Source organism: Lycium barbarum, chromosome 2 (genome assembly GCF_019175385.1).
Source record: "Lycium barbarum isolate Lr01 chromosome 2, ASM1917538v2, whole genome shotgun sequence".
NCBI lineage: Eukaryota > Viridiplantae > Streptophyta > Magnoliopsida > Solanales > Solanaceae > Lycium > Lycium barbarum.
The window spans coordinates 22,421-94,509 of NC_083338.1; the positions used below are offsets into that span (position 1 = coordinate 22,421).

The following is a 72,089-nucleotide window of genomic DNA, read 5'->3' on the forward strand; positions in this document are numbered from 1 at the left end:
AGCCACAAACCCAAATTCATGATTTTTTGCACTTTCGGTGGGTATTAGCACACGAGTTATTGGAATCCTGTCGTCGGAGTGTGAATGCCCTAAAAATCGACATGTCCATCACAAACAGGCTGGTGATGAATACCCATGACTTCGTTATTGTTGAACTCGCTTCATATTGCATTTATGAGCCACAAACCCAAATTCATGATTTTTTGCACTTTCGGTGGGTATTAGCACACGAGTTATTTGGAATCCTGTCGTCGGAGTGTGAATGCCCTAAAAATCGACATGTCCATCACAAACAGGCTGGTGATGAATACCCATGACTTCGTTATTGTTGAACTCGCTTCATATTGCATTTATGAGCCACAAACCCAAATTCATGATTTTTTGCACTTTCGGTGGGTATTAGCACACGAGTTATTTGGAATCCTGTCGTCGGAGTGTGAATGCCCTAAAAATCGACATGTCCATCACAAACAGGCTGGTGATGAATACCCATGACTTCGTTATTGTTGAACTCGCTTCATATTGCATTTATGAGCCACAAACCCAAATTCATGATTTTTTGCACTTTCGGTGGGTATTAGCACACGAGTTATTTGGAATCCTGTCGTCGGAGTGTGAATGCCCTAAAAATTGACATGTCCATCACAAACAGTCTGGTGATGAATACCCATGACTTCGTTATTGTTGAACTCGCTTCATATTGCATTTATGAGCCACAAACCCAAATTCATGATTTTTTGCACTTTCGGTGGGTATTAGCACACGAGTTATTTGGAATCCTGTCCGTCGGAGTGTGAATGCCCTAAAAATCGACATGTCCATCACAAACAGTCTGGTGATGAATACCCATGACTTCGTTATTGTTGAACTCGCTTCATATTGCATTTATGAGCCACAAACCCAAATTCATGATTTTTTGCACTTTCGGTGGGTATTAGCACACGAGTTATTTGGAATCCTGTCCGTCGGAGTGTGAATGCCCTAAAAATCGACATGTCCATCACAAACAGTCTGGTGATGAATACCCATGACTTCGTTATTGTTGAACTCGCTTCATATTGCATTTATGAGCCACAAACCCAAATTCATGATTTTTTGCACTTTCGGTGGGTATTAGCACACGAGTTATTTGGAATCCTGTCGTCGGAGTGTGAATGCCCTAAAAATCGACATGTCCATCACAAACAGTCTGGTGATGAATACCCATGACTTCGTTATTGTTGAACTCGCTTCATATTGCATTTATGAGCCACAAACCCAAATTCATGATTTTTTGCACTTTCGGTGGGTATTAGCACACGAGTTATTTGGAATCCTGTCCGTCGGAGTGTGAATGCCCTAAAAATCGACATGTCCATCACAAACAGTCTGGTGATGAATACCCATGACTTCGTTATTGTTGAACTCGCTTCATATTGCATTTATGAGCCACAAACCCAAATTCATGATTTTTTGCACTTTCGGTGGGTATTAGCACACGAGTTATTTGGAATCCTGTCGTCGGAGTGTGAATGCCCTAAAAATCGACATGTCCATCACAAACAGGCTGGTGATGAATACCCATGACTTCGTTATTGTTGAACTCGCTTCATATTGCATTTATGAGCCACAAACCCAAATTCATGATTTTTTGCACTTTCGGTGGGTATTAGCACACGAGTTATTTGGAATCCTGTCGTCGGAGTGTGAATGCCCTAAAAATTGACATGTCCATCACAAACAGGCTGGTGATGAATACCCATGACTTCGTTATTGTTGAACTCGCTTCATATTGCATTTATGAGCCACAAACCCAAATTCATGATTTTTTGCACTTTCGGTGGGTATTAGCACACGAGTTATTTGGAATCCTGTCGTCGGAGTGTGAATGCCCTAAAAATTGACATGTCCATCACAAACAGGCTGGTGATGAATACCCATGACTTCGTTATTGTTGAACTCGCTTCATATTGCATTTATGAGCCACAAACCCAAATTCATGATTTTTTGCACTTTCGGTGGGTATTAGCACACGAGTTATTTGGAATCCTGTCGTCGGAGTGTGAATGCCCTAAAAATCGACATGTCCATCACAAACAGGCTGGTGATGAATACCCATGACTTCGTTATTGTTGAACTCGCTTCATATTGCATTTATGAGCCACAAACCCAAATTCATGATTTTTTGCACTTTCGGTGGGTATTAGCACACGAGTTATTTGGAATCCTGTCGTCGGAGTGTGAATGCCCTAAAAATCGACATGTCCATCACAAACAGGCTGGTGATGAATACCCATGACTTCGTTATTGTTGAACTCGCTTCATATTGCATTTATGAGCCACAAACCCAAATTCATGATTTTTTGCACTTTCGGTGGGTATTAGCACACGAGTTATTTGGAATCCTGTCGTCGGAGTGTGAATGCCCTAAAAATCGACATGTCCATCACAAACAGTCTGGTGATGAATACCCATGACTTCGTTATTGTTGAACTCGCTTCATATTGCATTTATGAGCCACAAACCCAAATTCATGATTTTTTGCACTTTCGGTGGGTATTAGCACACGAGTTATTTGGAATCCTGTCGTCGGAGTGTGAATGCCCTAAAAATTCGACATGTCCATCACAAACAGGCTGGTGATGAATACCCATGACTTCGTTATTGTTGAACTCGCTTCATATTGCATTTATGAGCCACAAACCCAAATTCATGATTTTTTGCACTTTCGGTGGGTATTAGCACACGAGTTATTTGGAATCCTGTCGTCGGAGTGTGAATGCCCTAAAAATCGACATGTCCATCACAAACAGGCTGGTGATGAATACCCATGACTTCGTTATTGTTGAACTCGCTTCATATTGCATTTATGAGCCACAAACCCAAATTCATGATTTTTTGCACTTTCGGTGGGTATTAGCACACGAGTTATTTGGAATCCTGTCGTCGGAGTGTGAATGCCCTAAAAATCGACATGTCCATCACAAACAGTCTGGTGATGAATACCCATGACTTCGTTATTGTTGAACTCGCTTCATATTGCATTTATGAGCCACAAACCCAAATTCATGATTTTTTGCACTTTCGGTGGGTATTAGCACACGAGTTATTTGGAATCCTGTCGTCGGAGTGTGAATGCCCTAAAAATCGACATGTCCATCACAAACAGGCTGGTGATGAATACCCATGACTTCGTTATTGTTGAACTCGCTTCATATTGCATTTATGAGCCACAAACCCAAATTCATGATTTTTTGCACTTTCGGTGGGTATTAGCACACGAGTTATTTGGAATCCTGTCGTCGGAGTGTGAATGCCCTAAAAATTGACATGTCCATCACAAACAGTCTGGTGATGAATACCCATGACTTCGTTATTGTTGAACTCGCTTCATATTGCATTTATGAGCCACAAACCCAAATTCATGATTTTTTGCACTTTCGGTGGGTATTAGCACACGAGTTATTTGGAATCCTGTCGTCGGAGTGTGAATGCCCTAAAAATCGACATGTCCATCACAAACAGTCTGGTGATGAATACCCATGACTTCGTTATTGTTGAACTCGCTTCATATTGCATTTATGAGCCACAAACCCAAATTCATGATTTTTTGCACTTTCGGTGGGTATTAGCACACGAGTTATTTGGAATCCTGTCGTCGGAGTGTGAATGCCCTAAAAATCGACATGTCCATCACAAACAGTCTGGTGATGAATACCCATGACTTCGTTATTGTTGAACTCGCTTCATATTGCATTTATGAGCCACAAACCCAAATTCATGATTTTTTGCACTTTCGGTGGGTATTAGCACACGAGTTATTTGGAATCCTGTCGTCGGAGTGTGAATGCCCTAAAAATTGACATGTCCATCACAAACAGGCTGGTGATGAATACCCATGACTTCGTTATTGTTGAACTCGCTTCATATTGCATTTATGAGCCACAAACTCAAACTCATGATTTTTTGCACTTTCGGTGGGTATTAGCACACGAGTTATTTGGAATCCTGTCGTCGGAGTGTGAATGCCCTAAAAATCGACATGTCCATCACAAACAGTCTGGTGATGAATACCCATGACTTCGTTATTGTTGAACTCGCTTCATATTGCATTTATGAGCCACAAACCCAAATTCATGATTTTTTGCACTTTCGGTGGGTATTAGCACACGAGTTATTTGGAATCCTGTCGTCGGAGTGTGAATGCCCTAAAAATCAACATGTCCATCACAAACAGTCTGGGGATGAATACCCATGACTTCGTTATTGTTGAACTCGCTTCATTTGCATTATGAGCCACAAACCCAAATTCATGATTTTTTGCACTTTCGGTGGGTATTAGCACACGAGTTATTGGAATCCTGTCGTCAGAGTGTGAATGCCCTAAAAATCAACATGTCCATCACAAACAGGCTGGTGATGAATACCCATGACTTCGTTATTGTTGAACTCGCTTCATATTGCATTTATGAGCCACAAACCCAAATTCATGATTTTTTGCACTTTCGGTGGGTATTAGCACACGAGTTATTTGGAATCCTGTCCGTCGGAGTGTGAATGCCCTAAAAATTCGACATGTCCATCACAAACAGGCTGGTGATGAATACCCATGACTTCGTTATTGTTGAACTCGCTTCATATTGCATTTATGAGCCACAAACCCAAATTCATGATTTTTTGCACTTTCAGTGGGTATTAGCACACGAGTTATTTGGAATCCTGTCGTCGGAGTGTGAATGCCCTAAAAATCGACATGTCCATCACAAACAGGCTGGTGATGAATACCCATGACTTCGTTATTGTTGAACTCGCTTCATATTACATTATGAGCCACAAACCCAAATTCATGATTTTTTGCACTTTCGGTGGGTATTAGCACACGAGTTATTTGGAATCCTGTCGTCAGAGTGTGAATGTCCTAAAAATCGACATGTCCATCACAAACAGGCTGATGATGAATACCCATGACTTCGTTATTGTTGAACTCGCTTCATTTTGCATTTATGAGCCACAAACCCAAATTCATGATTTTTTGCACTTTCGGTGGGTATTAGCACACGAGTTATTTGGAATCCTGTCCGTCGGAGTGTGAATGCCCTAAAAATTGACATGTCCATCACAAACAGGCTGGTGATGAATACCCATGACTTCGTTATTGTTGAACTCGCTTCATATTGCATTTATGAGCCACAAACCCAAATTCATGATTTTTTGCACTTTCGGTGGGTATTAGCACACGAGTTATTTGGAATCCTGTCGTCGGAGTGTGAATGCCCTAAAAATTGACATGTCCATCACAAACAGGCTGGTGATGAATACCCATGACTTCGTTATTGTTGAACTCGCTTCATATTGCATTTATGAGCCACAAACCCAAATTCATGATTTTTTGCACTTTCGGTGGGTATTAGCACACGAGTTATTTGGAATCCTGTCGTCGGAGTGTGAATGCCCTAAAAATCGACATGTCCATCACAAACAGTCTGGTGATGAATACCCATGACTTCGTTATTGTTGAACTCGCTTCATATTGCATTTATGAGCCACAAACCCAAATTCATGATTTTTTGCACTTTCGGTGGGTATTAGCACACGAGTTATTTGGAATCCTGTCGTCGGAGTGTGAATGCCCTAAAAATCAACATGTCCATCACAAACAGTCTGGGGATGAATACCCATGACTTCGTTATTGTTGAACTCGCTTCATATTGCATTTATGAGCCACAAACCCAAATTCATGATTTTTTGCACTTTCGGTGGGTATTAGCACACGAGTTATTTGGAATCCTGTCGTCGGAGTGTGAATGCCCTAAAAATCGACATGTCCATCACAAACAGTCTGGTGATGAATACCCATGACTTCGTTATTGTTGAACTCGCTTCATATTGCATTTATGAGCCACAAACCCAAATTCATGATTTTTTGCACTTTCGGTGGGTATTAGCACACGAGTTATTTGGAATCCTGTCGTCGGAGTGTGAATGCCCTAAAAATCGACATGTCCATCACAAACAGTCTGGTGATGAATACCCATGACTTCGTTATTGTTGAACTCGCTTCATATTGCATTTATGAGCCACAAACCCAAATTCATGATTTTTTGCACTTTCGGTGGGTATTAGCACACGAGTTATTTGGAATCCTGTCGTCGGAGTGTGAATGCCCTAAAAATTGACATGTCCATCACAAACAGGCTGGTGATGAATACCCATGACTTCGTTATTGTTGAACTCGCTTCATATTGCATTTATGAGCCACAAACCCAAATTCATGATTTTTTGCACTTTCGGTGGGTATTAGCACACGAGTTATTTGGAATCCTGTCGTCGGAGTGTGAATGCCCTAAAAATCGACATGTCCATCACAAACAGTCTGGTGATGAATACCCATGACTTCGTTATTGTTGAACTCGCTTCATATTGCATTTATGAGCCACAAACCCAAATTCATGATTTTTTGCACTTTCGGTGGGTATTAGCACACGAGTTATTTGGAATCCTGTCGTCGGAGTGTGAATGCCCTAAAAATCGACATGTCCATCACAAACAGTCTGGTGATGAATACCCATGACTTCGTTATTGTTGAACTCGCTTCATATTGCATTTATGAGCCACAAACCCAAATTCATGATTTTTTGCACTTTCGGTGGGTATTAGCACACGAGTTATTTGGAATCCTGTCGTCGGAGTGTGAATGCCCTAAAAATCGACATGTCCATCACAAACAGTCTGGTGATGAATACCCATGACTTCGTTATTGTTGAACTCGCTTCATATTGCATTTATGAGCCACAAACCCAAATTCATGATTTTTTGCACTTTCGGTGGGTATTAGCACACGAGTTATTTGGAATCCTGTCGTCGGAGTGTGAATGCCCTAAAAATCGACATGTCCATCACAAACAGTCTGGTGATGAATACCCATGACTTCGTTATTGTTGAACTCGCTTCATATTGCATTTATGAGCCACAAACCCAAATTCATGATTTTTTGCACTTTCGGTGGGTATTAGCACACGAGTTATTTGGAATCCTGTCGTCGGAGTGTGAATGCCCTAAAAATCGACATGTCCATCACAAACAGTCTGGTGATGAATACCCATGACTTCGTTATTGTTGAACTCGCTTCATATTGCATTTATGAGCCACAAACCCAAATTCATGATTTTTTGCACTTTCGGTGGGTATTAGCACACGAGTTATTTGGAATCCTGTCGTCGGAGTGTGAATGCCCTAAAAATCGACATGTCCATCACAAACAGGCTGGTGATGAATACCCATGACTTCGTTATTGTTGAACTCGCTTCATATTGCATTTATGAGCCACAAACCCAAATTCATGATTTTTTGCACTTTCGGTGGGTATTAGCACACGAGTTATTTGGAATCCTGTCGTCGGAGTGTGAATGCCCTAAAAATCGACATGTCCATCACAAACAGTCTGGTGATGAATACCCATGACTTCGTTATTGTTGAACTCGCTTCATATTGCATTTATGAGCCACAAACCCAAATTCATGATTTTTTGCACTTTCGGTGGGTATTAGCACACGAGTTATTTGGAATCCTGTCGTCGGAGTGTGAATGCCCTAAAAATCGACATGTCCATCACAAACAGGCTGGTGATGAATACCCATGACTTCGTTATTGTTGAACTCGCTTCATATTGCATTTATGAGCCACAAACCCAAATTCATGATTTTTTGCACTTTCGGTGGGTATTAGCACACGAGTTATTTGGAATCCTGCCGTCGGAGTGTGAATGCCCTAAAAATCGACATGTCCATCACAAACAGTCTGGTGATGAATACCCATGACTTCGTTATTGTTGAACTCGCTTCATATTGCATTTATGAGCCACAAACCCAAATTCATGATTTTTTGCACTTTCGGTGGGTATTAGCACACGAGTTATTTGGAATCCTGTCGTCGGAGTGTGAATGCCCTAAAAATCGACATGTCCATCACAAACAGTCTGGTGATGAATACCCATGACTTCGTTATTGTTGAACTCGCTTCATATTGCATTTATGAGCCACAAACCCAAATTCATGATTTTTTGCACTTTCGGTGGGTATTAGCACACGAGTTATTTGGAATCCTGTCGTCGGAGTGTGAATGCCCTAAAAATCGACATGTCCATCACAAACAGTCTGGTGATGAATACCCATGACTTCGTTATTGTTGAACTCGCTTCATATTGCATTTATGAGCCACAAACCCAAATTCATGATTTTTTGCACTTTCGGTGGGTATTAGCACACGAGTTATTTGGAATCCTGTCGTCGGAGTGTGAATGCCCTAAAAATCGACATGTCCATCACAAACAGTCTGGTGATGAATACCCATGACTTCGTTATTGTTGAACTCGCTTCATATTGCATTTATGAGCCACAAACCCAAATTCATGATTTTTTGCACTTTCGGTGGGTATTAGCACACGAGTTATTTGGAATCCTGTCGTCGGAGTGTGAATGCCCTAAAAATCGACATGTCCATCACAAACAGTCTGGTGATGAATACCCATGACTTCGTTATTGTTGAACTCGCTTCATATTGCATTTATGAGCCACAAACCCAAATTCATGATTTTTTGCACTTTCGGTGGGTATTAGCACACGAGTTATTTGGAATCCTGTCGTCGGAGTGTGAATGCCCTAAAAATTGACATGTCCATCACAAACAGGCTGGTGATGAATACCCATGACTTCGTTATTGTTGAACTCGCTTCATATTGCATTTATGAGCCACAAACCCAAATTCATGATTTTTTGCACTTTCGGTGGGTATTAGCACACGAGTTATTTGGAATCCTGTCGTCGGAGTGTGAATGCCCTAAAAATCGACATGTCCATCACAAACAGGCTGGTGATGAATACCCATGACTTCGTTATTGTTGAACTCGCTTCATATTGCATTTATGAGCCACAAACCCAAATTCATGATTTTTTGCACTTTCGGTGGGTATTAGCACACGAGTTATTTGGAATCCTGTCGTCGGAGTGTGAATGCCCTAAAAATTGACATGTCCATCACAAACAGGCTGGTGATGAATACCCATGACTTCGTTATTGTTGAACTCGCTTCATATTGCATTTATGAGCCACAAACCCAAATTCATGATTTTTTGCACTTTCGGTGGGTATTAGCACACGAGTTATTTGGAATCCTGTCGTCGGAGTGTGAATGCCCTAAAAATCGACATGTCCATCACAAACAGTCTGGTGATGAATACCCATGACTTCGTTATTGTTGAACTCGCTTCATATTGCATTTATGAGCCACAAACCCAAATTCATGATTTTTTGCACTTTCGGTGGGTATTAGCACACGAGTTATTTGGAATCCTGTCGTCGGAGTGTGAATGCCCTAAAAATCAACATGTCCATCACAAACAGTCTGGGGATGAATACCCATGACTTCGTTATTGTTGAACTCGCTTCATATTGCATTTATGAGCCACAAACCCAAATTCATGATTTTTTGCACTTTCGGTGGGTATTAGCACACGAGTTATTTGGAATCCTGTCGTCGGAGTGTGAATGCCCTAAAAATCGACATGTCCATCACAAACAGGCTGGTGATGAATACCCATGACTTCGTTATTGTTGAACTCGCTTCATATTGCATTTATGAGCCACAAACCCAAATTCATGATTTTTTGCACTTTCGGTGGGTATTAGCACACGAGTTATTTGGAATCCTGTCGTCGGAGTGTGAATGCCCTAAAAATCGACATGTCCATCACAAACAGTCTGGTGATGAATACCCATGACTTCGTTATTGTTGAACTCGCTTCATATTGCATTTATGAGCCACAAACCCAAATTCATGATTTTTTGCACTTTCGGTGGGTATTAGCACACGAGTTATTTGGAATCCTGTCGTCGGAGTGTGAATGCCCTAAAAATCGACATGTCCATCACAAACAGTCTGGTGATGAATACCCATGACTTCGTTATTGTTGAACTCGCTTCATATTGCATTTATGAGCCACAAACCCAAATTCATGATTTTTTGCACTTTCGGTGGGTATTAGCACACGAGTTATTTGGAATCCTGTCGTCGGAGTGTGAATGCCCTAAAAATTGACATGTCCATCACAAACAGGCTGGTGATGAATACCCATGACTTCGTTATTGTTGAACTCGCTTCATATTGCATTTATGAGCCACAAACCCAAATTCATGATTTTTTGCACTTTCGGTGGGTATTAGCACACGAGTTATTTGGAATCCTGTCGTCGGAGTGTGAATGCCCTAAAAATCGACATGTCCATCACAAACAGTCTGGTGATGAATACCCATGACTTCGTTATTGTTGAACTCGCTTCATATTGCATTTATGAGCCACAAACCCAAATTCATGATTTTTTGCACTTTCGGTGGGTATTAGCACACGAGTTATTTGGAATCCTGTCGTCGGAGTGTGAATGCCCTAAAAATCGACATGTCCATCACAAACAGTCTGGTGATGAATACCCATGACTTCGTTATTGTTGAACTCGCTTCATATTGCATTTATGAGCCACAAACCCAAATTCATGATTTTTTGCACTTTCGGTGGGTATTAGCACACGAGTTATTTGGAATCCTGTCGTCGGAGTGTGAATGCCCTAAAAATCGACATGTCCATCACAAACAGGCTGGTGATGAATACCCATGACTTCGTTATTGTTGAACTCGCTTCATATTGCATTTATGAGCCACAAACCCAAATTCATGATTTTTTGCACTTTCGGTGGGTATTAGCACACGAGTTATTTGGAATCCTGCCGTCGGAGTGTGAATGCCCTAAAAATCGACATGTCCATCACAAACAGTCTGGTGATGAATACCCATGACTTCGTTATTGTTGAACTCGCTTCATATTGCATTTATGAGCCACAAACCCAAATTCATGATTTTTTGCACTTTCGGTGGGTATTAGCACACGAGTTATTTGGAATCCTGTCGTCGGAGTGTGAATGCCCTAAAAATCGACATGTCCATCACAAACAGGCTGGTGATGAATACCCATGACTTCGTTATTGTTGAACTCGCTTCATATTGCATTTATGAGCCACAAACCCAAATTCATGATTTTTTGCACTTTCGGTGGGTATTAGCACACGAGTTATTTGGAATCCTGTCGTCGGAGTGTGAATGCCCTAAAAATCGACATGTCCATCACAAACAGTCTGGTGATGAATACCCATGACTTCGTTATTGTTGAACTCGCTTCATATTGCATTTATGAGCCACAAACCCAAATTCATGATTTTTTGCACTTTCGGTGGGTATTAGCACACGAGTTATTTGGAATCCTGCCGTCGGAGTGTGAATGCCCTAAAAATCGACATGTCCATCACAAACAGTCTGGTGATGAATACCCATGACTTCGTTATTGTTGAACTCGCTTCATATTGCATTTATGAGCCACAAACCCAAATTCATGATTTTTTGCACTTTCGGTGGGTATTAGCACACGAGTTATTTGGAATCCTGTCGTCGGAGTGTGAATGCCCTAAAAATTGACATGTCCATCACAAACAGGCTGGTGATGAATACCCATGACTTCGTTATTGTTGAACTCGCTTCATATTGCATTTATGAGCCACAAACCCAAATTCATGATTTTTTGCACTTTCGGTGGGTATTAGCACACGAGTTATTTGGAATCCTGTCGTCGGAGTGTGAATGCCCTAAAAATCGACATGTCCATCACAAACAGTCTGGTGATGAATACCCATGACTTCGTTATTGTTGAACTCGCTTCATATTGCATTTATGAGCCACAAACCCAAATTCATGATTTTTTGCACTTTCGGTGGGTATTAGCACACGAGTTATTTGGAATCCTGTCGTCGGAGTGTGAATGCCCTAAAAATCGACATGTCCATCACAAACAGTCTGGTGATGAATACCCATGACTTCGTTATTGTTGAACTCGCTTCATATTGCATTTATGAGCCACAAACCCAAATTCATGATTTTTTGCACTTTCGGTGGGTATTAGCACACGAGTTATTTGGAATCCTGCCGTCGGAGTGTGAATGCCCTAAAAATCGACATGTCCATCACAAACAGTCTGGTGATGAATACCCATGACTTCGTTATTGTTGAACTCGATTCATATTGCATTTATGAGCCACAAACCCAAATTCATGATTTTTTGCACTTTCGGTGGGTATTAGCACACGAGTTATGTGGAATCCTGTCGTCGGAGTGTGAATGCCCTAAAAATTGACATGTCCATCACAAACAGTCTGGTGATGAATACCCATGACTTCGTTATTGTTGAACTCGCTTCGTATTGCATTTATGAGCCACAAACCCAAATTCATGATTTTTTGCACTTTCGGTGGGTATTAGCACACGAGTTATTTGGAATCCTTCCGGCGGAGTGTGAATGCCCTAAAAATCGACATGTCCATCACAAACAGTCTGGTGATGAATACCCATGACTTCGTTATTGTTGAACTCGCTTCATTTTGCATATATGAGCCACAAACCCAAATTCATGATTTTTTGGACTTTCGGTGGGTATTAGCACATGAGTTATTGGAATCCTGTCGTCAGAGTGCGAATGCCCTAAAAATTAACATGTCCATCACATAACAGGCTGGTGATGAATACCCATGACTTCGTTATTGTTGAACTCGCTTCATATTACATTTATGAGCCACAAACCCAAATTCATGATTTTTTGCACTTTCGGTGGGTATTAGCACACGAGTTATTTGGAATCCTGTCGTCGGAGTGTGAATGCCCTAAAAATCGACATGTCCATCACAAACAGGCTGGTGATGAATACCCATGACTTCGTTATTGTTGAACTCGCTTCATATTGCATTTATGAGCCACAAACCCAAATTCATGATTTTTTGCACTTTCGGTGGGTATTAGCACACGAGTTATTTGGAATCCTGTCGTCGGAGTGTGAATGCCCTAAAAATCGACATGTCCATCACAAACAGGCTGGTGATGAATACCCATGACTTCGTTATTGTTGAACTCGCTTCATATTGCATTTATGAGCCACAAACCCAAATTCATGATTTTTTGCACTTTCGGTGGGTATTAGCACACGAGTTATTTGGAATCCTGCCGTCGGAGTGTGAATGCCCTAAAAATCGACATGTCCATCACAAACAGTCTGGTGATGAATACCCATGACTTCGTTATTGTTGAACTCGCTTCATATTGCATTTATGAGCCACAAACCCAAATTCATGATTTTTTGCACTTTCGGTGGGTATTAGCACACGAGTTATTTGGAATCCTGTCGTCGGAGTGTGAATGCCCTAAAAATCGACATGTCCATCACAAACAGTCTGGTGATGAATACCCATGACTTCGTTATTGTTGAACTCGCTTCATATTGCATTTATGAGCCACAAACCCAAATTCATGATTTTTTGCACTTTCGGTGGGTATTAGCACACGAGTTATTTGGAATCCTGTCGTCGGAGTGTGAATGCCCTAAAAATTGACATGTCCATCACAAACAGTCTGGTGATGAATACCCATGACTTCGTTATTGTTGAACTCGCTTCATATTGCATTTATGAGCCACAAACCCAAATTCATGATTTTTTGCACTTTCGGTGGGTATTAGCACACGAGTTATTTGGAATCCTGTCGTCGGAGTGTGAATGCCCTAAAAATCGACATGTCCATCACAAACAGTCTGGTGATGAATACCCATGACTTCGTTATTGTTGAACTCGCTTCATATTGCATATTATGAGCCACAAACCCAAATTCATGATTTTTTGCACTTTCGGTGGGTATTAGCACACTGTGTTATTGGGAATCCTGTCGTCAGAGTGCGAATGCCCTAAAAATCAACATGTCCATCAATAACAGGCTGGTGATGAATACCCATGACTTCGTTATTGTTGAACTCGCTTCATATTGCATTTATGAGCCACAAACCCAAATTCATGATTTTTTGCACTTTCGGTGGGTATTAGCACACGAGTTATTTGGAATCCTGTCGTCGGAGTGTGAATGCCCTAAAAATTGACATGTCCATCACAAACAGGCTGGTGATGAATACCCATGACTTCGTTATTGTTGAACTCGCTTCATATTGCATTTATGAGCCACAAACCCAAATTCATGATTTTTTGCACTTTCGGTGGGTATTAGCACACGAGTTATTTGGAATCCTGTCGTCGGAGTGTGAATGCCCTAAAAATCGACATGTCCATCACAAACAGGCTGGTGATGAATACCCATGACTTCGTTATTGTTGAACTCGCTTCATATTGCATTTATGAGCCACAAACCCAAATTCATGATTTTTTGCACTTTCGGTGGGTATTAGCACACGAGTTATTTGGAATCCTGTCGTCGGAGTGTGAATGCCCTAAAAATTGACATGTCCATCACAAACAGTCTGGTGATGAATACCCATGACTTCGTTATTGTTGAACTCGCTTCATATTGCATTTATGAGCCACAAACCCAAATTCATGATTTTTTGCACTTTCGGTGGGTATTAGCACACGAGTTATTTGGAATCCTGTCGTCGGAGTGTGAATGCCCTAAAAATTGACATGTCCATCACAAACAGTCTGGTGATGAATACCCATGACTTCGTTATTGTTGAACTCGATTCATTTTGCATTTATGAGCCAGAAACCCAAATTAATGATTTTTTGCACTTTCGGTGGGTATTAGCACACGAGTTATTTGGAATCCTGTCGTCAGAGTGCGAATGCCCTAAAAATAACATGTCCATCACATAACAGGCTGGTGATGAATACCCATGACTTCGTTATTGTTGAACTCGCTTCATATTGCATTTATGAGCCACAAACCCAAATTCATGATTTTTTGCACTTTCGGTGGGTATTAGCACACGAGTTATTTGGAATCCTGTCGTCGGAGTGTGAATGCCCTAAAAATTGACATGTCCATCACAAACAGGCTGATGATGAATACCCATGACTTCGTTATTGTTGAACTCGCTTCATATTGCATTTATGAGCCACAAACCCAAATTCATGATTTTTTGCACTTTCGGTGGGTATTAGCACACAAGTTATTTGGAATCCTGTCGTCGGAGTGTGAATGCCCTAAAAATCGACATGTCCATCACAAACAGTCTGGTGATGAATACCCATGACTTCGTTATTGTTGAACTCGATTCATATTGCATTTATGAGCCACAAACCCAAATTCATGATTTTTTGCACTTTCGGTGGGTATTAGCACACGAGTTATTTGGAATCCTGCCGTCGGAGTGTGAATGCCCTAAAAATCGACATGTCCATCACAAACAGTCTGGTGATGAATACCCATGACTTCGTTATTGTTGAACTCGATTCATATTGCATTTATGAGCCACAAACCCAAATTCATGATTTTTTGCACTTTCGGTGGATATTAGCACACGAGTTATGTGGAATCCTGCCGTCGGAGTGTGAATGCCCTAAAAATTGACATGTCCATCACAAACAGTCTGGTGATGAATACCCATCACTTCGTTATTGTTGAACTCGCTTCGTATTTCATTTATGAGCCACAAACCCAAATTCATGATTTTTTCCACTTTCGGTGGGTATTAGCACACGAGTTATTTAGAATCCTGCCGTCGGAGTGTGAATGCCCTAAAATCGACATGTCCATCACAAACAGTCTGGTGATGAATACCCATGACTTCGTTATTGTTGAACTCGCTTCATTCTGAATATATGAGGCACAAACCCAAATTCTTGATTTTTTCCTCTTTCGGTGGGTGTTAGCACATGTGTTATTGGGAACCCTGTCGTCAGAGTGCGAATGCCCTAAAAATAAACAAGTCCATCAATAACATGCTGGTGATAAATACCCATGACTTCGTTATTCTTGAACTCGCTTCATTTTGCATATATGAGCCACAAACCCAAATTCAGGATTTTTTGGACTTTCGGTGGGTATTAGCACATGATTTATTTGGAATCCTGTCGTCGGAGTGTGAATGCCCTAAAAATTGACATATCCGTCACAAACAGGCTGATGATGAATACCCATGACTTCGTTATTGTTGAACTCGCTTCGTATTGCATTTATGAGCCACAAACCCAAATTCATGATTTTTTGCACTTTCGGTGGGTATCAGCACACAAGTTATTTGGAATCCTGTCGTCGGAGTGTGAATGCCCTAAAAATTGACATGTCCGTCACAAATAGGCTGATGATGAATACCCATGACTTCGTTATTGTTGAACTCGCTTCATATTGCATTTATGAGCCACAAACCCAAATTCATGATTTTTTGCACTTTCGGTGGGTATTAGCACAGAAGTTATTTGGAATCCTGCCGTCGGAGTGTGAATACCCTAAAAATCGACATGTCCATCAGAAACAGTCTGGTGATGAATACCCATGACTTCGTTATTGTTGAACTCGCTTCATATTGCATTTATGAGCCACAAACCCAAATTCATGATTTTTTGCACTTTCGGTGGGTATTAGCACACGAGTTATTTGGAATCCTGCCGTCGGAGTGTGAATGCCCTAAAAATCGACATGTCCATCACAAACAGTCTGGTGATGAATACCCATGACTTCGTTATTGTTGAACTCGCTTCATATTGCATTTATGAGCCACAAACCCAAATTCATGATTTTTTGCACTTTCGGTGGGTATTAGCACACGAGTTATTTGGAATCCTGTCGTCGGAGTGTGAATGCCCTAAAAATTGACATGTCCATCACAAACAGGCTGATGATGAATACCCATGACTTCGTTATTGTTGAACTCGCTTCATATTGCATTTATGAGCCACAAACCCAAATTCATGATTTTTTGCACTTTCGGTGGGTATTAGCACACGAGTTATTTGGAATCCTGTCGTCGGAGTGTGAATGCCCTAAAAATCGACATGTCCATCACAAACAGTCTGGTGATGAATACCCATGACTTCGTTATTGTTGAACTCGCTTCATATTGCATTTATGAGCCACAAACCCAAATTCATGATTTTTTGCACTTTCGGTGGGTATTAGCACACGAGTTATTTGGAATCCTGCCGTCGGAGTGTGAATGCCCTAAAAATCGACATGTCCATCACAAACAGTCTGGTGATGAATACCCATGACTTCGTTATTGTTGAACTCGCTTCATATTGCATTTATGAGCCACAAACCCAAATTCATGATTTTTTGCACTTTCGGTGGGTATTAGCACACGAGTTATGTGGAATCCTGTCGTCGGAGTGTGAATGCCCTAAAAATCGACATGTCCATCACAAACAGTATGGTGATGAATACCCATGACTTCGTTATTGTTGAACTCGCTTCATATTGCATTTATGAGCCACAAACCCAAATTCATGATTTTTTGCACTTTCGGTGGGTATTAGCACACGAGTTATTTGGAATCCTGTCGTCGGAGTGTGAATGCCCTAAAAATTGACATGTCCATCACAAACAGGCTGGTGATGAATACCCATGACTTCGTTATTGTTGAACTCGCTTCATATTGCATTTATGAGCCACAAACCCAAATTCATGATTTTTTGCACTTTCGGTGGGTATTAGCACACGAGTTATTTGGAATCCTGTCGTCGGAGTGTGAATGCCCTAAAAATCGACATGTCCATCACAAACAGTCTGGTGATGAATACCCATGACTTCGTTATTGTTGAACTCGCTTCATATTGCATTTATGAGCCACAAACCCAAATTCATGATTTTTTGCACTTTCGGTGGGTATTAGCACATGTGTTATTGGGAATCCTGTCGTCAGAGTGCGAATGCCCTAAAAATCAACATGTCCATCAATAACAGGCTGGTGATGAATACCCATGACTTCGTTATTGTTGAACTCGCTTCATATTGCATTTATGAGCCACAAACCCAAATTCATGATTTTTTGCACTTTCGGTGGGTATTAGCACACGAGTTATTTGGAATCCTGTCGTCGGAGTGTGAATGCCCTAAAAATTGACATGTCCGTCACAAACAGGCTGATGATGAATACCCATGACTTCGTTATTGTTGAACTCGCTTCGTATTGCATTTATGAGCCACAAACCCAAATTCAGGATTTTTTGCACTTTCGGTGGGTATTAGCACACGAGTTATTTGGAATCCTGTCGTCAGAGTGCGAATGCCCTAAAAATCAACATGTCCATCAATAACAGGCTGGTGATAAATACCCATGACTTCGTTATTGTTGAACTCGATTCATATAGCATTTATGAGCCACAAACCCAAATTCATGATTTTTCGCACTTTCGGTGGGTATTAGCACACGAGTTATTTGGAATCCTGCCGTCGGAGTGTGAATGCCCTAAAAATTGACATGTCCATCACAAACAGTCTGGTGATGAATACCCATGACTTCGTTATTGTTGAACTCGCTTCATATTGCATTTATGAGCCACAAACCCAAATTCATGATTTTTTGCACTTTCGGTGGGTATTAGCACATGTGTTATTGGGAATCCTGTCGTCAGAGTGCTGAATGCCCTAAAAATCAACATGTCCATCACATAACAGGCTGGTGATAAATACCCATGACTTCGTTATTGTTGAACTCGCTTCATATTGCATTTATGAGCCACAAACCCAAATTCATGATTTTTTGCACTTTCGGTGGGTATTAGCACACGAGTTATTTGGAATCCTGTCGTCGGAGTGTGAATGCCCTAAAAATTGACATGTCCATCACAAACAGTCTGGTGATGAATACCCATGACTTCGTTATTGTTGAACTCGCTTCATATTGCATTTATGAGCCACAAACCCAAATTCATGATTTTTTGCACTTTCGGTGGGTATTAGCACACGAGTTATTGGAATCCTGTCGTCAGAGTGCTGAATGCCCTAAAAATCAACATGTCCATCAATAACAGGCTGGTGATGAATACCCATGACTTCGTTATTGTTGAACTCGCTTCATATTGCATTTATGAGCCACAAACCCAAATTCATGATTTTTTGCACTTTCGGTGGGTATTAGCACACGAGTTATTTGGAATCCTGCCGTCGGAGTGTGAATGCCCTAAAAATCGACATGTCCATCACAAACAGTCTGGTGATGAATACCCATGACTTCGTTATTGTTGAACTCGCTTCATATTGCATTTATGAGCCACAAACCCAAATTCATGATTTTTTGCACTTTCGGTGGGTATTAGCACACGAGTTATTTGGAATCCTGTCGTCAGAGTGCTGAATGCCCTAAAAATCGACATGTCCATCACAAACAGTCTGGTGATGAATACCCATGACTTCGTTATTGTTGAACTCGCTTCATATTGCATTTATGAGCCACAAACCCAAATTCATGATTTTTTGCACTTTCGGTGGGTATTAGCACACGAGTTATTTGGAATCCTGCCGTCGGAGTGTGAATGCCCTAAAAATCGACATGTCCATCACAAACAGTCTGGTGATGAATACCCATGACTTCGTTATTGTTGAACTCGCTTCATATTGCATTTATGAGCCACAAACCCAAATTCATGATTTTTTGCACTTTCGGTGGGTATTAGCACACGAGTTATTTGGAATCCTGTCGTCGGAGTGTGAATGCCCTAAAAATCGACATGTCCATCACAAACAGTCTGGTGATGAATACCCATGACTTCGTTATTGTTGAACTCGATTCATATTGCATTTATGAGCCACAAACCCAAATTCATGATTTTTTGCACTTTCGGTGGGTATTAGCACACGAGTTATGTGGAATCCTGCCGTCGGAGTGTGAATGCCCTAAAAATTGACATGTCCATCACAAACAGTCTGGTGATGAATACCCATGACTTCGTTATTGTTGAACTCGCTTCATATTGCATTTATGAGCCACAAACCCAAATTCATGATTTTTTGCACTTTCGGTGGGTATTAGCACACGAGTTATTTGGAATCCTGTCGTCGGAGTGTGAATGCCCTAAAAATCGACATGTCCATCACAAACAGTCTGGTGATGAATACCCATGACTTCGTTATTGTTGAACTCGCTTCATATTGCATTTATGAGCCACAAACCCAAATTCATGATTTTTTGCACTTTCGGTGGGTATTAGCACACGAGTTATTTGGAATCCTGTCGTCGGAGTGTGAATGCCCTAAAAATCGACATGTCCATCACAAACAGGCTGGTGATGAATACCCATGACTTCGTTATTGTTGAACTCGCTTCATATTGCATTTATGAGCCACAAACCCAAATTCATGATTTTTTGCACTTTCGGTGGGTATTAGCACACGAGTTATTTGGAATCCTGTCGTCGGAGTGTGAATGCCCTAAAAATCGACATGTCCATCACAAACAGTCTGGTGATGAATACCCATGACTTCGTTATTGTTGAACTCGCTTCATATTGCATTTATGAGCCACAAACCCAAATTCATGATTTTTTGCACTTTCGGTGGGTATTAGCACACGAGTTATTTGGAATCCTGTCGTCGGAGTGTGAATGCCCTAAAAATCGACATGTCCATCACAAACAGGCTGGTGATGAATACCCATGACTTCGTTATTGTTGAACTCGCTTCATATTGCATTTATGAGCCACAAACCCAAATTCATGATTTTTTGCACTTTCGGTGGGTATTAGCACACGAGTTATTTGGAATCCTGTCGTCGGAGTGTGAATGCCCTAAAAATCGACATGTCCATCACAAACAGGCTGGTGATGAATACCCATGACTTCGTTATTGTTGAACTCGCTTCATATTGCATTTATGAGCCACAAACCCAAATTCATGATTTTTTGCACTTTCGGTGGGTATTAGCACACGAGTTATTTGGAATCCTGTCGTCGGAGTGTGAATGCCCTAAAAATCGACATGTCCATCACAAACAGTCTGGTGATGAATACCCATGACTTCGTTATTGTTGAACTCGCTTCATATTGCATTTATGAGCCACAAACCCAAATTCATGATTTTTTGCACTTTCGGTGGGTATTAGCACACGAGTTATTTGGAATCCTGTCGTCGGAGTGTGAATGCCCTAAAAATCGACATGTCCATCACAAACAGGCTGGTGATGAATACCCATGACTTCGTTATTGTTGAACTCGCTTCATATTGCATTTATGAGCCACAAACCCAAATTCATGATTTTTTGCACTTTCGGTGGGTATTAGCACACGAGTTATTTGGAATCCTGTCGTCGGAGTGTGAATGCCCTAAAAATCGACATGTCCATCACAAACAGGCTGGTGATGAATACCCATGACTTCGTTATTGTTGAACTCGCTTCATATTGCATTTATGAGCCACAAACCCAAATTCATGATTTTTTGCACTTTCGGTGGGTATTAGCACACGAGTTATTTGGAATCCTGTCGTCGGAGTGTGAATGCCCTAAAAATCGACATGTCCATCACAAACAGTCTGGTGATGAATACCCATGACTTCGTTATTGTTGAACTCGCTTCATATTGCATTTATGAGCCACAAACCCAAATTCATGATTTTTTGCACTTTCGGTGGGTATTAGCACACGAGTTATTTGGAATCCTGTCGTCAGAGTGTGAATGTCCTAAAAATCGACATGTCCATCACAAACAGGCTGGATGATGAATACCCATGACTTCGTTATTGTTGAACTCGCTTCATATTGCATTTATGAGCCACAAACCCAAATTCATGATTTTTTGCACTTTCGGTGGGTATTAGCACACGAGTTATTTGGAATCCTGTCGTCGGAGTGTGAATGCCCTAAAAATCGACATGTCCATCACAAACAGGCTGGTGATGAATACCCATGACTTCGTTATTGTTGAACTCGCTTCATATTGCATTTATGAGCCACAAACCCAAATTCATGATTTTTTGCACTTTCGGTGGGTATTAGCACACGAGTTATTTGGAATCCTGTCGTCGGAGTGTGAATGCCCTAAAAATCGACATGTCCATCACAAACAGTCTGGTGATGAATACCCATGACTTCGTTATTGTTGAACTCGCTTCATATTGCATTTATGAGCCACAAACCCAAATTCATGATTTTTTGCACTTTCGGTGGGTATTAGCACACGAGTTATTTGGAATCCTGTCGTCGGAGTGTGAATGCCCTAAAAATCGACATGTCCATCACAAACAGGCTGGGGATGAATACCTATGACTTCGTTATTTTTGAACTCGCTTCATATTACATTTATGAGCCACAAACCCAAATTCATGATTTTTTGCAGTTTCGGTGGGTATTAGCACACGAGTTATTTGGAATCCTGTCGTCGGAGTGCGAATGCCCTAAAAATTGACATGTCCATCACAAACAGGCTAGTGATGAATACCCATGACTTCGTTATTGTTGAACTCGCTTCATATTGCATTTATGAGCCACAAACCCAAATTCATGATTTTTTGCACTTTCGGTGGGTATTAGCACACGAGTTATTTGGAATCCTGCCGTCGGAGTGTGAATGCCCTAAAAATGGACATGTCCATCACAAACAGGCTGGTGATGAATACCCATGACTTCGTTATTGTTGAACTCGCTTCATTTTGCATTTATGAGCCACAAACCCAAATTCATGATTTTTTGCCACTTTCAGTGGGTATTAGCACACGGGTTATTTGGAATCCTGTCGTCGGAGTCTGAATGCCCTAAAAATCTACATGTCCATCACAAACAGTCTGGTGATGAATACCCATGACTTCGTTATTGCTGAACTCGCTTCGTATTGCATTTATGAGCCACAAACCCAAATTCATGATTTTTTGCACTTTCGGTGGGTATTAGCACACGAGTTATTTGGAATCCTGCCGTCAGAGTGTGAATGCCCTAAAAATCGACATGTCCATCACAAACAGTCTGGTGATGAATACCCATGACTTCGTTATTGTTGAACTCGCTTCATTTTGCATATATGAGCCACAAACCCAAATTCATGATTTTTTGCACTTTCGGTGGGTATTAGCACACGAGTTATTTGGAATCCTGTCGTCAGAGTGTGAATGCCCTAAAAATCGACATGTCCATCACAAACAGTCTGGTGATGAATACCCATGACTTCGTTATTGTTGAACTCGATTCATATTGCATTTATGAGCCACAAACCCAAATTCATGATTTTTTGCACTTTCGGTGGGTATTAGCACACGAGTTATGTGGAATCCTGTCGTCGGAGTGTGAATGCCCTAAAAATTGACATGTCCATCACAAACAGTCTGGTGATGAATACCCATGACTTCGTTATTGTTGAACTCGCTTCATATTGCATTTATGAGCCACAAACCCAAATTCATGATTTTTTGCACTTTCGGTGGGTATTAGCACACGAGTTATTTGGAATCCTGTCGTCGGAGTGTGAATGCCCTAAAATTCGACATGTCCATCACAAACAGTCTGGTGATGAATACCCATGACTTCGTTATTGTTGAACTCGCTTCATATTGCATTTATGAGCCACAAACCCAAATTCATGATTTTTTGCACTTTCGGTGGGTATTAGCACATGTGTTATTGGGAATCCTGTCGTCAGAGTGCGAATGCCCTAAAAATCAACATGTCCATCAATAACAGTCTGGTGATGAATACCCATGACTTCGTTATTGTTGAACTCGCTTCATATTGCATTTATGAGCCACAAACCCAAATTCATGATTTTTTGCACTTTCGGTGGGTATTAGCACACGAGTTATTTGGAATCCTGTCGTCGGAGTGTGAATGCCCTAAAAATCGACATGTCCATCACAAACAGTCTGGTGATGAATACCCATGACTTCGTTATTGTTGAACTCGCTTCATATTGCATTTATGAGCCACAAACCCAAATTCATGATTTTTTGCACTTTCGGTGGGTATTAGCACACGAGTTATTTGGAATCCTGTCGTCGGAGTGTGAATGCCCTAAAAATCGACATGTCCATCACAAACAGGCTGATGATGAATACCCATGACTTCGTTATTGTTGAACTCGCTTCATATTGCATTTATGAGCCACAAACTCAAACTCATGATTTTTTGCACTTTCGGTGGGTATTAGCACACGAGTTATTTGGAATCCTGTCGTCGGAGTGTGAATGCCCTAAAAATCGACATGTCCATCACAAACAGGCTGGTGATGAATACCCATGACTTCGTTATTGTTGAACTCGCTTCATATTGCATATATGAGCCACAAACCCAAATTCATGATTTTTTGCACTTTCGGTGGGTATTAGCACACGAGTTATTTGGAATCCTGTCGTCGGAGTGCGAATGCCCTAAAAATCGACATGTCCATCACAAACAGTCTGGTGATGAATACCCATGACTTCGTTATTGTTGAACTCGCTTCATATTGCATTTATGAGCCACAAACCCAAATTCATGATTTTTTGCACTTTCGGTGGGTATTAGCACACGAGTTATTTGGAATCCTGCCGTCGGAGTGTGAATGCCCTAAAAATCGACATGTCCATCACAAACAGGCTGGTGATGAATACCCATGACTTCGTTATTGTTGAACTCGCTTCATATTTGCATTTATGAGCCACAAACCCAAATTCATGATTTTTTGCACTTTCGGTGGGTATTAGCACACGAGTTATTTGGAATCCTGTCGTCGGAGTGCTGAATGCCCTAAAAATCTACATGTCCATCACAAACAGTCTGGTGATGAATACCCATGACTTCGTTATTGTTGAACTCGCTTCATATTGCATTTATGAGCCACAAACCCAAATTCATGATTTTTTGCACTTTCGGTGGGTATTAGCACACGAGTTATTTGGAATCCTGTCCGTCGGAGTGTGAATGCCCTAAAAATCGACATGTCCATCACAAACAGTCTGGTGATGAATACCCATGACTTCGTTATTGTTGAACTCGCTTCATTTTGCATATATGAGCCACAAACCCAAATTCATGATTTTTTGCACTTTCGGTGGGTATTAGCACATGTGTTATTGGGAATCCTGTCGTCAGAGTGTGAATGCCCTAAAAATCAACATGTCCATCAATAACAGGCTGGTGATAAATACCCATGACTTCGTTATTGTTGAACTCGCTTCATATTGCATTTATGAGCCACAAACCCAAATTCATGATTTTTTGCACTTTCGGTGGGTATTAGCACACGAGTTATGTGGAATCCTGTCGTCGGAGTGTGAATGCCCTAAAAATTGACATGTCCATCACAAACAGTCTGGTGATGAATACCCATCACTTCGTTATTGTTGAACTCGCTTCGTATTGCATTTATGAGCCACAAACCCAAATTCATGATTTTTTGCACTTTCGGTGGGTATTAGCACACGAGTTATTTGGAATCCTGCCGTCGGAGTGTGAATGCCCTAAAAATCGACATGTCCATCACAAACAGTCTGGTGATGAATACCCATGACTTCGTTATTGTTGAACTCGCTTCATATTGCATTTATGAGCCACAAACCCAAATTCATGATTTTTTGCACTTTCGGTGGGTATTAGCACACGAGTTATTTGGAATCCTGTCGTCAGAGTGCGAATGCCCTAAAAATAAACATGTCCATCAATAACAGGCTGCTGATAAATACCCATGACTTCGTTATTGTTGAACTCGCTTCATATTGCATTTATGAGCCACAAACCCAAATTCATGATTTTTTGCACTTTCGGTGGGTATTAGCACACAAGTTATTTGGAATCCTGTCGTCGGAGTGTGAATGCCCTAAAAATTGACATGTCCGTCACAAACAGGCTGATGATGAATACCCATGACTTCGTTATTGTTGAACTCGCTTCATATTGCATTTATGAGCCACAAACCCAAATTCATGATTTTTTGCACTTTCGGTGGGTATTAGCACAGAAGTTATTTGGAATCCTGCCGTCGGAGTGTGAATACCCTAAAAATCGACATGTCCATCAGAAACAGTCTGGTGATGAATACCCATGACTTCGTTATTGTTGAACTCGATTCATATTGCATTTATGAGCCACAAACCCAAATTCATGATTTTTTGCACTTTCGGTGGGTATTAGCACACGAGTTATTTGGAATCCTGCCGTCGGAGTGTGAATGCCCTAAAAATCGACATGTCCATCACAAACAGTCTGGTGATGAATACCCATGACTTCGTTATTGTTGAACTCGATTCATATTGCATTTATGAGCCACAAACCCAAATTCATGATTTTTTGCACTTTCGGTGGGTATTAGCACACGAGTTATGTGGAATCCTGTCGTCGGAGTGTGAATGCCCTAAAAATTGACATGTCCATCACAAACAGTCTGGTGATGAATACCCATGACTTCGTTATTGTTGAACTCGCTTCATATTGCATTTATGAGCCACAAACCCAAATTCATGATTTTTTGCACTTTCGGTGGGTATTAGCACACGAGTTATTTGGAATCCTGCCGTCGGAGTGTGAATGCCCTAAAATCGACATGTCCATCACAAACAGTCTGGTGGTGAATACCCATGACTTCGTTATTGTTGAACTCGCTTCATTCTGAATATATGAGCCACAAACCCAAATTCATGATTTTTTCCACTTTCGGTGGGTATTAGCACATGTGTTATTGGGAATCCTGTCGTCAGAGTGCGAATGCCCTAAAAATCAACATGTCCATCACAAACAGTTTGGTGATGAATACCCATGACTTCGTTATTGTTGAACTCGCTTCATATTGCATTTATGAGCCACAAACCCAAATTCATGATTTTTTGCACTTTCGGTGGGTATTAGCACGCGAGTTATTTGGAATCCTGTCGTCGGAGTGTGAATGCCCTAAAAATCGACATGTCCATCACAAACAGTCTGGTGATGAATACCCATGCCTTCGTTATTGTTGAACTCGCTTCATATTACATTATGAGCCACAAACCCAAATTCATGATTTTTTGCACTTTCGGTGGGTATTAGCACACGAGTTATTTGGAATCCTGTCGTCGGAGTGTGAATGCCCTAAAAATCGACATGTCCATCACAAACAGGCTGATGATGAATACATATGACTTCGTTATTGTTGAACTCGCTTCATTTTGCATATATGAGCCACAAATCCAAATTCATGATTTTTTGCACTTTCTGTTGGTATTAGCACACGAGTTATTTGGAATCCTGTCGTCGGAGTGTGAATGCCCTAAAAATCGACATGTCCATCACAAACAGTCTGGTGATGAATACCCATGACTTCGTTATTGTTGAACTCGCTTCATATTGCATTTATGAGCCACAAACCCAAATTCATGATTTTTTGCACTTTCGGTGGGTATTAGCACACGAGTTATTTGGAATCCTGTCGTCGGAGTGTGAATGCCCTAAAAATCGACATGTCCATCACAAACAGTCTGGTGATGAATACCCATGACTTCGTTATTGTTGAACTCGCTTCATATTACATTAATGAGCCACAAACCCAAATTCATGATTTTTTGCACTTTCGGTGGGTATTAGCACACGAGTTATTTGGAATCCTGTCGTCGGAGTGTGAATGCCCTAAAAATCGACATGTCCATCACAAACAGGCTGGTGATGAATACCCATGACTTCGTTATTGTTGAACTCGCTTCATATTGCATTTATGAGCCACAAACCCAAATTCATGATTTTTTGCACTTTCGGTGGGTATTAGCACACGAGTTATTTGGAATCCTGTCGTCGGAGTCTGAATGCCCTAAAAATCTACATGTCCATCACAAACAGTCTGGTGATGAATACCCATGACTTCGTTATTGTTGAACTCGCTTCATATTGCATTTATGAGCCACAAACCCAAATTCATGATTTTTTGCACTTTCGGTGGGTATTAGCACACGAGTTATTTGGAATCCTGCCGTCGGAGTGTGAATGCCCTAAAAATCGACATGTCCATCACAAACAGTCTGGTGATGAATACCCATGACTTCGTTATTGTTGAACTCGCTTCATTTTGAATATATGAGCCACAAACCCAAATTCATGATTTTTTCCACTTTCGGTGGGTATTAGCACATGTGTTATTGGGAATCCTGTCGTCAGAGTGCGAATGCCCTAAAAATCAACATGTCCATCACAAACAGTTTGGTGATGAATACCCATGACTTCGTTATTGTTGAACTCGATTCATATTGCATTTATGAGCCACAAACCCAAATTCATGATTGTTTGCACTTTCGGTGGGTATTAACACACGAGTTATGTGGAATCCTGCCGTCGGAGTGTGAATGCCGTAAAAATTTACATTTCCATCACAAACAGTCTGGTGATGAATACCCATGACTTCGTTATTGTTGAACTCGCTTCATTTTGCATATATGAGCCACAAACCCAAATTCAGGATTTTTTGGACTTTCGGTGGGTATTACACACGATTTATTTGGAATCCTGTCGTCGGAGTGTGAATGCCCTAAAAATTGACATGTCCATCACAAACAGGCTGATGATGAATACCCATGACTTCGTTATTGTTGAACTCGCTTCATATTGCATTTATGAGCCACAAACCCAAATTCATGATTTTTTGCACTTTCGGTGGGTATTAGCACACGAGTTATTTGGAATCCTGCCGTCGGAGTGTGAATGCCCTAAAAATCGACATGTCCATCACAAACAGTCTGGTGATGAATACCCATGACTTCGTTATTGTTGAACTCGCTTCATATTGCATTTATGAGCCACAAACCCAAATTCATGATTTTTTGCACTTTCGGTGGGTATTAGCACACGAGTTATTTGGAATCCTGTCGTCGGAGTGTGAATGCCCTAAAAATCGACATGTCCATCACAAACAGTCTGGTGATGAATACCCATGACTTCGTTATTGTTGAACTCGCTTCATTTTGCATATATGAGCCACAAACCCAAATTCATGATTTTTTGCACTTTCGGTGGGTATTAGCACACGAGTTATTTGGAATCCTGTCGTCGGAGTGTGAATGCCCTAAAAATCGACATGTCCATCACAAACAGTCTGGTGATGAATACCCATGACTTCGTTATTGTTGAACTCGCTTCATATTGCATTTATGAGCCACAAACCCAAATTCATGATTTTTTGCACTTTCGGTGGGTATTAGCACACGAGTTATTTGGAATCCTGTCGTCGGAGTGTGAATGCCCTAAAAATCGACATGTCCATCACAAACAGGCTGGATGATGAATACCCATGACTTCGTTATTGTTGAACTCGCTTCATATTGCATTTATGAGCCACAAACCCAAATTCATGATTTTTTGCACTTTCGGTGGGTATTAGCACACGAGTTATTTGGAATCCTGTCGTCGGAGTGTGAATGCCCTAAAAATCGACATGTCCATCACAAACAGGCTGGTGATGAATACCCATGACTTCGTTATTGTTGAACTCGCTTCATATTGCATTTATGAGCCACAAACCCAAATTCATGATTTTTTGCACTTTCGGTGGGTATTAGCACACGAGTTATTTGGAATCCTGTCGTCGGAGTGTGAATGCCCTAAAAATCGACATGTCCATCACAAACAGTCTGGTGATGAATACCCATGACTTCGTTATTGTTGAACTCGCTTCATATTGCATTTATGAGCCACAAACCCAAATTCATGATTTTTTGCACTTTCGGTGGGTATTAGCACACGAGTTATTTGGAATCCTGCCGTCGGAGTGTGAATGCCCTAAAAATCGACATGTCCATCACAAACAGTCTGGTGATGAATACCCATGACTTCGTTATTGTTGAACTCGCTTCATATTGCATTTATGAGCCACAAACCCAAATTCATGATTTTTTGCACTTTCGGTGGGTATTAGCACACGAGTTATTTGGAATCCTGTCGTCGGAGTGTGAATGCCCTAAAAATCTGACATGTCCATCACAAACAGGCTGGTGATGAATACCCATGACTTCGTTATTGTTGAACTCGCTTCATATTGCATTTATGAGCCACAAACCCAAATTCATGATTTTTTGCACTTTCGGTGGGTATTAGCACACGAGTTATTTGGAATCCTGTCGTCGGAGTGTGAATGCCCTAAAAATCGACATGTCCATCACAAACAGTCTGGTGATGAATACCCATGACTTCGTTATTGTTGAACTCGCTTCATATTGCATTTATGAGCCACAAACCCAAATTCATGATTTTTTGCACTTTCGGTGGGTATTAGCACACGAGTTATTTGGAATCCTGTCGTCGGAGTGTGAATGCCCTAAAAATCGACATGTCCATCACAAACAGTCTGGTGATGAATACCCATGACTTCGTTATTGTTGAACTCGCTTCATATTGCATTTATGAGCCACAAACCCAAATTCATGATTTTTTGCACTTTCGGTGGGTATTAGCACACGAGTTATTTGGAATCCTGTCGTCGGAGTGTGAATGCCCTAAAAATTGACATGTCCATCACAAACAGTCTGGTGATGAATACCCATGACTTCGTTATTGTTGAACTCGCTTCATATTGCATTTATGAGCCACAAACCCAAATTCATGATTTTTTGCACTTTCGGTGGGTATTAGCACACGAGTTATTTGGAATCCTGTCGTCGGAGTGTGAATGCCCTAAAAATTGACATGTCCATCACAAACAGGCTGGTGATGAATACCCATGACTTCGTTATTGTTGAACTCGCTTCATATTGCATTTATGAGCCACAAACCCAAATTCATGATTTTTTGCACTTTCGGTGGGTATTAGCACACGAGTTATTTGGAATCCTGTCGTCGGAGTGTGAATGCCCTAAAAATAGACATGTCCATCACAAACAGTCTGGTGATGAATACCCATGACTTCGTTATTGTTGAACTCGCTTCATATTGCATTTATGAGCCACAAACCCAAATTCATGATTTTTTGCACTTTCGGTGGGTATTAGCACACGAGTTATTTGGAATCCTGTCGTCGGAGTGTGAATGCCCTAAAAATCGACATGTCCATCACAAACAGTCTGGTGATGAATACCCATGACTTCGTTATTGTTGAACTCGATTCATATTGCATTTATGAGCCACAAACCCAAATTCATGATTTTTTGCACTTTCGGTGGGTATTAGCACATGTGTTATTGGGAATCCTGTCGTCAGAGTGCGAATGCCCTAAAAATCAACATGTCCATCAATAACAGGCTGGTAATAAATACCCATGACTTCGTTATTGTTGAACTCGCTTCATATTGCATTTATGAGCCACAAACCCAAATTCATGATTTTTTGCACTTTCGGTGGGTATTAGCACACGAGTTATTTGGAATCCTACCGTCGGAGTGTGAATACCCTAAAAATCGACATGTTCATCACAAACAGTCTGGTGATGAATACCCATGACTTCGTTATTGTTGAACTCGCTTCATTTTGAATATATGAGCCACAAACCCAAATTCATGATTTTTTCCACTTTCGGTGGGTATTAGCACATGTGTTATTGGGAATCCTGTCGTCAGAGTGCGAATGCCCTAAAAATCAACATGTCCATCACAAACAGTTTGGTGATGAATACCCATGACTTCGTTATTGTTGAACTCGCTTCATATTGCATTTATGAGCCACAAACCCAAATTCATGATTTTTTGCACTTTCGGTGGGTATTAGCACACGAGTTATTTGGAATCCTGCCGTCGGAGTGTGAATGCCCTAAAAATCGACATGTCCATCACAAACAGTCTGGTGATGAATACCCATGACTTCGTTATTGTTGAACTCGCTTCATTTTGCATATATGAGCCACAAACCCAAATTCATGATTTTTTGCACTTTCGGTGGGTATTAGCACACGAGTTATTTGGAATCCTGTCGTCGGAGTGTGAATGCCCTAAAAATCGACATGTCCATCACAAACAGGCTGATGATGAATACATATGACTTCGTTATTGTTGAACTCGCTTCATTTTGCATATATGAGCCACAAATCCAAATTCATGATTTTTTGCACTTTCTGTTGGTATTAGCACACGAGTTATTTGGAATCCTGTCGTCGGAGTGTGAATGCCCTAAAAATCGACATGTCCATCACAAACAGGCTGGTGATGAATACTGATAACTTCGTTATTGTTGAACTCGCTTCATATTTCATATATGAGCCACAAATCAAAATTCATGATTTTTTCCATTTTCGGTGGGAATGCACATGAGTTATTTGGAATCCTGTCGTCGGATTGCGAATGCCCAAAAAATTGACATGTCCATCACAAACAGACTGGAGATGAATACCCATATCTTCATTATTGTTGAACTCGCTTCATTTTGCATTTATGAGCCAGAAACCCAATGTTATGATTTTTTGCACTTTTTGTGGGTAATGCACATGTGTTATTGGGAATCCTGCCGTCGGCGTGGGAATGCCCTAAAAAATGGTCATGTCCATCACAAACAGGCTGGTGATGAATACCCATGACTTCGTTATTGTTGAACTCGCTTCTTTTTGCATTTTTGATCCAGAAACCCAAATTCATGAATTTTTCCACTTTCAGTGAGTATTAGCACACGGGTTATTTGGAATCCTGTCGTCGGAGTCTGAATGCCGTAAAAATCTACATGTCCATCACAAACAGTCTGGTGATGAATACCCATGACTTCGTTATTGCTGAACTCGCTTCGTATTGCATTTATGAGCCACAAACCCAAATTCATGATTTTTTGCACTTTCGGTGGGTATTAGCACACGAGTTATTTGGAATCCTGCCGTCAGAGTGTGAATGCCCTAAAAATCGACATGTCCATCACAAACAGTCTGGTGATGAATACCCATGACTTCGTTATTGTTGAACTCGCTTCATATTGCATTTATGAGCCACAAACCCAAATTCATGATTTTTTGCACTTTCGGTGGGTATTAGCACACGAGTTATGTGGAATCCTGTCGTCAGAGTGCGAATGCCCTAAAAATCGGCATGTCCATCACAAACAGTATGGTGATGAATACCCATGACTTCGTTATTGTTGAACTCGCTTCATATTGCATTTATGAGCCACAAACCCAAATTCATGATTTTTTGCACTTTCGGTGGGTATTAGCACACGAGTTATTTGGAATCCTGCCGTCGGAGTGTGAATGCCCTAAAAATTGACATGTCCATCACAAACAGTCTGGTGATGAATACCCATGACTTCGTTATTGTTGAACTCGCTTCATTTTGCATTTATGAGCCACAAACCCAAATTCATGATTTTTTGCACTTTCGGTGGGTATTAGCACACGAGTTATTTGGAATCCTGTCGTCGGAGTGTGAATGCCCTAAAAATTGACATGTCCATCACAAACAGGCTGATGATGAATACCCATGACTTCGTTATTGTTGAACTCGCTTCATATTGCATTTATGAGCCACAAACTCAAACTCATGATTTTTTGCACTTTCAGTGGGTATTAGCACACGAGTTATTTGGAATCCTGCCGTCGGAGTGTGAATGCCCTAAAAATCGACATGTCCATCACAAACAGTCTGGTGATGAATACCCATGACTTCGTTATTGTTGAACTCGCTTCATATTGCATTTATGAGCCACAAACCCAAATTCATGATTTTTTGCACTTTCGGTGGGTATTAGCACACGAGTTATTTGGAATCCTGTCGTCGGAGTGTGAATGCCCTAAAAATCAACATGTCCATCACAAACAGTCTGGGGATGAATACCCATGACGTCGTTATTGTTGAACTCGCTTCATTTTGCATTTATGAGCCAAAAACCGAAATTCATGATTTTTTTCACTTTCGGTGGGTATTAGCACACGAGTTATTAGGAATCCTGTCGTCGGAGTGTGAATGCCCTAAAAATCAAGATGTCCATCACAAACAGGATGGTGATGAATCCCCATGACTTCGTTATTGTTGAACTCGCTTCATATTACATTTATGAGCCACAAACCCAAATTCATGATTTTTTGCACTTTCGGTGGGTATTAGCACACGAGTTATTTGGAATCCTGTCCGTCGGAGTGTGAATGCCCTAAAAATCGACATGTCCATCACAAACAGTCTGGTGATGAATACCCATGACTTCGTTATTGTTGAACTCGCTTCATTTTGCATTTATGAGCCACAAACCCAAATTCATGATTTTTTGCACTTTCGGTGGGTATTAGCACACGAGTTATTTGGAATCCTGTCGTCGGAGTGTGAATGCCCTAAAAATCGACATGTCCATCACAAACAGGCTGATGATGAATACCCATGACTTCGTTATTGTTGAACTCGCTTCATATTGCATTTATGAGCCACAAACCCAAATTCATGATTTTTTGCACTTTCGGTGGGTATTAGCACACGAGTTATTTGGAATCCTGCCGTCGGAGTGTGAATGCCCTAAAAATCGACATGTCCATCACAAACAGTCTGGTGATGAATACCCATGACTTCGTTATTGTTGAACTCGCTTCATATTGCATTTATGAGCCACAAACCCAAATTCATGATTTTTTGCACTTTCGGTGGGTATTAGCACACGAGTTATTTGGAATCCTGTCGTCGGAGTGTGAATGCCCTAAAAATCGACATGTCCATCACAAACAGGCTGGTGATGAATACCCATGACTTCGTTATTGTTGAACTCGCTTCATATTGCATTTATGAGCCACAAACCCAAATTCATGATTTTTTGCACTTTCGGTGGGTATTAGCACACGAGTTATTTGGAATCCTGTCGTCGGAGTGTGAATGCCCTAAAAATCGACATGTCCATCACAAACAGTCTGGTGATGAATACCCATGACTTCGTTATTGTTGAACTCGCTTCATATTGCATTTATGAGCCACAAACCCAAATTCATGATTTTTTGCACTTTCGGTGGGTATTAGCACACGAGTTATTTGGAATCCTGTCGTCGGAGTGTGAATGCCCTAAAAATTGACATGTCCATCACAAACAGGCTGGATGATGAATACCCATGACTTCGTTATTGTTGAACTCGCTTCATATTGCATTTATGAGCCACAAACCCAAATTCATGATTTTTTGCACTTTCGGTGGGTATTAGCACACGAGTTATTTGGAATCCTGTCGTCGGAGTGTGAATGCCCTAAAAATTGACATGTCCATCACAAACAGGCTGGATGATGAATACCCATGACTTCGTTATTGTTGAACTCGCTTCATATTGCATTTATGAGCCACAAACCCAAATTCATGATTTTTTGCACTTTCGGTGGGTATTAGCACACGAGTTATTTGGAATCCTGTCGTCGGAGTGTGAATGCCCTAAAAATCAACATGTCCATCACAAACAGTCTGGTGATGAATACCCATGACTTCGTTATTGTTGAACTCGCTTCATTGTGCATTTATGAGCCACAAACCCAAATTCATGATTTTTTGCACTTTCGGTGGGTATTAGCACACGAGTTATTTGGAATCCTGTCGTCGGAGTGTGAATGTCCTAAAAATCGACATGTCCATCACAAACAGGCTGATGATGAATACCCATGACTTCGTTATTGTTGAACTCGCTTCATTTTGCATTTATGAGCCACAAACCCAAATTCATGATTTTTTGCACTTTCGGTGGGTATTAGCACACGAGTTATTTGGAATCCTGTCGTCGGAGTGTGAATGCCCTAAAAATCGACATGTCCATCACAAACAGGCTGGTGATGAATACCCATGACTTCGTTATTGTTGAACTCGCTTCATATTTGCATTTATGAGCCACAAACCCAAATTCATGATTTTTTGCACTTTCGGTGGGTATTAGCACACGAGTTATTTGGAATCCTGTCGTCAGAGTGTGAATGTCCTAAAAATCGACATGTCCATCACAAACAGGCTGATGATGAATACCCATGACTTCGTTATTGTTGAACTCGCTTCATTTTGCATTTATGAGCCAGAAACCCAAATTCATGATTTTTTGCACTTTCGGTGGGTATTAGCACACGAGTTATTTGGAATCCTGTCCGTCGGAGTGTGAATGCCCTAAAAATGACATGTCCATCACAAACAGGCTGGTGATGAATACCCATGACTTCGTTATTGTTGAACTCGCTTCATTGTGCATTTATGAGCCACAAACCCAAATTCATGATTTTTTGCACTTTCGGTGGGTATTAGCACACGAGTTATTTGGAATCCTGTCGTCGGAGTGTGAATGCCCTAAAAATCGACATGTCCATCACAAACAGGCTGGTGATGAATACCCATGACTTCGTTATTGTTGAACTCGCTTCATATTGCATTTATGAGCCACAAACCCAAATTCATGATTTTTTGCACTTTCGGTGGGTATTAGCACACGAGTTATTTGGAATCCTGTCGTCGGAGTGTGAATGCCCTAAAAATTCGACATGTCCATCACAAACAGTCTGGGGATGAATACCCATGACTTCGTTATTGTTGAACTCGCTTCATTTTGCATTTATGAGCCACAAACCCAAATTCATGATTTTTTGCACTTTCGGTGGGTATTAGCACACGGGTTATTTGGAATCCTGTCGTCGAGTGTGAATGCCCTAAAAATCGACATGTCCATCACAAACAGTCTGGTGATGAATACCCATGACTTCGTTATTGTTGAACTCGCTTCATATTGCATTTATGAGCCACAAACCCAAATTCATGATTTTTGCACTTTCGGTGGGTATTAGCACACGAGTTATTTGGAATCCTGTTGTCGGAGTGTGAATGCCTAAAAATCGACATGTCCATCACAAACAGGCTGGTGATGAATACCCATGACTTCGTTATTGTTGAACTCGCTTCATATTGCATTTATGAGCCACAAACCCAAATTCATGATTTTTTGCACTTTCGGTGGGTATTAGCACACGAGTTATTTGGAATCCTGTCGTCGGAGTGTGAATGCCCTAAAAATCTGACATGTCCATCACAAACAGGCTGGTGATGAATACCCATGACTTCGTTATTGTTGAACTCGCTTCATATTGCATTTATGAGCCACAAACCCAAATTCATGATTTTTTGCACTTTCGGTGGGTATTAGCACACGAGTTATTGGAATCCTGTCGTCGGAGTGTGAATGCCCTAAAAATCGACATGTCCATCACAAACAGTCTGGTGATGAATACCCATGACTTCGTTATTGTTGAACTCGCTTCATATTGCATTTATGAGCCACAAACCCAAATTCATGATTTTTTGGCACTTTCGGAGGGTATTAGAACACGGGTTTTTTTCAATCCAGTCGTCGATGTATGAATGCCCTAAAAATCGACCTATCCGTCACAAACAGGTTGGTGATGGATGCGCATGATTTCGTTATTTTTGAACTCGCTTCATTTTGCATTTATGAGCCAAAAACCCAAATTCATGATTTTTGGCACTTTCGGTGGGTATTAGCACACGGGTTATTTGGAATCCTGTTGTCGGTGTATGAATTCCCAAAAAATTGACCTGTTTGTCACAAACAGTTTGGTGATGGATGCCCATGACTTCGTTATTGTTGAACTCTCTTCATTTTGCATTTATGAGCCAGAAACCCAAATTCATGATTTTTGGCACTTTCGGTGTGTATTAGCACACGGGTTATTTGGAATCCTGTCGTCGGAGTATGAATGCGATAAAAATCGACATTCCATCACAAACAGGTTGGTGATAGATACCCATGACTTCATTATTGTTGAACTCGCTTCATTTTGCATTTATGACCTACAAGCCCAAATTTATGATTTTTGACACTTTCGGTGGGTATTAGCATACGAGTTATTTAGAATCCTATTATCGGTGTATGAATGCCCAAATAATTGACCTATATGACACAAACAGTTTGGTCATGGATGCCCATGACTTCGTTATTGTTGAACTCGCTTCATTTTGCATTTTTGAGCCAGAAACCCAAATTCATGATTTTTGGCACTTTTGGTGGGTATTAGCACACGAGTTATTACGAATCCTGTTGTCGGTGTATGAATGCCCAAAAAATTGACCTATCTGACACAAACAGTTTGGTCATGGATGCCCCTGACTTCGTTATTTTTTAACTCGCTTCATCTTGCATTTATGAACCAGAAACCCAAATTCATGATTTTTGGCACTTTCGGTGGGTATTAGCACACGGATTATTTGGAATCGTATCGGCGGAGTATGAATGCCATAAAAATCGACATGTCCATCACAAACAGGATGTTGATGCATGCCCATGACTTCGTTATTTTTGAACTCGCTTCATTTTGTATTTATGAGCCAGAAACCCAAATTCGTGATTTTTGGCACTTTCGGTGGGTATTAAGCACACAGGTTTTTTTCAATCCAGTCGTCGGTGTATGAATGCCCTAAAAATCGACCTGTCCATCAAAAACAGGTTGGTGATGGATGCCCATGACTTAATGTTTTTTGAACTAACTTCATTTTGCATTTATGAGTCAGAAACCCAAATTCGTGATTTTTGGCACTTTCGATGGGTATTAGAACACGGGTTTTTTTCAATCCAGTCGTCGGTGCCCTAAAAATTGACCTGTCCATCACAAACAGGTTGGTGATGGATGCCCATGACTTCGTTATTTTTGAACTCACTTCATTTTGCATTTATGAGCCAAAAACCCAAATTCATGATTTTTTGCACTTTCGGTGGGTATTAGCACACGGGTTATTTGGAATCCTATTATCGGTGTATGAATGCCCAAAAAATTGATCTGTCTGACACAAATAGTTCGGTGATGGATGCCCATGACTTCGTTATTGTTGAACTCGCTTCGTTTTGCATTTTTGAGACAGAAACCCAAATTCATGATTTTTTGCACTTTCGGTGGGTATTATTAGCACACGGGTTATTAGGAATCCTGTTGTCAGTGTATGAATGCCCAACAAATTGACTTGTCTATCACAAACAGTTTGGTGATGGACGCCCATGACTTCGTTATTGCTGAACTCGCTTCATTTTGAATTTATGAGCCACAAACCCAAATTTATGATTTTTGGCACTTTCAGTGGGTTTTAGCACACGGGTTATTTGGAATCCTGTCGTCGGTGTATGAATGCCCTAAAAATCGACCTGTCCATCACAAACAGGTTGGTGATGGATACCCATGACTTCGTTATTGTTGAACTCGCTTCATTTTGCATTTATGAGCCAGAAACTCAAATTCATGATTTTTGACACTTTCGGTGGGTATTAGCACACGGGTTATTTGGAATCCTGTCGTCGGTGTATGAATGCCCTAAATATCGACCTGTACATCACAAACAGGTTGATGATGGATGCCCATGACTTCATTATTTTTAAACTCGCTTCATTTTGCATTTATGAGCCAGAAACCCAAATTCATAATTTTTGGCACTTTCGGTGGGTATTAGCACACGGGTTATTTGGAATCCGATCGTCGGAGTATGAATGCCCTAAAAATCGATATTTCCATCACAAACAGGCTGGTGATGGATTCCCATGACTTCGTTATTTTTGAACTCGCTTCATTTTGCATTTATGAGCCAGAAACCCAAATTTATGATTTTTGGCACTTTCGGTGGGTATTAGCACACGGGTTATTTGGAATCCTGTCGTCGGAGTATGAAGCCCTAAAAATCGACATGTCCATCACAAACAGGCTGGTGATGAATACCCATGACTTCGTTATTGTTGAACTCGCTTCATTTTGCATTTATGAGCCAGAAACTCAAATTCATGATTTTTGGCACTTTCGGTGGGTATTAGCACACGGGTTATCTGGAATCCTGTCGTCGGTGTATGAATGCCCAAATAATTGACCTATCTGACACAAACAGTTTGGTCATGGATGCCCATGACTTCGTTATTGTTGAACTCGCTTCATTTTGCATTTTTGAGCCAGAAACCCAAATTCATGATTTTTGGCACTTTCGGTGGGTATTAGCACACGGGTTATTACGAATCCTGTTGTCAGTGTATGAATGCCCAAAAAATTGACCTGTCTGTCACAAACAGTTTGTTGATGGATGCCCATGACTTCGTTATTGCTGAACTCGCATCATTTTGAATTTATGAGCTAGAAACCCAAATTTATGATTTTTGGCACTTTCGGTGGGTATTAGCACACGGGTTATTTGGAATCCTGTCGTCGGAGTATGAATGCGATAAAAATCGACATGTCTATCACAAACAGGCTGGTGATAGATACCCATAACTTCGTTATTGTTGAACTCGCTTCATTCTGCATTTATGAGCCAGAAACCCAAATTCATGATTTTTGGCACTTTTGGTGGGTATTAGCACGCGGGTTGTTTGGAATCCTGTTGGCGGAGTATGAACGCACTAAAAATTGACATGTCTATCACAAATAGGATGGTGATGGATGCCCATGACTTCGTTATTTTTGAACTCGCTTCATTTTGCATTTATGAGCCAGAAACCCAAATTCATGATTTTTGGCACTTTTGGTGGGTATTAGCACACGGGTTATTTGGAATCCTGTCGTCGGAGTATAAATGCCCTAAAAATCGACCTGTCCAACACAAACAGGTTGGTGATGGATGCCCATGACTTCATTATTTTTGAACGCGCTTCATTTTGCATTTATGAGCCAGAAACCCAAATTCATGATTTTTGGCACTTTCGGTGGGTATTAGCACACGAGTTATTTGGAATCCTATCGGCGGAGTATGAATGCCCTAAAAATCGACATGTCCATCACAAACAGGATGTTGATGGATGCCCATGACTTCGTTATATTTGAACTCGCTTCATTTTGTATTTATAAGCCAGAAACCCAAATTCGGGATTTTTGGCACTTTCGGTGGGTGGGTATTAAGCACACGGGTTTTTTTCAATCCAGTCGTCGGTGTATGAATGCCCTAAAAATCGACATTTCCATCAAAAATAGGCTGGTGATGGATGCCCACGACTTGGTTATTTTTGAACTCGCTTCATTTTGCATTAATGAGCCAGAAACCCAAATTCATGATTTTTGGCACTTTCGGTGGGTATTAGAACACGGGTTTTTTTCAATCTAGTCGTCGGTGCCCTAAAAATTGACCTGTCCATCACAAACAGGTTGGTGATGGATGCCCATGACTTCGTTATTTTTGAACTCGCTTCATTTTGCATTTATGAGCCAGAAACCCAAATTCATGCTTTTTGGCACTTTTGGTGGGTATTAGCACACGGGTTATTTGGAATCCTATTACCGGTGTATGTATGCCCAAAAAATTGACCTGTCTGACAGAAACAATTCGGTGATGGATGCCCATGACTTCATTATTTTTGAACTCACTTCATTGTGCATTTATGAGCCAGAAACCCAAATTCATAATTTTTGGCACTTTTGGTGGGTATTAGCACACGGGTTATTTGGAATCCGCTCGTCGGAGTATGAATGCCCTAAAAATCGACATTTCCATCACAAACAGGCTGGTGATGGATGCCCATGACTTCGTTATTTTTTAACTCGCTTCATTTTGCATTTATGAGCCAGAAACCCAAATTCATGATTTTTGGCACTTTCGGAGGGTATTAGAACACGGGTTTTTTTCAATCCAGTCGTCGGTGTATGAATGCCCTAAAAATCGACCTGTCTGTCACAAACAGGTTGGTTATGGATGCCCATGACTTCGTTATTTTTTAACTCGCTTCATTTTGCATTTATGAGGCAGAAACCTAAATTCATGATTTTTGGTACTTTCGGTGGGTATCAGCACACGGGTTATTTGGAATGCTGTCGTCGGCGTATGAATGCCCAAAACATTGACCTGTTTGTCATAAACAGTTTGGTGATGGATGCCCATGACTTCGTTATTGTTGAACTCGCCTCATTTTTCATTTATTAGCGAGAAACCCAAATTAATGATTTTTGGCACTTTCGATGGGTATTAGCACACGGGTTATTTGGAATCCTATTTTCGGTGTAAGAATGCCCAAAAAATTGACCTGTCTGTCACAAACAGTTTGGGGATGGATGCCCATGACTTCGTTATTGTTGAACTCGCTTCATTTTGCTTTTATGAGCCAGGAACCCAAATTCAGAATTTTTGGCACTTTCGCTGGGTATTAGCACACGGGTTATTTGGAATCCTGTCGTCGGAGTATGAATGCCCTAAAAATCGACATGTCCATCACAAACAGACTGGTGATGGATACCCATGACTTCGTTATTGTTGAACTCGCTTCATTTTGCATTTATGAGCCAGAAACCCAAATTCATGATTTTTGGCACTTTTGGTGGGTATTAGCACACGGGTTATTTGGAATCCTATCGTTGGAGTATAAATGCCCTAAAAATCTACATGTACATCAAAAATAGGTTGGTGATGGATGCCCATGACTTCGTTATTTTTTAACTAGCTTCATTTTGCATTTATGAGCCAGAAATCCAAATTCATGATTTTTGGCACTTTCGGTGGGTATTAGCATACGAGTTTTTTTCAATCCAGTCGTCAGTGTATGAATGCCCTAAAAATTGACATGTCCATCACAAACAGTCTGGTGATGAATACCCATGACTTCGTTATTGTTGAACTCGCTTCATTTTGCATATATGAGCCACAAACCCAAATTCAGGATTTTTTGCACTTTCGGTGTGTATTAGCACACGAGTTATTTGGAATCCTGTCGTCGTTGTGTGAATGCCCTAAAAATTGACATGTCCATCACAAACAGGCTGGTCATGAATACCCATGACTTCGTTATTATTGAACTCGCTTCATTTTGCATTTATGAGCCAGAAACCCAAATTCATGATTTTTGGCACTTTCGGTGGGTATTAGCGCACGGGTTATTTGGAATCCGATCGTCGGAGTATGAATGCAATAAAAATCGACATTTCCATCACAAACAGGCTGGTGATGGATGTCCATGACTTCGTTATTTTTGAACTCGCTTCATTTTGCATTTATGAGCCAGAAACCCAAATTCATGATTTTTGGCACTTTCGGAGGGTATTAGAACACGGGTTTTTTTCAATCCAGTCGTCGATGTATGAATGCCCTAAAAATCGACCTATCCGTCACAAATAGGTTGGTGATGGATGCCCATGATTTCGTTATTTTTTAACTCGCTTCATTTTGCATTTATGAGCCAAAAACTCAAATTCATGATTTTTGGCACTTTCGGTGGGTATTTACCTCATAGATTTGGCGAGATTTGATGACCGGCTCTATTTGCCCTGAAAATCCACCGGTCCTTACCAAACGGGCGGGGGACATATAGGGATTGGTTGTCCGAGAATGCGTAGCTTATTTTTTCACTTATTTGATCCAAACATCGAGGATCCTCGTTTGGAGACCCGTCGTGTGTATTAGCTCATAGATTTGGCGAGATCTGATGACCGGCTCTGTCTGCCCTGAAAGTCCATCGGTCCTTACCAAATGGGCTGGGGACATGTACAGATTGCTTACACGAGCACGGCTAAGCTTATTTTTCTATTTATTTTTTCCAAATACCGAAGACCCTTGTTTGTAGACCCGTCATGTGTATTACCTCATAGATTTGACGAGATTTTATGACCGGCTCTATTTGCCCTGAAAATTTATCGGTCCTTATCAAATGGGCTGGGGACATATACGGATTACTTACACGAGCACGGCGAAGCTTATTTTTTTATTTATTTGGTCCAAATACCGAAGACCCTTATTTGTAGACCCGTCGTGTGTATTACCTCATAGATTTGGCGAGATTTGATGACCGGCTCTATTTGCCCTGAAGATCCACCGGTCATTACCAAACGGTCTGGGGACATATATGGATTGGTTGTACAAGAATGGTGTAGCTTATTTTTTTCATTTATTTGGTCCAAACACCGAGGACACTCGTTTGGAGACCCGTCGTGTGTATTAGCTCATAGATTTGACGAGATCTGATGACCGGCTCTGTTTGCCTTGAAATTCCAACGGTCTTTACCAAATGGGCTGGAGACATATACAGATTGCTTACACAAGCAAGGTATAGCTTATTTTTTATTTATTTGGACCAAACACCGAGGACACTTGTTTGGAGACCCGTCATGTGTATTAGCTCATAGATTTGGCGAGATCTGATGACCGGCTCTGTCTGCCCTAAAAGTCCACCGGTCATTACCAAATGGGCTATGGACATGTATGGATTTCTTACACAAGCAAGGCGTAACTTATTTTTTTTATTTATTTGGTCCAAATACCGAAGACCCTTCTTTGTAGACCCGTCGTGTGTATTACCTTATAGATTTGGCGAGATTTGATGACCAGTTGTGTTTGCCCTGAAAATCCACCGGTCATTACCAAACGGGCTGGGGACATATACGGATTGGTTGTACGAGAACAACGTAGCTTATTTTTTTATTTATTTGGTCCAAACACCGAGGACCCTCGTTTGGAGACCCGTCGTGTGTATTAGCTCACAGATTTGACAAGATCTGATGACCGGCTCTGTTTGCCTTGAAATTCCACCGGTCCTTACCAAATGGGCTGGGGACATATACAGATTGCTTACACAAGTAAGGCGTAGCTTTTTTATTTATTTATTTGGTCCAAAAATCGAGGACTCTTGTTTGGAGACCCGTCGTGTGTATTAGCTCATAGATTTGGTGAGATTTGTTGCCCGGCTCTGTTTGCCCTGAAAATCAACCAGTCCTTACCAAATGGGCTGGGGACATATACGGATTGCTTACACGAGCACGACAAAGCTTAATTTTTCATTTATTTGATCCAAACACGGAGGACCCTCATTTGGAGAGTCGTCGTATGTATTAGCTCATAGATTTGGCGAGATCTGATAACTGGCTCGGTTTGCCTGATAAATCCACTGTTCCTTACAAAAGGGGCTGGGGACATGTATGGATTGCTTACACAAGCACGGCGAAGCTTATTTTTTTATTTATTTGGTCCAAATATCGAGGACCCTTATTTGTAGACCCGTCGGGTGTATTACCTCATAGATTTGGCGAGATTTGATGGTCGGCTCTGTTTGCCCTGAAAATCCACCAGTCCTTACCAAATGGGCTAGGGACATTTACTGATTGCTTACACGAGCAAGGCGAAGGTTATTTTTTTATTTATTTTGTCCAAATATCGAGGACCCTTATTTGTAGACCCGGCGTGTGTATTACCTCATAGATTTGGCAAGATTTGATGACCAGCTCCATTTGCCCTGAAAATTCACTGGTCCTTACCAAACGGGCTGGGGACATATGCAGATTGGTCGTACGAGAACGGCGTAGCTTATTTTTCATTTATTTGGTCCAAACACCGAGGACCCTCGTCTGGAGAGCCGTCGTGTGTATTAGCTCATAGATTTGGCGAGATCTGATAGCTAGCTAGGGTTGCCCTAAAAATCCACCGGTCCTTACCAAATGGGCCGGGGACATGTACGGATTGCTTACACGAGCATGGCGAAGCTTATTTTTTTATTTATTTTGTCCAAATATCGAGGATCCTTATTTGTAGCCCCGTCGTGTGTATTACCTCATAGATTTGGCGAGATTTGATGATCGGCTCTGTTTGCCCTGAAAATCCAGCGGTCCTTGCCAAACGGGTTGGGGACACATACGGATTGGTTGTACGAGAACGGCGTTGCTTATTTTTTCTTTTATTTGGTCCAAACACCAAGGACCCTCGTTTGGAGATTCGTCGGGTGTATTAGCTCATAGATTTGGCGAGATCTGATGGTCGGCTCTGTTTGCCCTGAAATCCACTGGTCCTTACCAAATGGGCTGGGGACATATACAGATTGCTTATACAAGCACAGCGAAGCTTATTATTTTATTTATTTGGTCCAAATACCGAAGACCTTTGTTTGTAGACCCGTCGTGCGTAATACCTCATAGATTTAGTGAGATTTGATGACCGGCTCTGTTTGCCCTGAAAATTCACCGGTCCTTACCAAATGGGCTGGGACATATACGGATTGCTTACATGAGGACGACAAAGCTTATTTTTTTATTTATTTGGTCTAATGAGCAATTCGTCCTAGGGTATATCTACGAGTCGTGTCCAGTAGAGTCTTGTTTATGGGTATGAAGCGCGCCACTTATAAACAGGAGGCTGCGGGGCATTTAGGAATCATTGACCTTTCTTTCTCATCTTAGATCGTGCGATAGAGCTATATTACCAAGATTCCTTTTTTTCCTAACCGTGCGATTATGTTTTCAGCGATGCCTATGAAGAGAAAAGTTGTAGCCCAGAAGGGCGAGACAGTAGCAGGAAGAAGGACTGAGCGGGAACCGCCTGTGGATACAGAGGAGGGCGAGTCTCAGAATGAGATTCCATCTCGGACCTCTCACACCCCACCCGACTCAGAGGAGCATGAAGGGTCCTCAGCTCCATCTCCAATACCCCCAGTTCCTCCACCAGATGCCTCAGGCCAGGAGATGAGACAGGCTATCCTTTTGATGACCCAGTTAGTAGCCGCTCAGGCTCAGCGGCAGGGTGCGGGCCATGGAGATAGAGGTTAGAGGAAGAGGGTCAAGTCTTCAAGGTTTGACAGTGAGTTCAGAGATGGGCCTCTGGTTGGGTCGTGACAGCTTACGTGGGCACGACGTAGCTTATTGTTCCATTATCTTGTATCAACTACACTTAAAGGATGACATTCATTTTCAGGGACTTGGCATCGACATGCTAGTTATGCTTTTGACAGACTCTGCTAGCATCAGCTATATATATTATTGCTTTCCCAGTCCTCAATATTCAACAATAGCTTCATGAAAAGTTGCTTATTACACAAAATTCGCCAATTTTGAGCCTGGATTGTTGCCTTTATTACCTTAGAAAGGCGATAGATCATTTTTTCATGAAAAATTTAAGTGTTCATCACATCATTTTTTGTGATCCTTATAGTTCTAATAACAGAATATTTTCATTTGTACTCTACCTAAAAGGTTGAATCAACTGTAACTTGATAAGTGTAACGTAATACATTTAGTGGTTTTATTTATTTAGCTTGGTCAGTCTTGTACAGGATACACCATATCTATACTTTAGCACAGTACATTAATTCCTTTTTTTATATTTTTGAGTTTTGAGCGTGCTGACTTGCTCCTTTCCGCTAACAGCTGCTTATTGGGGAAAATAGTAATAACAAACAGAATAATACTATTAAGAAAAAAGATGCGCGCACACAAAAAAAAAAAAAAATTGATGTACTGCTTTAACATTTAAAATATGAAACAGCCCCACCCCCCAACCAACCAACTAATAAGAAAGCAAGGAGCAAATATTCAGTTTAACTCTGAGGCCACAGGGTTATAAATATTTTTTAACCAATAATTACATTCCTCTTTAACTTTTGAAACCACATACTACTAATTTAATTGTTTCTTACTTTTCCCTTTTTGAACTTTTCCTAATAATTACTGCCACGAGCGTTCATGAAATGATGCATAGGCTATATTCTTTGTGGTCGTTTGGTTTGAGGTCAAAATAGTCCCGGGATTGTACCATCTGTTGGTATTATTTTATACCATCTAAAAGATGGTATAAAATAGTACCAGTATAAGTGGGTTATGAAGGTATAAGTTGAGTTATTCCAGCACTAATTTTTATACCACGTTTGGTACAAGGTATAAAATAATCCCGGGATAAATCTATACCTTATACCAAACGTGGTATAAAAATTAGTACCGGTATAACCCATGTTATACCTTAAACCAAACGACCACTTTTTGTTTCTTACTTGGTACACGCATCACGATGTTTTTATAACATAAAATTCGAACCCGAGACCTGTGACTAAGAATAGAGAGCTTATTCATCCCAAATTATAATGCAAAAACTATATAATCTAAGTAAACCCAACTAAAATCAGCGTGATATGATCGTGATATTGGAACTATATCATTGATGGCTATTTTCATTTAAAAAGAAAAGAAAAAAAGGTTTCGGGGGGTTGGGTGGATATGAGAAAGGAAGGGGTTGTAGGGCATGAGGTAGGACAAGAAGACAGCAACTTTGCTTCCGCAATCAAATACATTACCATGCGTTTGTCCCAATCTTGGGAGTAAAAGTTAAAACTTTTTCTCTAAAAGTTGGTGTCTAAAGATTGAATTTTTTTCAATTCTGTCGTTAAATTAAAGCTCTCAACTTTATAGGCCTTCCCTTAATCATTTTGTTGCTTTATTTTCATTTCACGTCCTATCTAAACTGCCCCCCACCTTCATCGCATTTCTATGTGAAGAAGTGGTATCCATTCACTATTTGTGTAATTAGAGAATATAATATCATTAGCTTGTACCAAAATGATATTTGATCCCCAGACGGTTAGAACATGCATGGCAAATTAATGAATCTAAATTTAGAGGAAAAAAGTATACTAGGGGTAAATAATGGATCTTGATTTTATGAAAATGATGTGAGAAAAAGAAACATGGAAAACGAATCTGAAAAATCCAAAGGTGTAGCAAGTAGCCCATTTTGAAATATTGCCAGCACAGGAAAAAGTGTGTTGGTAAACTATTGAGCCTCCGAGTGAATAAAGTGAGAGCAATTATGGAGGCAATGAAAAGTTTTGGCCTCGAGAACCATAAACTCTTTTTTCCCCTCCATAGAAATACATAAATAGATATTGCACCTTAAAATGAAAAAAATTACAAAGTTGAGTAAGATATGCGTAGTATATTAATAAGAAGTAAGAAGATATATATAGTAACGAATAAATTACGGTATATGACTATGTGATAATTAACAGTTGAAAAATACTACAATCGGAAGTTGATTTTTTATTTTTTCTTACCCTCATACGTTTTAATGAGAGTGTATCCACGCTCTTTGTCATGTGAGCGTCACAGGGGATGATTAGGACGGTGTGCCAACTTTAGAAAGACCCAAGGTATTATGCCTTTTCGTTTTTATATTTTTATCTTGGTTTCTTAATTTAGTGTTTTGGGTGAGTAACAGTGCATGGTGAGCAAGTCTTACCACCTCAAGGTTATGCCCTATAAAAAAGTTTGCCTTTCAAGTAAAAGATTCTTTTCTTATTTGTTCTCTAGCTTCACATGGTTGCATAACCACCATATTGAACTTGGAATGCCTTGATAACCCTATATATATTCATCTACACTCAAGTATAAACATAGCTAGACCTCTAAAGTTATATTGCCATATTGCAAAAGCAAAAGAGAAAGAACAAAAAATAATACAAAAAAATGGATCAAAATAACGATGGCTTAAAAAAAGAAAGTTTTGCTGTGAAGTCAATATGACCAAGAAAAGAAAGGAAACCAAAAAAAGACTATATTATGCAAGAAGCCCTTGGAAATCAATTGAGTTCCCCACCCCATGCATTGCCTAATTAAAAAGAAAAGAAGCACCAATTTGAAGACTTATGGTGAGCCTGTTTGGATGGGCTTATTTTAAGCACCTTATAAGCTGCAAACAGTTTATAAGCTAAAAAAAATAAGTTGGGGTAGGCTAACTTATTTTTCTTGGCTTATAAGCTGTTTTCAGCTTATAAGCTGCTTTAGATAAGCTAAGTCAAACGGACTCAATTATTTTTTTGAGCTTATTTTAAGCACAAAACAACTTTAAGCTGGCCGACCAAACACTCAAAAAAACTGAAAATAACTTATAAGCAACTTATAAGTCAATTCAAACAGGCTCATTGTTTAAAGTCATTATCTTATTACCTTTAAATAAATTTACTTTTAAAGTGGGGTTACCATCATGCAAACCACTAGGTAGCAAAACTCAACACATTAATTGTCTTTGGTGTCTGCATATTCTTTCTTCTTTTCTTTGGACAATCTTGTCTTGTTGACCTAATCTTCCTTGTTGAAGATCCCTATTCATTTCTTTATTTGCCAAATAAAATTTAAAACCTTTGTTTGTTTGTCCAAACTTCTAAGTCATTTTATTTTTTATAAATAAATCACACTTTTGTTGGATATTCATAAGAAAAATATTATTCTTTCAAGCAGACGGATTCAATATTTTCATTCAGGGGGTTCGAGAAAAAAAACTTTTTATTTTTATTCAGAGTGTTCAAAAATTAATATATGCACATAAACACAAATTTACTCTATAAATACATTATAATTTTTTACTATGGTTTTCGGAACACCCTCAACCCTCTTTAAATTCGCCCCTGCTTTCAAGGTGGTTGGTGACAATTTTTTAGGAAAAAAAAAAAAGAAGAAAGCAGCTTTCAATTTCAAAAGGGACATGACAGTATTCTTATGAAAGTAGTTTGTGTGGTACATACTAGTTAGTTATAAATACTTTGGGAAGAGTACAGTTGCCACGTTTTGGAGTCTTTTGAAAATTGGTATGCATCTTCTTCACTTCATCTAAGCTTTTTGTAGTTTCTCTTCCAGCTAAGCTTTTTGTTCCTTCTGACATTAACTCAACCTTCAGATAGAATTCTTCTCTTCGGCCTTCCATTAACTATTCCAATTTGGTTGTACGTCAATGAATCAGCAGAGGGTAGAACAGTCATTTCACCATTAGATGGAAGCACATTTGTTTTTCTCTCTCTAATAACTACAAGACATGTCCCTTTCTTTTCATCATTAAAATAAATTCTCAAGGATCAGAATTTTCACGTTAAAAAAAAAGTGCAGGAGCAGAGTTCCTGGATGATATGATTCTTGACTGAGGGGTGTTTGGAATTCACAATCAGAGCTTCTTTCTTGAAAATATAGTTTGTTTACTTTTCCTGCTCAGTATTTTTACTTGGATGAACTTATTACTTTTGTTGGGAATTTGGGACATCATTATTTCATGTGTCAGCTCAAGGGAGAATAATTAATTGGTTGTCATATGAAAATTTGGGGGTTTCAATTGCTTTATGAAGTCAAAGCTTGGATCTTTTTCACTTGTCATTCTTGAAATGAGTTATTGATGAAGGAAAGCAGTTTGATGAGGGTTTTGTTCTGCAAAATCCATTGTCCGTTTATTTGTTTCTGTAAACCCTCTGCTGCTCATCTTTACACTCCAGGTCCATTGAAATTGCAAAGTACCCAACATGTTGTTTCTCTTCCTCATCAACAATCCGAGCTCAAAGAAGAGAGTCTAGAACCTTCTGGAAATGGAAATGGAAATGGTCTTAAAAGCTGTATTAGGAAAGGTCCTGTTGTTGGACCTAAGAGAGTTCAATGGATGGATAACATAGGAAAAGAACTTGTTGAGATCAAGGAGTTTGAATCCAGGTAAATTTTGCAGCATTACATTTGACTCAACTCCTTGCACAAAAAATGTATTCTTGTTGATATGATTTTGTTAATTCTGGTATTGTGAATTTAAATTAAGGGGTCAAGGGCAAAATGTGGAGAACATAGATCCAGGTTACCGGATTTACTTAGATATATTATTGCAATCTAGCTGCTATAAGTTTGAATATCTTGGGTGAAGGAGAAGTTAATTTGTCCTCATCTATATTTCTGAACAGATTAAGACCAATTTAAATCAGGAATGTGATAGGAATATGACGATCTTCACCGAAGAATTTCTAATTTAATATGCTTTCGGGAGAAATTTTCTAATTTCTGAGTTAGACATGGGGTGTGATAGGAAATTGAGTGGACAATGATAAGTACAGTGCCAATGTGCAATGCTTGTGTTTTCCTGTCTCAGATTTTTATTGTTGATTTGGAGAAGGTTTACTTGATGTGCCCATAGTTAGTTAGTTTGTGGTCACAACTGTTGGTTCAAATATCTTTGTACATGGCATTTTTATTCGGATTGTTAACCTTTCACATTCTGTTATGCCTTTCTTTGCTGATGCTAAACATGGTTTATTTTGATGTCAACTTTCTTTGCTTATACTAAACGAGTATGAGGTCGTTATTTTTTTATCTGGGATGGAGAGAGTGAAAAGAGTTAAATTGATTGTCATGACTAAGATTCTGCTGGTCATAAAGTTGAACTGGAAACTGTGAGCCTTCTAATTGGCTCATGACAGTATGCAGTCAAGTTCTGAGACAATGTAAGTGCGTTCGATACAACATTTTAGTTTATAGTAATTTATACTAATATAAGCATTTGTCGAGTAAGCTGTTCTTGGTGAAGGTTTCTAGAAAGTAGAAACAGCTTTCTTGCCATTTAAAACTACTAACTGCCTTTCTCATCAATAATTAGCGTAGATAGTGTCAAGTATATAAAGCCCGCTTAGTGCAATTTTTGTAGAACAGAATTTTCGGCTCAGAATTTAAAAGCTATCCTTAAGTGAATTGATCTTGAGCCATTAGGTGATTGGACATGAAGATGGAAAATAGCATGTACAAGCATTGGTAAAAAGGCATTCTAATCATATGAAAGAGGGAAAGCTTACTTCTTCCGGAATACACCGATACATAAAAGATGTACCATGCAGAAACATAATGTTAGTGGCTGCGTTCTCTGTCTCTCCTGTTGCAGACTAGAAGCATGTTGAGATGTTACATTTAGTATATAATTCCATCTGTCCTCTTTCCCGATGGATGAATTTACTTGACATCAATTCAGGACTTAGTCAAAAGTGCTTGCTTTCGTTGCTTCTTTTATGTAAGTAGATTAGATGAATTAATATTGCGTTGTTCACTTTTCTCGTCATGCTCTCTAAATCCTATTTCACTTTTGTTAATTCCCTATGGGTGATGATGTTTCTGCAGTGAAACTGGAGATACTGACACTGAAGAGGAGACAAGACATTGTCTATGCATTATTCTTTGAACCAGCTTCTACTTCCAAGTGGCTGCAGGGAAATTTCCTTTGAGCTTGTTGTTACTCAAATCCCAAACCCCACACTGTGGGATTCAACTGGGTATGTTGTTGTTGTTGTTACTCAAATCCAAGTAATCAAGACTTGCTTGTCAAGAAATCCATCCTGGGATCTGTCCTACAACACCACTAGACTGAAGGGATAGTCCAGATAATACATTGAGGCACTATCTTGGCATTGTTGTTTCATTTGTATGCATTTTTTCCAAGAAACAGATTTTTCAGAGCCTTCATGTTGAATACCAAGATGGAATTCACCAGTATGCATATTTTTATCCAACTTAAGAGTCTCCAACTTGGTAATGTTCCAGTCAGCTTGTTCTTGCTCAAGGCCAAAGTAGAGATTTGACAAGCTCCCAGTCTCGGTTAGAATCTGCTGTGAAGCAGATTTTCCTTTAAATCAAACACTTGCAATCCCTTCAAGTTCAATACTGAAAGTGGGATTCCACCAGAAAAATGGTTGTTTCTGAGGGACAATTCTTGAATCTTAGTGAGGTTTCCAATATCCATGGAATGTTCCCACCAATAAAGTTGTCATCCAGCTTCAATGTCCTCAACTTCTGAAGATATCCTACTTGAGGATTCAAAGCACCAGTGAGCAAATTCCCACTCAAGTGTAGATATTGGAGGTGCCTCAAGTGAAAATCTCGTGGGGAAATAGGGCCAGTAAAGTTTCTGTGCATTAAGTCAAGATGAACTAAGTTTCCAAGATTGGCGAGCTCTTCACCCGGTACTTGGCCTTGTATGTGATTTGAGGACAAGATAAGCATCATCAAAGATTTAATACCAAATAGGGCTGCCAAAACAGAAGTAGTGACCTCAAGAGATTGAAGGGAATCTGGATAGAGAGAAATCACAACTCCAGAATTTTGTGTAGAGTCACAAATGACTATCCCAACTACAATCAGAGGTGGAATTCCAGTCCTCAAGTCAATAGCTGAAGAAACCGTCCGTAGAAGATGAATTATTCTCCAGGAATGCAGATTTGAACTTGAGAAGGGCTTGTTTTTTATCATCTGGACAGCAAAAAGCAGCTCTAAAGAAACTGAGAAATCCCTATGAAAGAGTAGTAGGCATGTTCTAGTCAAGGTGGATACTCTTTGAATGATCCTTTGTCCAACTGTCAGTTGTTTTTTACAACTAAAGAATTAATGAACACATTTTGTTTTTAAAGGAAGATGCTGGTCAATGGATTGTGCATGACAATGACAAATCAGCTAGTTGACTAGAGTGGTTAAGTGAAGTCAATGAATTGAGTATTGCAGTGACAAATCTTTTGTGTTTGTAGTTGATTAAATTATTGTAGTAGTAGATTATGTAAATGCGCACCAGGGCTTTTTATAGGTGAACAATTTTCACTGGCTATCTCTCACCAATGGAAATTCCACGGAAGTTAGAAAAGTTTACAGCATAGCATTCTGATAATTCTTTCGCAGACCCCTTGATTCTCAGAAACTGGCAGTTAGCCCCTTGAAATTTGAGAAAGTGGCAGATACATCCTGTTTGTGTAAAAGTTGAAGGACATTCCGGCCCCAATTTTGCATTTCACTTCGTATTATGTTAGCAAAGATCAAGACAAGATGCAATTGTGCCTATCTGACTTTTTATACCGAAGGCTTTGAAGGAATAGCTGAAGGAAAAGAAACGAAAACAAAAGTGATCACCATTTTTATTTTTTTTGCCCTTTTTAGCTATATATAGGGACATGGTTCATTCATAACGCTGTCATGCATGTTCAGTAGTTACTTGGATTTGGTCTGCTCCTAAACAGTTCCAGGTTGTCTTGATCTTAACGTCCCACATCACTTGCAAACTTAATCATCTTCCTTCTTGACTAGTGGAGTATCACCACCGGAAACAACCTCTCTATCTCCACAAAAGTTTGCGTACATCCTACGATTCCTACCCTCCCCAGACCCCTTGTGGGATTATTGTTGTTGTTGGTTTAAATATATGTTTGAAGGTTAAAAGGTGTTCCCAATCATCAAATTATACACTTTTACAGTAGCATGTCATCTGAGTGCTGACTATCAAGATGAAATAAAAAAGCTCTCCACTTAAATTTCAAAGAAGGGGATCATCTGTCACCACCATAGTGGAGGCTTTCAGTTTCTTTTGCGTTTAAACTCTACTGTACCACTTAAACCAAGAGTAGATATCAAATCAGGTTTCACTAGAACTGAGTTTGATGGTTCTCCTTGTCAGTAGTTATAGTTTGATACTGTTTCCGACATATTGGCACATTAAGGATGATGGAGAACAAAAATGGATGCGATATGTAGGTTTCAGATTGGAAAACTTTTCATATTCAGAATACCCCCCTTATAATTACAGGGGATTGACCATAGCGTAATACAATTAAAATAAAAAATTAATGATCAGAAAGTATTTTGATATCTCTAACTCAAGCTATAAACAAAATCCAAAAAAGGGAGCATAGTTTGCTGCAGATCCATATCTTACTGCATGGATGTCAAAGTAAGATACCAGCAACGGGAATGTTGGGCTATTGGCAATTCAGTTTACGCATGTGCTGCTGCCTCTATTTCTTGTTGAAGCCAAACAGGGACTTAATCGCATTGATGGCATTTTCATTGATGAACGATTCATCATACTTTTTCATGAGAGTCTCAAAATCCTCAGACGTCCTTAGATTGGCAAGATCGGGGTCTGTCCTGATTCTCTGTTTACAGGCAGCATTTGACAAATATTAATCAGGTACTACACCATACAATTTCCTGCAGTACTACACCACGCAATTTCCTGCAAACTTCTTGCATGTTTCGTTTTCTCATTTACCTTAAAATCTTCAAATCCTGCTTCCATTGCATCCTTCAAGGCAGATAAGCCGGCTTGAAGCTGTCGGGGGGGTAAGAGAGTCATTTTGAGAACCAAGATCCAGTTTATAAGAGCAATTTATTATCCAAAATGAGTTTATGGTTAGCTTAAAGCTCAGCCTACTAGAGCCTGATTGGATGGGCCTAAAAAAAGCAGCTTATGTAAGCTGAAAACAGCTCATAAGCCAAAAAAAAAATAAAAAAAATTGCGATAGCTTATAAGATGCTTTTTTTAAGCTAAGCCAAACGGGCCACCCTTTTTTTTTTTTTGGGGGGGGCTTATTTTAAGCACAAAATGGCTTATAAGCTGGCCAGCCAAACACTCAAAAAAGCTGAAGTTGTTTTTAGCAACTTATAAGCTAAGCCAAACGGACTCTAAAACTAGATATGCAGGCAACATTTAAAATTCGAGAAAGGTCATTTTCAAATCAAAATGATGAGTACTAGTGTATAGAATTAGCCAAAGGTTTGCAGATGAATGTAAGCCTGCTTATGGAAATATGATTTTGATGAAAGTAGTGATAGTTACCTGATTAAGCTTGGAATAACAACAGGCAACATTGTAACTTGCCACAGCAGCTTCATTTCCAGTTGGTCTTGATCCTAACACAGACTCAAACTTTTCTAGTGCTTCTTCGTATTTGGCATTCCTTTTTTTACCAGGAAGATAAAATAAACACAATCCATTAATATGAACCTTGAATGACAATAATAAGCCAGTTTTGGAAATACACAATATGAAATGGGCTTACTTAGAAAGTTGGAGTCCTTCACGAAGATCCCTTTCTCTTTGCTCTTTTTGTTCTTTCTTCCTCCGAGCATTTGTCAACTGAGATTAGACATCACACGGAAAGGTCACTCAAGGCATATGCATGCATGTGTAAAGAGAGCATTTAAACTTGTTTACTCACTTGAATTTCCCTAACTCTATCACTAATGAAACCAGCATTCCTCTCTGCTCTGATAATTTCCTTTTCTGTCAATTCACCTGCTTCTTCCACCTTCCCTGCAGAGAAATACATATGAGGTAACAGAGGAATAATCCTAGATTAGTAGTTTCATTAAGTGACCAACCATATCTCTTTTGCATCTTCATGAGCAAGGGTCCAATTCTCTGTCTGATAGTGTACATTGTTCTTCCATATTCAGCAGCAGGCCATATTTCTTCTCCAAACACTGCACTGAACACATTTTCGCATTCCACATTTTTTACTTACACGTACTAAAATTGACTCATGAAACACACAGATTAACGGTTTGTTTGGTAGGGAGGATAACATTTTCCAGAAAATGTTTTTCAACTTTCCCATGTTTGGTTAGTGAAAATATTGTATAAAAACATTATCTCTAGGAAAACAAGTTCCTTAAAAATGAGAAAATGCTTCCCTAATGGAAGTAGGGAAATACAAGTTCCATAAGTGACATTCCAACTTCATTGTCTCCTTCCCACCCACCCAATGCCCCCAATCCCCACCCCTTGACTTCCCACCCCCGCCACCCCTAAACCCCACTTCCCACCCCATCTCACCCCCATAGTGTTTTGCTAGATTACATACTATTGGGATAATATTTTTTGCTTATATACCAAACAATGAAAAATAAGTAAGAAACCAACTTATTTTCCAAGAAAACCCTTTCCTCCATACCAAACACACCCTAAGTCATAACATAAGGTAAAGGCATTATGCTAATTTCGTCTCCACTCCCATCTGCCCTATCTTATTCCTTTTAAGGTAGTTATGGATGGGTTGGTACACCTGGTGGCAAGGACGTTATCTCAGCTAAATCATACTACTAAGGGGTCGTTTGGTAGATAGTCGAAATTATCCCGGGATTATAATCCCAGGACTAATTTATCCCATCTATTGGGATTATTTTATGGTATAAAATAATTCCAGTGTAAGTCGATAAGAAGGTATAAGTTGGATATTCCAGCACTAATTTTTGTACCATGTTTGGTACAAGGTATAAATTTATCTCAGGATAAATTTATACATTCTACCAAATATGGTATAAAAATTAGTGCTGGATATCCCAGCTTATACCTCCTACCAAACGACCCCTAAAAGTACGACAACACTCAATACTTACTAACCTTTTACCCTAATCTCGGTCGACCTCCATAGTTAGTTTTGACAAGTCATGGATTTGTTCCAACTTCCAAAAATGTACTAGATAAAACAACTACCAATCAGAAAAAGGCGAGTAACTAAAGATTCAGAATTAAGAAGAGTATACCTGGTGGCAAGGACTTTATCTCCAACAGTGAATTTGCCAGTCTTATCAGCAGAACCTCCAGGAGCAATGGCATCAATGTAAGTACCCCCATCTCTGCCTTTGGTAAATTTCAGTCCATAAGGCTGCAGAATCTCTACTTCATACTCTTCATACTTCACTTCTTCTTCTTCCCCTTCTTTTCCCCCCTTTGCTTTAGCTGCCTCTGTTTCTGAAGCTTTAACCACCAAGATTGAAGCTCTTCCTAAATGGTGGCTACTTGTTGAAATGCTAAAACATAGCTGATTCCTGACTTGATTAACCTTAAGCAAAGAAGAAGAAGAAGATGGGTTTTGCTTCGTTTGATTGAGCTTAAGCAAAGAACAGAATGAGGTGTAGCTAGTGGTAGTAGCCATGAGCAGAATTTGATGATTCTTGATTTGCTTTTTCAAACTCTGGCTATTGTTTGTTAAGAGTTCAAAGTGACCATTCAGGATATGATCTTGTTGCTCGTATAATGAAAGTTTGTGACTAGTGGCTCTAATAGCCTGTCGATTTTGTGGTGCCACGTGGACGAGTTTGATGTGTTTTAGATTTTGGGCTGTCGGATCCGGACATTCCTGGAATCCCAGAAATAGACGGTCGCAAGTCCTCTCTACATATGCAATTTTTGAAATTTTCAATATATATAGCAAAAATAGAGTTAGAGCCCGGATTAGCTTAAAAAAGTGGTTTATAAGCTGAATTAATCAAAAAATAGCTTATAAGTTAAAAAAAAAAAAGTTGAGATAGCTCAATTTATTTATTTTGATTTATTCTAAGCACTTTTTTAGCTTATAAGCTGATTTGCCAAACATAAAAAAATCAAAAAACAACTTATAAGCTGGTTTGACCACTTATAAGTCAATCCAAACGGGCTCTTAAAACTAGTACGTATTACTTTTCAAAGAAAAATTAACTGAAGTGGTGCACGTTTAATACTTCAACATGCAACTCTTTCCAAATTTTATTGAGCTGTCAGCTTGTTACACTATTTAATTGCTCATATGTAATATTGATTATGTAACAAATCTCCTACATAAAGGGACCAAACTCGGACATGAAACATAATAATAATAATAAAAAAAAAGAAACCGTTTAATAAATAAAAAGTTTATTAGTTACTATATATATAACACAAACAAGACTTGCCAAGTCAAATTGCAATGGAGGACTGAGGATGGATTGCTTACAAATATCATGATCTTAATTATTAAAAAAATGAGCGTCTCTTGTGTCAAAAGCTCATCATTTTGTTAGAAAGAGCCTCAATTTTCCATGTTCCAGTACTGTTTTAAGTGTCGAAATAGTTTAAGAAATAGATATATTCGAATAACTTTGTAGTTAAGATGCCATTTCATTCGAAAACAAATAAGGGGTGGACCTAAATAAACAATCATCATCAATTGGAAAATTAAGATTGAATGGCAAATCGAATTTTAGATTGAATGGCAAATCAAATTTTGACTTGCTTGGTAAAGAAAATACTTACTCCCAAAGTTCACATTTTATATTAATATGTCTACAGTCTTGTCCATACAACATATATAGGTATCCATCCAATGGATGATTAATTGATTTAAAACTTAGTAATATGTCCGGAGTCTTGTCCATACAACATATATAGGCAAACCATGACCATTATTAGGATTATCAGATATATCCATCCCTTTTCACTCTAATTTCAAATTCGTGTCTTAGAGTTCTAGCTAGGCAAAAGAACTAGATACACAAAATCTATATAATTGTTTGTGATTTGTATTACTATATTATACTAAACTTCTCTATTGAAAAGCAAAACACCAAAGCAAGAAAGAGTTGGTCCAGTAGGTCCAGTAGCTGCACTAGAGTCCTAGTTTAGCCTTTTAACAGAATGTTTCCATATATATATATATATATATTGTCTAACAAAATTAGCAAACTCAGTAAATTAATTTTTATGAATATTTCAGATATTATTATTTAATACTCACAAGTCACAATTATATATGTTTGTTATTAGGGGTGTACAAAGTAAACCGATAAACCGAATCAAACTGAGAAAAAAAATCGACTAGTGGTTTGGTTTGACTTGGTTTGGTGTTGAAAAAAAAAACCCGACCATAATTGGTTTGATTTGATTATAGCTAAAAAAAAAAAGTCAAACCGAACCAAACCAACCCAACACTACAGTATTCATTTTTTAAAATATTTTATACATAAAAATATTTATTTGTAATGTAATTTATAAATATTTCTTAAACTTTTTCGTAGTTTTTTGTCTTTTATCATATTATATTTCTAGCTTGAACTTAGAATTTTGAATGTCAATAAGTTTTATATCCCACGGATGTTAGTAACTCAAATAAAGTCCAAAAACGAAACCAACTCAACACCAATGCTAACAAAAGAAATTCAATTCTACCACTAGGAATGACAATGATATTGGATATCTACTGTTTAGTTTTGCATAATTGGTTTAGAGAGTGAAAATAAATTTTTATTTGTCATGTAATTAATACTTATTAGCCATACTTATTTTGGCATGACTTAGTACTTTTAGATTATGGTCATTTTCTTTATGGCTTATTAATTAGAAATATTTATTTTAACCGATTTTATTATATTTTTTGTTGAATATTTTAATACAATGTCGTCACTCATCTCACATTTTGTATTATTTTCTTAAGAAACACCTAATTCTTAATTATATAGTTGTATCTTAATAGGACTAAAGAAATCTTTGAAGTAAAAGTTATATGTTTTGTATGAAGACTTTTCACAAAAAAAAAACCCGAAAAACCCGAGAAAACCCGAGGTTGAAAAACCCGAATTTTATTAGTTTGGTTTGGTGTATAAATTTAAAGACCCGACGCAATTGGATTGATTTGATATTTAAAAAATCCAAACCAACCCGGTCTATGTACGCCCCGCCCCTATTTGTTATATAGAAATGTCAAGTTTTGATCAGGAGAATATAAAAGTAGTTGATTACCTCCTAGTAGTTACTAATTCAATAAACCGTGTTAATAGAATTTTTTTTTTTTTTTTATATCTTGCATCTTATTTGTAGTGGTGTAATTGTTCTGAACAAGAAGTTTGATAGACAAAATAATAACTGGATCCTCATCTAAGTTATGTCACTAGTACACAGAGTGTAGTACGAGAAACCACATTAGCTATGCACAGGTTTACATTGAAAATCAAATGTCACGTTATTTATATATGCAAAGATAATTAGTAAGTAATGGAGTATAAAGTTTTATACATTACAAACCAGACACTGTATAATCAATTAAGCGGAATCTTATATCGAGATATACCCCAAATGACCCCTCGTACCTTTGTAGTCATACGGTTATATGCTCTATGATGTTGTAGTTAGTCCATAGAACTATACCACAATAAAAAATAAAAAAAAATAAAAAAAATTATACTCGTAATTATTTGCTTAGTGCATCCCTTATGTGTGTGTGTTTTACCATGTACAAAAAGTATTATTTCTTTTTGTTCGGTCATAAAACGGAAGCAGTACGCTAATGTTAAGACTTTACTGATTGCTTTTTTGCATATTAATGACTACAAAAACTCAAGAAGGAAAATCGTCATTTATACTTCCATCTGTTTTATCATGCATAGGAACAGAAAAAAGAAAAAGAGTATTTTTTTGTTAACCAAGAAGTGTGGTAACTAATTATATCACTTCTATTGCAACGAGAGGAAAACTCTTACCACTCATTTTGCAAAACTTTCGAGGAATAGAAAAGAAGAAGTCAACATTAGAATAAGAATTAATGTGAAGAAAAGAAAAAAAAAAAAAGCTAAGGGGAGAAATAAGGAAGGACATAAACGAACCAGAGGGAACACGAAAATGGAGTTAAGAATTTAAGGAGAGCCACAGAGATCATCTCGGCAATTAAGTATGAATGAATGGTTCCAAAAGAAAAATCACTTGCTATAAAAGGCGTCAAGGAGAAGGTACAAAATGCAAGCTCTAGCAACTGAAAAAAAGGAAGAAGAAGACAGTCCCCTCTTCTTCTTTGTCATAATAAAATAAAATTCCCCCAAAAAAAATATATATATAAAAAAAGGTGTGAGATTGGGGATAGGGGAAAATGGAGAGAACTAGTTTGACAATTGTGGCTTTGCTGGTTTGCCTCTCAGTTGTGGCGGTGAAAGCCGAGGACCCTTACCTCTTCTTTGAATGGAATGTCACCTACGGCACAATTTCTCCATTAGGTGTGCCACTACAGGGAATCCTCATAAATGGGCAGCTCCCCGGACCCAGGATCAACTGCACCTCCAATAACAACATTGTTGTAAATGTATTCAACCATCTAGATGAGCCCTTGCTCTTAACCTGGAATGGTGTCCAACAAAGGAAGAATTCGTGGCAGGATGGTACCCCAGGAACCATGTGCCCTATCATGCCCGGTACAAACTTCACCTACCGTTTCCAGGTCAAGGACCAGATTGGTAGCTTCTTTTATTTCCCCACAACAGACTTGCATCGTGCCGCTGGTGGTTTTGGTGCCATCAATGTCCATAGCCGTGCTCTTATCCCCGTTCCTTTTGACAATCCTGCCGATGATTATAACGTCTTCGTGGGTGATTGGTACAACAAGGGTTACAAGTCCTTGAAGAAGATCTTAGATGGGGGGCGCACAATTGGCAGGCCCGATGGCATCCACATTAATGGAAAATCTGTCAAGGTTGGTGACAAGGTTGCCGAACCACTCTTCACTATGGAGGCTGGCAAGACCTATAGGTACAGATTTTGCAATGTCGGCATGAGGACATCAGTCAACGTCAGGATTCAAGGCCACCCCATGAAGTTGGTGGAAATGGAGGGATCCCACACTGTGCAGAACATCTATGAGTCCCTTGACCTCCATGTTGGTCAATGTTTTTCAGTGTTGGTCACTGCTGATCAAGAACCCAAGGACTATTACATGATTGTTTCTAGCAGGTTCTTGAAGCAAGCACATCTCTCCTCTGTGGCTATCATTCGATATGCCAATGGCAAGGGACCAGCATCTTCTGACCTCCCAGCACCTCCACCAGAAAACACCCAAGGCATTGCCTGGTCCATTAACCAGTTTCGCTCCTTCAGATGGAACCTTACTGCTAGTGCTGCCCGCCCCAACCCTCAGGGATCCTACCACTACGGACAAATAAACATCACCCGCACTTTCAAGATTGTCAACTCTAGGAGCGAAGTAGATGGAAAGCTTCGATTCGCCTTGAACGGTATCTCCCACACCGGTGCAGACACCCCATTCAAGCTCGCTGAATACTTCGGAGCCACTGATAAGATCTTCAAGTATGATCTCATGGCTGATGAACCCCTAACTGACCTAAACAAGGTGACTGTTGCCCCCAATATCAAGAATGCCACCTTCCGTAACTTTGTAGAGATCATCTTTGAGAACCGTGAAAAGACCATTCAAACCTATCATTTGGACGGATATTCCTTCTTCGCAGTAGCCATTGAGCCTGGGATGTGGACACCCGAGAAAAGAAAGAATTACAACTTGGTGGATGCAATAAGCAGACATAGTATCCAAGTCTATCCAAACTCATGGGCCGCGGTGATGACAACCCTAGACAATGCTGGACTATGGAGCTTGAGATCAGATATGTGGGAGAGGTTCTACTTAGGACAACAACTCTACTTTAGTGTTCTCTCACCTGCTCGCTCTTTAAGGGATGAGTACAACCTCCCAGACAACCAACCTCTTTGCGGTATTGTTAAGAGTATGCCCATGCCTTCTCCATACAAGGCATAAATGTATATGAAGGGAGGGGATTTTATAAATATATATATAACAAGAGCTTGATTTCTTAAATGATGTATTGTTTCCATTTACATAACAATAAGACAAAAAAATGGAAATGAAGGATCTTCCCCCCTCCATTGTCTAGTTTACTGATTCACCCTAATAATAGGTGATATTTTTTTCTTTCTTTTCTTCTTTTTTCTCTTTCTCTTGAGCCCAAAAATTTTACCCCTATCTAGCAATGTCAACATTTTTTACTAGGTGTTTCACACGTTCACTGAGACATACACATAATTTCATAATTATTGATTTAAGAAAAACAGTCGTTTTTATTATATTTTTGGCATAAATAGGAATTCCATGATGTTAATCATACTGTCTTAAGAGATTAGATTCCACTAAATCAGGGATCCACTACACCTGTTATATATGAATATAATATTTGCATATCGATTCTTTGTATATTTCTAGAATAAATTCGCAGATGCATGGTAGTATATACTTTAGAGACCACTTTTTAGAAAGACGGTGAAGATACGCCTTACAGATAAGGTCTAGTAATATAACACAACTCCTCCATACATTTTCTAGTATCTCATAAGACTTTGACATTGTAGGTTCTAGTTATTGATAAATTGGAGTCTGAAATATATAAATCAATTGATATACTCCGTATATATTACCTAAATTCACGTAAATGAGATTATACTCTTCCATGGGTTCGATCCTAGTTGAAGAAGTAGAAGAATGTTGAATTTCATAAATAGCCACAATTTTTAAAAATATCCTAAAATTTGCCAGACTATTTAAATTAAAATTAAATAAAAAAGAAAAGGGTTGGGGCATTTAGATGAAGCCATGTGTCTGGGGAAAGGGTTAGGGCATTTAGATGAAGCCATGTGTCTATTGAGAAATCGGGCGAAGAATCACTCCTCCTGGCCTACTATTTCTACAATGCATGACTTGTTTAGTCGGTTAATACTTGAAGATGTAAGTTATTTATCTCTGTCAAAATTCGATAAAATGATCAAAATAATCCTTAATGTATAAGAGATGAGCTACTTTGGTTATCATTTTATGCCCCTTAATAGAAGTAGTCCTAACTAACCCTAAATCTCAAATTCTCAGTTAACTTTATAGTAGGTGTATCTTCTGCTTCTCATTCTTTCTCTTTTCTTTTTTATTTTCTTTTTTTCTAATGATTCTTCCCTCCTTCCATATCCCACTTGTGGTATTACACTAGGTATGTTATTATATTCTTCCCTTCTTTATCAATCTCTTTCTTCTTTCTCTGAGTATCTAAGTAAAACTATCACCACTTTCGTTCAACAACAAAAATAAGAAGAAAGAAAGACATCAATTCTCTGGAAATCATTGCATTCATCTCATTTTCTTAATTTTTTCAACTTTTTTCACCTATTCCACTCCCTAGTTTTGTTTTCATTTTGGATGGGTCTACTAGCTAGTATATTCCTTTGATGGGTTGTTCTGAATGCATCTTCTTGCTGACTATAGCTACATATTCTTCGACATGCTTGTCGAGTCTCCTCCTTCGACAAATGATTTGTTGACTGAATCATACTCTTCTGTAAAGGAAATCAAGATATTCTGCATTTAGTAAATAGTTCAAAGACAATACGGACATGCATCAACTATTGATAAAAAAAAAATATTATTCATCCATAAACCTCAATTTTAAAGCAAACATTATGAGATCAACAAAAAAACCCAAAGGTTCCTACTTAAAACCTTTCCTCAAACCAAGTTTTAGTTTCTTTAGTAGCAGTGACCTTCTTGTCCCAAAACTCGAGTGAATCGAGAGTTTCTCATTCCTTAGGCCCAAGGTCCCTTTTTTTTTAACAATATACAAATAATTCGATATGAACCTCAGTTTCAAAAGATCAATTTCAATATTCAACCCTGTCAGTCGTTTATCCTTGAAAGTTGAAACAGAAAATGACCAAAAGGCATCTGTTTGACATATATTAATGTAAGTTCCACATGAGTAGCCAAAAAGTTATCAACATTTGAAGTGTAATTATGTTTCTCTAATTCTTCTTTATGTGGTGTTTCATTATAGATCACATGGTTTCTATATGACCGGCTATGTGAAGTATTTTTGCTGGCCCCATACAGTGAGCAACTTTATATGGGTTATTCTCTTACCTCCATTTTCTGTATCGAGAAGAGGATTTTACATGACCCTACACTCAGAGCTGGCATGGATCATGTTTCAGACGAGATCTCGTCCCACCATAAGAAACTTCTTGATCTGTATAAAGTTGGTATAGACAGGCAAAGGAGCGGTATAAATAGAGATTGGGCCGAGGTACATCGTATATCTTTGGAGCATTAGGAACATCATATGGATTACTTGGTGAAGCCGATCAATGTAGGTACGGCTAGATTGATTGTCTCGTTGTTAACTTTATCTTGTTTATTCATCTTAGGATTTGTGCAGTAAAAATATCTCATTGTTTATTATTTTGTGTAGAACCTTTTACAAGAACATGTGTTGATCCTACATCCTCATCTCCACCTGCCTTGTATTCTCTTGAGGATGACTTGGGTGACAAAGAAGATAAATTCAAAACTAATGATCTTTTTTTTGATGTCTGTGTTCTTAATTTTTTTTAATTTCTTTTACATGATTAGGTTCTTGTTATGCAAGTTGAGAAACTGATTACTACCATGGCATAATCTCTTTGTTTACTCATAAAGCTTTTAGCGTTGGCAATCTCATGATTTAGTCGTATCATTGATTGAAGGTTTTGGTCACTATGTTCATTTGCTTGCGATTAGTTTCCTGGAATCACAATTTTAATGGATTCGAAAAAAAAATTCTCAATTCTTGTTTCAGATCAAGATTTGGTTGATAAAGAACTTCAAAATGAGCATGCACAATCAGATTTTCATTGTTTAGAACCTTTTAGAAAAGCGTATGTTGACCTTCCTGGACTTTTGAAGCAATGTCAAATGTCTTCTGCAAAGTTGATGTCACACAACTATTTGATGATTTATGTATTTTGTTTTTACTTTTGCTTTATATTGATGGTAAATAATCCAAACATGCATTAGTGTTCTAACAGGTTGTTCAGGTGCCACAATATGTGGTTCCGAGCCAATTGTATATGAAGATAGAGAGCCAATTTTTTTCAACTATAAAATTTATCCGTCTCTATATATGTCTTGCTATTTTAGTAGTGGATGTCAATTATACAACTTAAGGATCTTCCAAAGAGCAAGAGAAATTTCAACGCAACAACAAGAATATTTATATCAAGAAACATCGTTTGAAAAGTCCAGTTTTCATCAATTCACTTGCATGTGATTTTCATATAAACACTTTAAAAGCAACTTATCTAAAAATCGATGACCGGACCGGTCTGACCCCCTAAAACACCGGACCGGTCTAACCCCCTAAAACCTATCTATATTTTATAGAATGAGGCATTACTGTTCAAGCACCAAAAGAAAATTGAGGAGCTGCAAGAAAGATTGAAGGTGTCAAATTTGGAACATCATGAAGAAAAATTGAATCTTCTGAACAATATACTGAAGGTTTGTGATTATTACTTTATGTTGCATTGAAAATCTCACGAGCCTCAAAGTTTTTTTTTTTTTAATAGTGTGAATCAGAGGAGAAAAAAATCACAACAGAATTGGAGGAGGAAAAGAAAGTTACTGCTGTAATGGAGAAGAGGTTAAAAGAGCAAGCCCATATATTTGAAAGCTCGAGTTCTAAGGTGAGTTAGTGGATTTGTTCTCATTCCACACTATAAACACATATTCTACATATACTATCTTGATGATATAAGCCTGTTTGGTTCTTCCCCTAGTTGACTGTAGAACTGTCATGTAGTTTTGATTTCAAGATTGAGTGGTAAGCCACTGTATCTGCAACACAACAAAAACTCATTTTTTCCAAGTTCCACCCAAAATCTATGACCAAACGCTAGCTTAATCTTTTCATTGCTTTACTTGTTTCACAGCTTAAAGAATTGGAAGGTGAAGTTCAATTATTGAGGAGTAAAGTTCTCTAGCGGCCCTTAGACCCTCCTCAATTATTGAGGGGTAGAGTTCTCAAGCGACCTTTACCGGACCCTGACCCTCCTCAATTCTTGAGGAGTAAAGTTCTCAAGCGACCCTTACCGGACCCTGACCCTCCAGAAGTACTCCCATGCACATGTAGGCCTGATGGTCGATGCAAGACAACAATTTGTACATGTGTAAGGGCAGGGCGTCGGTGTGGGCCAGAATGTAGTTGTACCCTTAAGATGTGCGGGAATTCATAATACTTTCTCCTAATTGTCCTAGCTATTCATTTTTTGTTTCAAATGAAAAGATTCAAAAAACTTGCCAAGAATTCTTGAATCTTTGATGTCTAATTTGCTCTCTCATTCTTGAAATGTTTTCATTTGTCTTTCAAATAACAATCAGTTGCGCTTCCCTTGAATTTAATCCTATTACATTTTGAAGCAAACATGTTTCTTAATATAATGTCACTTAGTTTTCAATATAATGAAAAATGTATCCCATATGATGAAAACCAAATGCAAAAGCTTTCATGAACCTGAGAAGATTGTCACAAAGGAAAATCAAGAATCACCAGAAATAGAAAATGTTCCATCGGAACCATCAGAGCCACAGCCAAAAACAGAATCAAACATAGAACAAATACCACAAATTCGGCTTGCTCAAGGCAATAATAGAGGAAGTACATGGAAGAAGGTCTATCACTAGATAGAACAAGGCCTAGAATCTAGATACAGTGGCCTAACTACAGTCTGAACTTATGATGCAGTTAATGTCACGACCCAACCCCGTAGGCCGTGACTAGTGTCCGTGCTGGACACCCAAACGTACCCAATAATCCAAACTAGCAGACTAGCAGATTATATAAATATAAAAGTCAGTCGACATTACTAGTGTCATAGAGGAACATATATAACACATGGAAGCCGATAAGGCTATCACAAATCATAGCAACCTAAAACATATACAGAACCCACATGTATGTCTACAGACCTCTACAGAACATAACAGAAACATAAGACAGGACAGGGCCCCGTCGTACCCCTGAATAGCGTACATATATCCAACAGCAGCAGACTGTACCAGAGTATAGGCTCTAGACAAAAGAGCGCTCCAGAATAGCAGAATAGGTGTCCTAGGCAGGTGGGTCAGCAAATCTGTAGTCTGTACCTGCGCGGCATGAAAACGCAGCCCCCGAAGAAAGGGGGTCAGTACGAAATATGTACTGAGTATGTAAAGCATGAAACGTAGTAAACAAAGTCATAATCGGAACAGGAGGTACAGAAAAATGAACGGAATATCCAGATTAGCAAAATGCTGATCATAAAGCATAAATAGTACTTACAGGAAACGTATGTCATACCTGGTCCCATTACGGAACAAAATCATAACCGGAACAGAACGTACAGAAATGTGAGTGAGATGTCCAGAGTATCAAATGCATATTTTCAAAACATGAAGAGTATGTACAGAAACATATGCCATATCATATCCGGCCCCTGCCAAGGGACTCGGCAGACAGAACGTGGTCACCCCCCGACACTGGTGCCACAACACATAAGGATCAGAAAAGGGGAATAACCCCGTAACATAGCATATCATATCAGATGGCCATATCAGATCATATCAGAACAAGCGTACATGGCACAGCATACTCCACAAACCCATGTACGCGTATACCTGCCCCCTCACATCGAGGCACGGCGAACAATGCAAAGGATCACGCTTGACAACATATCCTGGCCCGGGCTCAGTGGGGGAAACATTGAGGCATCCACGAACGGAGTAGTGAGAAACTAAATGCACTAAAAATACCATATATATATATTTCCAGAGACTCAATGAGGCATATCGAATGTCAAATCAAATCAATGAAATCGGACGGAAACATAGTAAGTAAATTTAGATGTCATAACGGGTTACGGAGGCATAATCTATCCGAGATCGTTTTCAAGATTCAAAACAATTTATAAGACTTAATGAAATATTTAAAATAGTTTTTATTTAGTAGATAAAGGAGTAGTTAGAGTATCTCTAACGAAAACGCTCGAAGACAAGTCATAGACACATAAAGGGTAAAATTGGAAATAGTGGGCCCACCTCGGAACCAATGAAGCGGTGGACTCAAATTACGTATTTTTAAGCTTATGGGGTCACCTACAAAGGTTCTAGGACATTCCATAACTTCCTAAGCAATTTGGGAAAAAATTTCAATTTTTCATCAAAGCATACTTAAGGAATTCAATTCTATTGAATGAAAAAGCGACGATTTCAAACGCGGATTCCGATGGACAGAATATTCCCCGAGGCGTAAATCCAAGCCTAGTACATCTAGGACATGCCAAGAGAAGAATCGGGATAGCTTTACATACCTTTCTTGCCCTTTACGCTTGCCAAAACTCAAATCCCGTTTCGTCCAAAACCTACAAATGGTCACATTTACCAATTTACTATTCATAAGACTTAAAATTTCAACCTTAACCAATTCTTGTCTATAAAAATTTGAGCAGCATCTCCCCTATATATATATCATCCCCGAGGTTAAAACTCGGCTAAAACAACAACAACCATACCAACAACAATATATACAACATCAATAATCGACTAGGAACGCATTCTAGCGTAAATAGTCTTATTTTCCAAATAATGCGACAATTCCAAATCCAACTTTGCACTTACAACCCGATATCAATATTTTCATATTCACATACTAATATAAGACCATTCAAACATAAACCAAAAGTATTCCAAGCTATATATTCAATATTCAACAATTCCATCAACTTCCATATTCAATCCAAAATTCTTATATATGCAACAAAACCATTCCAACACATTTTCTACTTACTAATTCATCTCCAACAACAATCTACCACACGGCCAACATGGCTTCTTTCCAATTTCATCCAATTTTCATTCAACTTCCATTTCCAATACAAATTCCACAATAACCACAACTAGTATACAACTTAAAATTCAACTCATATATGTATACAACATATATACACCCATGGCTACATATATAATATATATACATACCCACTTTGCAAACTTTCATATTTCCATAAATTCTACTCATTTCTACATACTACAACACAAACAAACCTTCATAACATAAGAAAAAGGAATTGATTCTTACCTTGTTTTTATGAAAGTAGCAAATTCTTCAACATCTTATTGTTCCCATGCTCCTCTAACTCCAAACAAAATTATATTCGTGATTATGCGTTGCCCGGACTTCGATTAGTACTTCGTAGCTTGAAATTTCACTCACAATCCTCACTTTTATGTGAGATTTAGGCCCCTTTTTGTTGCTGAATTTTCTGGAAAATTTGAGAAGTTTTTAGATGATAAAAATGGGGGTTTGCCCCTTTTTATAAGGGCTGAAACAGCGTCACTGTAGCTACAGTACTGTAGCAGTGCTGTAGCGTACTGTAGCAGTGCTGTTTCTGCGCGACAGTTCAGTTTGTAGCGTCTATAATTCTCTACTCCGACGTCCTATCGATGAGTGGTTTGTTGAATCATAAACTAGACTTGACGAACTTCATTTTAGGCTTTTGAAACGCCTTAAAACTCCAAATATGCATAGAGATATACCCCTCCAAAGTTGACTAAAAATCTGTCCAGCATTTCTCAAATTTTCGTCGAACTTATTTTCTTCAACTTGCTCGATCTCGAAATATTCCGAAACCTTCCATACATGATATTTATCACTTATGATAATGACCATATTCTTGTATTTTAAAATACTCTTTCCCGATGACGACTTACAAGATCATAATCATCCATTATTTAAACAATATACTTAATAATGCCTCATTCCTCATACTCCAAAGTTGTTTTACCTAGTCGTAACTCGACATTCTTACATTCAAATTGAACAGTGTTTCTTCGAAGTACGGGGTGTAACATTCTCCCCCCCTTTAAAAACATTCGTCCTCGAATGTTGAGGTAGAGTTCTCCCCGAGGTAGATATCAATGTTTTTTCCCGTATTTATCAATATTTACTTTACTTATTTTCAGTATTGCTTGCCCGGTAAAACTAAACTTATCCAAACTATGCAATCCATTCTTCTTCTTTTGTAGCCAAGATTTACGCCTGTACTCAAGGTCATCCCTTTTTCTTGTTATTTGTCTGTCCACTAACTCTCCATGCTTTATCGCTTCAGTCGTCTCTTTAGTCTGTCGTCTCTTCAGTCTTCGTCGTTATATCCTTGTATGCCCCTTTCATTTCGTGCTTACCACACACCCTTATCCAATTTTGATCTCATTCTTTCATTCGTCTCTTGTGGCTGAATCTTTGGGATTTCGTACATATTTCCCAGGGGGGTCACCCATCCTCCCACCTTAGCACGCTTAACCACGAAAACTTCAATACATTTAGGTGCGTTAAGGCCGGTATAATCACGTCAACTGCCCCGCGCGACCTTGGTCACGTAATTTAAGGCAAATTGGGGTCTTAACAACTTTCAAAACGCCCTCGTAGCGGGTCCCACCCCGACTTAGAGGGGATTCTTTTACTTTTCTAACTATATAGTTACCGTATCGCCCCTGTAAATCCTCAATATTCACCTCCATGTGTGTATATATGTAATTTTAGACAGCTCACGAGTTTAAGTTTTTATTCCACATATCCCATCTCCAATCAGTCGATGAAAACTGATATAATGTTACTGTGAGGCATCTTTCGACTACCAGCAAAAGAAAACTAGAATCCGACGAACTTCGCGGAATCTGTTAGTACTTAATTCACATAATTACCTCCATATTTGTATATATATATATTTGAGTCGTAAGCGGACCACTCAATCCTCAACTGCCTGTCATACACTTTGTATTCTTCCAATTAGAGGAAACTTAACCGTTGGGCATCTTTGCCCTTCCACATATTTTTGCC

At 39.3% G+C, this 72,089-nt stretch overlaps 3 protein-coding genes and 1 long non-coding RNA gene across 4 annotated transcripts; 2 read left to right on the forward strand and 2 right to left on the reverse strand.

Annotated features, from left to right (window-relative positions):
- The first annotated feature begins 49,775 nt into the window (after window positions 1-49,775).
- LOC132624764 (uncharacterized) lies at window positions 49,776-53,856 on the forward strand. Its single transcript, XM_060339495.1, has 2 exons — window positions 49,776-50,759; window positions 52,200-53,856. The coding sequence occupies exons 1-2, from the start codon at window positions 50,452-50,454 to the stop codon at window positions 52,258-52,260; spliced, it is 369 nt and encodes a 122-aa protein (XP_060195478.1). The 5' UTR covers window positions 49,776-50,451; the 3' UTR covers window positions 52,261-53,856.
- A 731-nt stretch (window positions 53,857-54,587) lies between these two features.
- LOC132624754 (protein MET1, chloroplastic) lies at window positions 54,588-57,880 on the reverse strand. Its single transcript, XM_060339485.1, has 7 exons — window positions 57,384-57,880; window positions 56,220-56,326; window positions 56,057-56,151; window positions 55,898-55,974; window positions 55,675-55,795; window positions 55,108-55,167; window positions 54,588-54,991 (listed from the first exon to the last, which is right to left on the reverse strand). Exons 1-7 carry the CDS (start codon window positions 57,773-57,775, stop codon window positions 54,851-54,853), a joined length of 993 nt encoding a protein of 330 aa, XP_060195468.1. The 5' UTR covers window positions 57,776-57,880; the 3' UTR covers window positions 54,588-54,850.
- Window positions 57,881-61,348: 3,468 nt separating this feature from the next.
- On the forward strand, window positions 61,349-63,414 carry LOC132624774 (L-ascorbate oxidase homolog). Its single transcript, XM_060339502.1, has one exon. It carries the CDS (start codon window positions 61,493-61,495, stop codon window positions 63,164-63,166), a length of 1,674 nt encoding a protein of 557 aa, XP_060195485.1. The 5' UTR covers window positions 61,349-61,492; the 3' UTR covers window positions 63,167-63,414.
- A 4,641-nt stretch (window positions 63,415-68,055) lies between these two features.
- Window positions 68,056-70,576, reverse strand: LOC132629182 (uncharacterized). The gene is made up of 3 exons (XR_009578135.1): window positions 70,332-70,576; window positions 69,565-69,615; window positions 68,056-68,362 (listed from the first exon to the last, which is right to left on the reverse strand). It is a non-coding gene; the product is annotated as an uncharacterized LOC132629182 (long non-coding RNA).
- Window positions 70,577-72,089: the final 1,513 nt, after the last annotated feature.

Coding starts and splice junctions, on each gene's coding strand:
- LOC132624764 (XM_060339495.1), top strand. CDS start 50,452: ATGAAGGAAAGCAGTTTGATGAGGGTTTTGTTCTGCAAAATCCATTGT. Junction 50,760..52,199: donor ATCAAGGAGTTTGAATCCAG/GTAAATTTTGCA, acceptor ATGTTTCTGCAG/TGAAACTGGAGATACTGACA.
- LOC132624754 (XM_060339485.1), bottom strand. CDS start 57,775: ATGGCTACTACCACTAGCTACACCTCATTCTGTTCTTTGCTTAAGCTC. Junction 55,796..55,897: donor GAAGGACTCCAACTTTCTAA/GTAAGCCCATTT, acceptor TGGTAAAAAAAG/GAATGCCAAATACGAAGAAG. Junction 54,992..55,107: donor CAGGATTTGAAGATTTTAAG/GTAAATGAGAAA, acceptor GCCTGTAAACAG/AGAATCAGGACAGACCCCGA.
- LOC132624774 (XM_060339502.1), top strand. CDS start 61,493: ATGGAGAGAACTAGTTTGACAATTGTGGCTTTGCTGGTTTGCCTCTCA.